Below are 72,089 nucleotides of genomic sequence, written 5' to 3' on the forward strand. Positions count from 1 at the left end.
AATTTGTTTCACTCAAGGACAATTAGTGGTGCCCCTATTTAACTTCAAGTGAGTTTTGTTTTATCCATTTGTAGTCATCTACAATTTGTGGAGTTGTGGATAAATGTTATGTTAAATGAAAAATTGTATTGATGCAACGTGTAACTAATTAGCAAATGCCCATTGGTATAATTCTAATTGAAAATTTAACTGCAATTTTTTTTTTTTGAGTAGATAAAAATATGTTACTTCATGTTATTACTTAAACATTTGTTCCACATTCTACATAACATTATTATATAGTAGCTTGCAACATTATTTGCGCACCGCGTGGGTCCTTCACTAGTTAATATCAATTGGAAATAACTATACAATACTTCTTTTTTATGTGTCCATGTTCAATCATACAAAAGAATGCGAGTTATTTTTATAAAGATAATTACAATATGTTGCTAACTCTGCAGTTCGAACCCTTTCTCCCTAGACCCCCAAGTAGGGCTGTCTAGCAACCCGAAAAACCCGACCCACCTGATTTGACTCGAATCTCCATGGGTGGATCTGATACCCATCCAGGCCGGGTGGCGGGTCTGCTACTTTGAAAAATTGAGTATTTGGTTCGAGTTCAGGCCTCAAGATTCCTGACCTGAAGGACCCGATTTGACCTAAATATTTATCAAAATGGAATAAAACCCATTCAGCTCCCTTTAGATCAGATCTATATTATTCAAGTCAACCATCTCAAATTATCGTTTCTCAGGCTTCACGGTACTTCTTCTTTAGTTCTTAGGCCTGATTTACCACCTTTGCAGTAGCAGCGTCTCTAGCTTACCTCCAATGCTGATTCGCCTTTGTTACTGCTCATTGTGGCGTAATGGGTTCTTACTTTTCTCTTTCTCATAGTTTGATTTTCATTTTCATCTCTCCTTCTTTCTTTGTTTCAGGCTTTCAATCTCATATGTAAAGTTGTGATTTACAACTATGTTTTATATTGGCTTTATTCCATGACAAAATGTGTTGTAATTACTTTAATTCATTTCCTTGTATTTTGTGAGATTTAATTGTATTGGGTTTAGTATCAAGTTAATGAAGACTCAAGCTTTATTGAAGATCAGTGGATCTCGCGGGTGTGTTGCTGGAAGCTAACCCGCGAAAGAGTCATGTGAGAAGCACATGACTGGAAACTAAAGAGTCGTGTCAAGCTGTTGTTTTCGCGAGTGTCTCGCAGGTAAGGCCTTCCCACGAGATAGTCGTGAAACATTCTGCTTAAAGGATTTTAATGAGTGACTTTCTTACCCTTCATCCATACTATATATACCCTCATTACCCACAAATTTTGTTGAGGCTATTCAGAGAGAAAAAACCCTAGAGAGGTTTTCTAAAACACACACACCCATCTTTTGAGAGAGAGCTACTCATCCTTAGTGAGAAATCATTGTAGTCTCTTCTCCATCCCTCTCCCATTATCATAGCTTGAGAGGAGATTTGTACCCAAACACAACCCACACCTATTCAGAGTGTAGAGAGTGTTTTGGAGTTGCTGGGAAGCATTAGAAGAAGCCAAGGATGGCAGATGCAACATGGAGCTTGTTGCGGGATCCGGAGGACTAAGACAAGACACAATTCCGAGAAGCCTTGTTGGAGTAGGAGCTTGGAGGGCTTAGGTACATCGGGTAGATTAGGCTTGGAGGGTCTCTTGCTAACCCATGTATCCCAATTGATTGTCTAGTGGATCGATTTTTGCTTGGAGGGCGACGGAGAGGTTTTTCGCCGAGTTCTTCGGTTTCCTCTTCAAAAATACGTCTTGGTGTTTTTTGTGTTTGCATCATTCTTCCATACTCTTTTATGTTCCATTATATTGCTGTGTTGTTTAGTTTATGGATTGGAGTAGCTTATTTGTTCATCAGCTTGTATTTACACTATTCCGCACTTAGTATTAAGTAAGTGTAAAATCTATCGAGCCGTAATTTTAATTGGGGGTCTAAATTGCTCTTGTATTTTCAACACATTTTTGAGCTTTCATTATAGATCTCTGGATTTGTTGTCTTGTTGGTGCTATTTGTTTTCAATTTTGTCGTTTTAGTCTCATGGGTCTTTGGATTGTGGATGTTTGCTGCTATATTTCTCTCTGTGCTTCTGTTTGTGTTCTTCACTTCTTTGGGTTTATGATTGTGACTCTATGCAGAGTTAGACTTTCAGTGTTTTTTATTTGATTTCTCTACGTTTTTCCTTCAAATTCAAAGTCACCCTACGACTTCAACCACCTAACCGATAACTCGAGCCATGGGGTTCGACCCGATTATTTGGTTGGAAATGGGTCCATTATTCTTACACCTGATTCAATTGGGTTGGGTATGGGTTAACCTGAAACCTAATCCGACCCAACCCTATGGACAGCCTTACCCCCAAGCACTTTGTGCACGGGAATGTGCCAATTCAATTATAAGGCCTATGACAAAAGCATGGAAGTTAGAATCATACAAAAGCATGTGAGTTGAATGTCATTTAGCATGATTAATTTGATAAGATATGGTTGGGACTTATAACTAATAGGACTATAGGAGTAACATCCATTGCACTATCTTAATTCTTAAGGAGAAATTTATTTAAAAAAATATCTTCTAAGGGAATAAAATCATTGTTGTGATGCTTCGAGTTGATTAGATTATTTCAGTGTGTGTTATGTAGATATATATACTAAGTCCCATATCAAGTATTTACTATTTCGAACTTGATTATATAAGTGATTGTAAGGAACTTTAATAACAACTCATTTTAGGGTATAATTGTCTGCCCGTGGCTAGAATTTAAATCCTGTTTAAGTTGGTTATGGCCTTAATTGACAAATTTTGAGTCGTGAGAATGTTTCTACATCATATTTGTATTTTCAAGTTTTTTTGTGCATTTGTGCCTATTTTTCTTTTAATTTTTTTTTTCTTTGTACATATTGTTTATTTTGGAAATCTTTCTAAAGCTATAATATATTTTTACTATCATTCATATATGAGAATATTATCTGGTGGCTCTTTCTTATAAATTAGTTAGTATTTGAGTTTTTGCTTTCACAACAATAACATAGATATGGCTAATCCTTCCTCATGCCATGACAAATTAATTACACCATGAGGCTTTAGACTTAACTAACAAATTTTGTTTTTTGAGGGGAACCTAACTAACAAAAAGAATATGATATATTACGTATATTTTGTGCACATGCACTTCTATTCACTGCTGGCTCCACGTTAGAGCTAGGGTAGTCACAGGATCACCCTGACTTGGAAAAAAAAAAATCATTATTATGTATAAAATTTAAAAATTTTATGATTTTTCTACCCTCAAAAAATGTGTGACCACCCTAAATTTTTTTAAGTTGAATATAATTAAACTTTGGACAAAGTTTAGCAACAAATTAACTTGGTTGTAGATTAAGGCTACAACTCCACTCGATATATATATATATATATATATATTTCTTTTTTTTTAAATTTTAATGGATACGAATTTTGACAAATTCACAATTAAATTACATTTTTTTCTTATATTATCTATGCTTGCAAAACTTCAAGAAGATCAAAGATCAATAGTGAAAGTTCAATATGGGTATGAAACACCCTTGAACGTTTAGACCCCAAATTATAAAAATATCAATTCAAGTTTTATATCAAACAATTAATGTGCGGAACATGATAATAAGCCAATAACAGAATTGATAGACAATCTAAGCCAAATATAAACACATCAGCAGCAGTAAATATAAGGCAAAGAGAAAGGGAAGAACGATGCAAACACATGGACAACACACGATGTGTTATTTAAGAGGAAACCGAAGTCCTCGGCGTAAAACCTCTCCGTCCCCCTCTAAACGGTGATAAAATCCACTAAAGAATGTAGTTGGGATACATGAATAGCAGAAAACCCTCTAAGCCTAATCTATCCAGGTACCTAAGTCCTCCAAGCTTCTTGCTACAACGAGGTTACGCCGAACCTATTTCTTCTTTAGCTTCCCGGATTCCGCTACTTGACCATAGTATCAACCAATGTATATTGGTTCCTTCCAAACTTTTTTCCTCAGCACCAAATAAACCTTCTCACAAACGTGGGTGTGGTAAGATAAAGATTTGGTAAAAGGTCTCTCAAGGGTATGACAATGGAGAGGAAGAAAGTAGAGGAATTTGTAGAGTTTCTTAGATGAAGATTGGGGATGAGGCAATCTTGTTTTTCTCTAGAGTTTTCTTTCACAAAATTCTCTCTAGAAGCTCTCCACATTTAGTGGGTATAAGGGTATATATATAGTGAGGTGATATGAGAGTACGAAGAGACAGATTTTTGCCAAACAGGGTAAATTGGCGGCTTGGTCTCGCGGCTTATCCAAGTCGCGTAATCAAGTCACGATGTAATGGCCTGGCTAGCCTGGGACTTTTGTCCTGTAGTGCGACAGCTGGCGCCACCCTTCATCTTCCCTGCGTGCATCTCACGTGCCTGAAGTCGGCGACTTACAGCCACGAGCCACCCACGAGTCCTAACCGCGAAGATTTGGTTCTTTGCACATACTTGAGCTTTTCTTCACAACTTCTCACACACTACTCTTGCAATAATCCCACCTAAATACAGCATTACTAAGTGCTTAAATTACAAGCAAATTGGCACGGAATAAAGCCAACAAGATGGTTGATAAATTTCAACCTTACAAATAGCTTATGCCATCAATCAAATGTTTAAATTTTGAGTTTTTGTAGTCTAAAATTATACGCAAAAAATAAGTTTATAGATCAAATAGTTAAAAACATCCGATTGACATGAAATTTAACATATGTTTTAAGAACATAAAGAACATACAATTCAATGGTTAGATTTTCAAAATATGTAGCCATGTTAATTTGTTTAGTGAAAGTTGTAGTCTTAAGTTACAACTAAGTTTATAATCAAAGTTTGTAAGGAAGAAGAGTGCAAACACAAGATAACACGCCGATGTATTATCAAAGAGGAAACTGAAGTACTCGGTGAAAAACCTCTCCGCCGCCCTCCAAGTGGTAAATCGATCCACTAGAGAATAAGTTGGAGTACACGAATAACAAAAGACCCTCCAAGCCTAGTCTACCCTATGTACTCGAGCCCTTTAAGCTCCTACTACCAACTGACTTCGCCAAGGCTTGTCTTCTCTAGCTTTTTGGATCACGCAATTCAGCCTAATTGCATCCACCAAACAAATGGCTTCTTCCAATACTTCCCAGCGGTACCAAAACCTCACTTTACACTCAGAATGGGTGTGGTAAGTGTTTGAGCTATCAACCTCTCAAGGATTTGGAAATGGAGAGGTTGGAGTTGAGGAAAACAATATGGATTGTGTAGAGAATTGTGGGTATGACAATCTCTAACTCTCAAAGGTTTTGTGGCTAGGGTTTTCCCTCTGGAAGCACTTCTCAACATATGTGGGTAATGATGGTATATATAGTGTGGGTGAGGATGTAGTGGAGTAGATATGACAAAATAGCAAAACAGAATATTTCGCAAGTATCTCACGGGAAGGCCTTACCCGCGAGACACTCGCAAAAACTAGCTGTCACCATCCTGCCATGACTTTTCGCATTCCGGTCATTTGCTGAGCATATGCTTCACTTCACGGGAAGGCAACTCACGAGCTACCTGCGAAAACATCTTTGGTTTTCGATTTTCCTTGAGGCTTCACGCTCTTTCTCACACACACAACCTTTACAAAGAAATCCTACATACAATACAGGGTATGTAAGATTGAACAAAATTACAATTAAATTTGGTACGAAATTAAAGCCAACACAAAATAGTTGTAAATCACAACTTTACATCTATTCTAAAACTGCTTTGCCTTTTCCTCTAAATTAAAACAATTGATATCTTATCTCATGTACCAATCTCAGACATATTAACCCAAAATTGGTTGAATATTCTATTTATATTGCATTTCACGCAAATACCAAAGGATAATCAAATTTGGTATCCACTACGATCGGGCATTATAGGGGTGTCTAATAGCTTTTCACATGTAATCAAGCCCCTTGAATATATGTTCAAGTTCATGACACAGTTCAAGTTTCCCTAAAACCGGTTTTGCTTACATAGCACAGCTTCCAAGAAGTTCAAGTTTCTCTTTTCTTTTGATTCTTTTAAGAGCTTGAAACTTAGAGCAATGAGGTCTAAGATGACCAAAGGCACCATAATGGTGATAGACAATGTGTTTCGGTCCACTAAGCTTTTTGGGGAAGGATTTAGCAACATGGTTTTGTTCTCTTTTCAACTTTGGACATTGAGGTCTTATATGGCCAATCACACCACAATGGTGGCAAGTTAGAACAAACTTAGATCCATCCAAAACCTTAGGTTGAGACCTAAATAGAGGCTTTGGCTTAAGAACCTTTCTCTCCACCTTTTGATTTCTTTTGTGTGGAGGAATGTACACCGACTTGTCCTTTGAGGTAGAACACACAATAGGCATAAAATCGGGTACCACAACATGATTGCAACAAATATTATCATCATTTTTAGCAATAGGTTCAACAATCAAACACTTGACATGCATTTTAAAAGATTCATTTTCACATTTTAGCTCATCAACTAGTTTGTTAGACAAAACAAGTTTAACATCCAAGTCCATATTCAAACATTCAAACTCCTTTAGTTTTTCAAGAAAATGTTCAACAAGTTTCTTATACTTTTCAACCAATTTATTGGATTAATTGAGCTTAACAATCAAATTATCATTTTCACAAATGAACATGCTAAAATTCTCATGAAACTTATTAGCAATTTTCTGCAAGAGTTTGACATTGGGAATATCAATAACACCCATAGATTCATGTAACATGTCATCACAATTATGAGGATTAACACTCATAGAGTCATTTAAAAAAAAAACATGGCATGTTACACTCAACAACATCCAAAACATCTATAAAAGCATACAAAATACTATCCATAGCAAAATACATAAGGGGTTAAGAATCACACTTAGGTAATGAAACCAAAACAAGTGTACCCGCTTTGATACCAATTGAAAACTCAAATTTGAGTGAAAATACAAGAGCTTGTTTAGACCTCCAATTAGAATATATGGCTAAATTGCTTTTACTCTTACTTAATCAAAGTGCGGAATAAGAGTAAATGTGCGCAATGAATCAACACTACTCTAGTGTATAAACATGAACAACAAACACTAAAAGTAAAGCACAAGAGTAAGGGAAGAGAGATGCAAACACAAGATAACACCAAGACGTGTTATAGAAGAGGAAATCGAAGAACTTGACGAAAAACTTCTCCGCGACCCTCCAAGTTGAAATCGATCCACTAGAGAATAAAGTTGGAGTACACGAATAACAAAAAACCCTCAAAGCCTAGTCTACCCAATGTACTTGATCCCTCCAAACTCCTACTACCAACAAACTTCTCGGAGTCATGTCTTCTTTAACATTCCGAACCTCGTAATACGCCCGATTGCATCCACTAAGCCTCACTGGCTTCTTTTGGCAAATCCCCAAAGCTTCTCAAACTCTAAAACACTATTTACACTCTGAATAGGTTTGAGTTGTGTTTGTGTACAATTCTCCTCTCAAGGTATGACAATGAGAGAGGGAAGAAGAAGAGGCTACAATGAATTCTCATTAAGGATGAGTAGCTTTCTCCCTAAAAGATGGGTGTGTTGTGTTGTAGAAAACCTATCTAGGATTTTTCTCTGAATAGCCTCTCATACTTTTGTGGGTAATGAGGGTATATATAGTATGGGTGAAGGGTAAGAAAGTCACACTTAAAAATCCTCTAGGCAGAGAGTTTCACAAGTATCTTTCGGGTTAGCCCTTCTCGCGAGGTACTTGCAAAACAGATAGCTTGGCACAACTCTTTAGCTTTCAGCATGTGCTTTTCATGTGGCTCTTTTGCGAGTAGGCTTCTCGTGAGAAACTCGCGAAATCCACTTGTTCATCCAATACATGCTCGATTCTTCACCAACTTAATACTAAACCCAATACAATAAAACTCACAAAATACAAGGAACAAAATTAAAGCAAATACAACACTTTTTGTTATGGAATAAAGCCAACATAAAACATAATTGTAAACCACAACTTTACAAGGTTATAGGAGCTAAACTTGGGAATAACCAAGTTTTAAATTCAGGTGACCAATCTGTGAGGGATTGCAACATCAGCTCCTTGTTTCTTTGGTTTAATTGGGCCAAACCCACATGAATGGGTTACATTGTGTTAGTGCTTCCCAAATTGATGATTCAACCAATTATATCTTCCCCCTTGGATCAATGGATTTACATGGAATCACAACTTATTTTATTAAAATAAAAAAATAGAAAATCATAATAAAAAAAAATGATTTTATTGTATAATTTAAAACTTGAATTTTACATCAAGTAGAAAATTACAAAGTCTTGGTCCTTGATACAATCCAAGAATTCATGGTCTTAGTCTTAATTGTCAATACCGTATTTTGTTTGGCCTTTGATTCATATGCAAAGATTTCAGTTTGAGCATTAAAAATTCCCAAAATTGTATTTCTCGTTTGGAAAATTAGGAATTGCATGAAATACATTAATATGTCTCGATCAAATGTTGGATGCACCAACTTGATGATTTAGAAGCCCAATATTCCATAATTAATACCCTTGTAGACCTAACTTTGACCAAACTAATATATAATCAATAGCCAAATGAACTAAAAAATTCATTCGACCACCAAATTCCACATCAATTTAACTAAATCCACCTTTTAAAATTATTTGACCAAGTTTATCCAACCTTTATCGAGATTTGACTAAATTTGACTATTCGATTGTTACATATTTGTGCTAATGTGGAAGGACATGAAATTTCCTTTTAAAATGACTGTGCATGAGCCCAAATTGGAGTTGAAATGGGCAAGATAATGCAAAAATAGTGAAAATATAACCAAAAGACTTGGCCATTTTTGATAGTGACATAAAACTTGATTATGGTTTAAGTAATATTAAATCATAATCAAACAACGTTGCATTGGAAAAAATGAGGTGTCATTGGAAAGTTCTAGTGATAAAATTTAATTTGACTTGCTTGGAGTCCAAAAGAATTCACAAAAAATAAAGAGAATTTACAAGAAATACCAAAATGGGATTTTTGGACAAAAACTTGTGTTTAGGATTCTTTCAAAGCCTATATACCTTGCCAAATTCAAAACCAAGTGCTACAAAGTAAGAATATTTTGAAAATTTAGCTCACAAGCTTTCCAACGATATCTTATTTGGCCCAAATCGATGTCCAGAAGGCCACAAAGCAAGTTCGTCAAAGTGGAAGAAATTGGACAAAACTTATTTTTACGAACTTGCGCTTACATCAATTTTAGGCTGGGTTAATGCGAGATTATAGTTTGGGCCCATAACTCTTTTCGGCCTGGTTCAAATTCAACGAGCAAATGAGCCCTTCTGCCAACTTTTTCAAAAAGCCCAAAATTCCCCTCATGACTTTCCTCAGTCACTACTTTTCCTTGTCTTCTTTCTTGTTCAAAAATTTTCACCTTTTTGTTGTTTAAAAGTATCTTATGGTTGGATATGAGATTTTGAGTTCAACTTTTGCCTACATTAAAAACTAATCGGTATTTTCGTTTGATGATAAAAAGTTATTATTAGGAACAGACGTCATAGGTTAAAACTTTTTAATTTTTTTTTTCTTCAAAACAAATGGAGCATAATATTATTTCTTTGTGAAAATTATAGTATATATAGCATTGCGTTTTCATCAAGATTCTGGCAAGCTGTACAATCCCATGTAATGCTTGAGGACTTGCACTAGTTTCCTAAATCTCGCAGACACACCATGTGTAAAGCAATTCAAATTCAATGTAACAAACTTCATTTTTTTATTTACAATTTTGTGTTGAAGTATTAAGTTGTGACTTGTGTATGAAATTTATTGCATTGTAGCACTATCGAAAGCAATTATGCCTCTTGTACCTTTCGGTTTTGCTTTTTGTGAATTTTGGACTCGTAGGATTATCACTAGTGAATCCGTCTTCTATAAATTCATGACTTGGGTTTTACTTTATAGGTTTTTGGTGTCAATAGGACCAACAAACTTTGAGGCCTAAGGTGATATATTTAAATGAAGCATTTTTGTTATTATCTAAATAATATTTAACTAGTTTTTAATATCAAAATTTTTTATAACAAAAATTCAGTCTTTTTGTCTTGTAATATGTTTTTTGTTTGCTTGAAGAAATGGTAAAACTATAACAAATTTTACTATAAAAAACTTACAAATGATTTAGCAATAAAGACAAGACTTGATGAAGTCCATTGGCAACTATAGCTTGGAGGGCTCAAGTACTTTGTAGGGCTCAAGTACTTTGTGTAGCTTAGCCTTGAAGGGTCTTTGTGTACTCATGTCCTTAAACTGATTTGCTAGTGGATTATTTCGAGTTGTCGAGCTGCGAAAGGGTTTTTCAATTGGGTTTTTCCTCTTCGATAACTTTTAATGGTTAATTTTATAAAAAAATATTATCTTCATTGGTTATTTGATCTAGAGGATTTATTTGACTATAGTAATATTCATGATGAGAGAAAAATTAGACTCGCTTTGTACAAACTTAGTGAGTAAACCTTACCTTGTGTTAGTGGGAAAAAATATAGTTTGATAGAATTTGATAAGGTAAAGACAAAATTCGTTCATGTCCAAGGGTGAAAAAGATGTTTGCTATCAAATTTTATCATTTGGGTTGTGATGAACTATTGTCATATACAAAGCAAGATTATTGGCCAAGAAGTTTATACTTGAATTATTTTGAAGAGCCATACATTTCACCATTAAGGGTGGAGTTGTATGTTGAAGAAAATAATTTTCTTAAAGATTATGTAGAAGTCAAAGAAGAAAAGTATAGAGATTTTTGTGGAAATTAATGAAGGCCTCATTATGGACGAAAATCCTAAAATCAAGATTGTTGATGCCATATTTTGTTTGGTCTTGGTTAGCATGTCAAAATGTCAGTTCTAGCCCTAAAAAGCGAAAATAATGCTTTTAAAACGTAAGAAAATAGGGAAATGTATGGAAAAAAAACTTTTTATTTCGATCAGGCCCTTGATCAATCAATCTAATGATTCAAGAGTTCAAAATCTCAAACTTGCCATTTTTGGCTATGTTTGACCAATGTTGCCTAACCTTAACTGAGACTAGTCAAAATATCGACTTTTTGATCAAATCATCTGATTGGAGTAAATTTTTATTCATCTTAAAGATTATCAAAATCCCTTTAAAATTACATTTTATGGGCCAAAATCAGAGCAAAATGGATAAAATATCAAGAAAAAAAATCATAATTAAATGTATTATTTTTCGAGTAAAGGGTTGTTTTTTGGACGTTTTCATGCAAACAACTGTACTAATCTACCCACAAATAGTATGATCTTCCTGAACTAGATTGAAGCTTGATGGGTTAGCTACCTTTCGTAAAAAGGCATGACTATATCTTCTCTAGATTGGGAGAAATGATTTTTTCAAGAATAGTGCTATTAAATTTATACACTGCTTCACATCTCTTCTAGATGCAATATCTCAACACAGTAACTTCGGATTGCATGAGGTTAGAGTATATGGAAACTATACATCCAGACCACTTCATGGAAACCAAGTTGGAAGAAATTAGAGCTTCCAAAAACCTCTGAACAACGGCCCAAAAACAGGGTTGGAAAGGAGGAAAAAGCCATAAATTGAAAAACATTAAAGTAAGTGGATAAGAGGATAATCAAACAATTGAAAGTGCTTTGCAAATATAAATTTGTATTGATTGAATAATGAGTACAATTCTCTGTTTTTGATCCCTTTTCAAAAGAATAATCCTTTGATTCTGTATTCTTTGTAATCTTGACTCAAACATGAAATCTTCTTCACTTTGATCAAAAGATGGATCGAACGATCTTCAAAACGAATCTTTGGCTCTGAGCTTGTAAGAGATTTGTTGTCCTTCAAGTTCTTTGAATGTGAAGGCTTTTGGGTTTAAGTTTTTCGGGGCTTTAGAGGCTTGATCTGTTGAACTTCAATGATTTAGGGTTTTTTGAAGTTTATGGAGGCTTTTGAGCTTAATTCCAATAGAGCTTTAAGTCTTGGAAGAAAGATTCAAATGAATTTCTTTGAATGTTCTTTGTGTGTTCTTGAGACAGAACTTCTCCAGAACTTTGACGCCTTGAAACAATTGTGTGGAATTAGAGGAGGCATGCCCTCTATTTATAGTGGTTTGAAAGGATGAATCCCACTTTAAATTGATCTCATTAAAGATAAGTAGTAGATTCTTATTGGCTCAAAGTTAAAGAGTCCCACTAGAACTTGTTACTTGCAGATAATTATCTCTATTTTTTTATATTTATTTTAATAGAGATGAAAATTAACTATTATCATTCCAATTTAATTAGGATATATATCTCTATTTAATTAGGCCAATTATAAAATGCCACATCAAAATTTAGTGATAAATTCTATATATGTATATATATGTCATTAAATTAAATAAATCAAGTGCTGAAATGTGTCATTTAGGATGATAATTATCTTAATTAAATAGAGATAGATATCCTAATTAAATTGGAATGATAATATTTAGTAATTATCTATATTAATATAAATAAAAAATAGAGATAATTATCTACAAGTAACAAGTTCTAGTGGGACTCTTCAACTTTAAGCCAATAAGAATCTACTACTTATCTTTATTGAGATTAATTTAAAGTGGGATTCATCATTTGAAATTGAAAGCTCAATTAACAAGTAATTATAAAGCACAAGGAGTAAGGGAAGAGAGATGTAAATACAGATAACATCACGATATGTTATTGAAAAGGAAAATCGAAGTACTCGGTGTAAAAATCTTACGCGGCCCTCCGAACCGAAATGATCCACTAGTGAATAAAGTTGGAGTACAAGGATATCAAAAAGACCCTTCAAGCCTAATCTACCCACTGTACTTGAATCCTCCAAGTTCTAACTCCCAATGGACTTCACTGAGTCATATATTCACTAATTATCTAGATCCTGCAATTAGCTCTAATTGCATCCACCAAAGAATGGCTTCATCCAATGCTTCCTAAAGGCACCAAAACAACTTACAACACTCAAATTGGGTGTGGTATGTATTTAGGCTAAGAACCTCTCAATGAGTATGGAATTTAGAGAGGCAAGAGTAGAGGAAAACTAAGAGAATTGTGTAGAGGATTGTGGGTGTTCAATGTCTAACTCTCAAAATGGGTTTCTTGGATTTTCGCTCTGATATTCTCCTTGCAATTTCATGGGTAATGTGGGCTTTTATAGTGTGGGTAAAAAAATGAGGAAAGCACACTAAAACAGATTGGTAGTGCATCTTGCAGGTCATCTCATAGGTTGGCCAAGTCGTGAGATGAGTCGCGAGATGACTTCTGGCTCTTGACTCTTCAGCTTCCAACATGTGCTTCTCATGTGACCTTTTGCAAGTTATCTACTCGCAAACCAGTCATGAGTTGCCCTATTCTTCACAGTTTTTCGCCAATTTCACACACTCAACTTTTACATTAAATCCTACAAACATATAGGGAAATGATTGAGGAAATACAATCAATTTTGACACGAAATTAATGCCAACAAAATATAATTGAAAATTACAACTTTACAGAAACCACTATAAATAGAGGGCATACCACCTCTCATTCCATACAATTTTTTCAAGACGTCAAAACTCTAGAGAAATTCTCCCTCAAGAACATGAAGAACATTCAAAGAAATTCTTTTGAATCTTTCTTCCAAGACTTGAAGTTCTATTGGATTTAAGCTCAAAAGCCTTCATAAACTTAAAAAATCCCTAAATCATTGAAGTGCAAATGATTAAGCCTACAAAACCTCGAAGAATTTCAACCCAAAATCCTTCAAATTCGAAGAGTCTCCGAAGAACATTCAAAGAACTTGAAGTATAACAAATTTCTAACAAGCTCAAACCTAGAGATTCGTTGTGAAGATCGTTTAATCCATCTTCCAACCAAAGTGAAAAAGGTTTCGTGTTCGAGTTAAGATTACAAAGAAGATAGAATTAGAGGATTATTCTTTTGTAAAAGAATAAAAAATAGAGAATTGTATTCACTATTCAATTAATTCAAATTATATTTGCAAAGAATTTTCAATTGTTTGATTTTCCAACTTGAGAAATTTTGTGTTTACAGGGTGATGTGGAGGGAGCACACCCCTGTAACCGCCTGGTGTGAGGGGGTGCAAAGGGGGATATGTCCCCTCCTCACCTCTATATATATAAATAAATACCCCCCTCATCTTGAAAAATCATGCACAAAAATTCCCAAAAATTCATTTCTCCCTCTTTTTCTTTAGGCTTTTCTTTAGACATATTTTCCCTCTCCTCCTTCTTAGAAAACCCCTAAACCAAAAACTCAAGCCTCTTTTCTTCCGATTTTTTCACCTTCAAAGACCCATAGGGGAGCTTCCAAAGCTATTTGTGAACGGTAGAATGGTGTAGTTCCTCCTCTAGCTACACCATCTTCCCTTTTTGTGTTGTAAATACTACTATTCATCTATGAACATCTCTCTTTTATTTTTTTATATATTATGTCTTTACATTTGTGCCATTATATTTATGTCTCTTTGAATGTTCAAATATGTGTGTAAAACACCTTGAAAGTTTAGACCCCAAAATTACAAATTACCAATTCAAGCTTATTATCAAACAATGTATGTGTGGAATATGAGAATAAGCTAAAATAGAATTGATAAAACAATCTAAACCAAATAAAACCATTACCACAGCAAAAATTAAATGGCAAAGATTAAGGGAAGAGAGATGCAAACAAAAAAACAACACAACGATGTGTTATCGAAGAGGAAATTGAAGTTCTCGACGTAAAACCTCTCCGCCGCTCTCCAAGCGGTCAATAATCCACTAGAAAATTAAGTTGGGATACGTGAATAGTAGAAGACCCTCCAAGCCTAACCTACCCAGTGTACCTAAGCCCTCCAAGCTTCTTGCTTCAATGAGGTTGCGTCGAACCTTTGTTTTCTCTAGCTTATTGGATTTTGCTATAGCCTATAGTATTAACCAATATCAATTGGTCTCTTCCTAACTGCTTTCTAAGTACCAAATAACATTCTCACAGATATAGGTATGGTGAAAAAAGGATTTGGCTAAATGTACCTCTCAAGAATGTAACGATGGAGAGGGTGAGAGTAGAGGAATTTGGAAAATCAAAGGATGAAGATTATGGATGAGTCAATCTTGTTTTTCTCTAGGGTTTTTCTCTCAAAATTCTCTCTAGAAGCTCTTAACATTTCATAGGTATAAGGGGTATTTATACTGGTGTGTGTTTGGAATGCGAAAAGTCAGTTTGTCCCAAACAGAATGGTCTGGTGACTTAGCATCGCGACTTGATTGAGTCGCAAGTCTAAGTCGCCAGTTAACAGCCTAGCCAGATTGGAAGTTTTGTCCTATAGTGCTCTAGCTAGCGTGACTCTTCAGCTCCCCTGCATGCTTCACACGTGTGCCTTTTTTGCCAACTTGCAAGTCGCAAGCCAGTCGCGAGATCCAGTTGTGAGGCCCTGCTAAATTGCACACTTTTGAGCTTTTCTTCACACTCTCTCACACACTACCCTTACTTGATTCCCACCTAAATACAGGGTTTCTAAATGCTGAATTACAAGTAAATTGGCACGAAATAAAGCCAACAAAATGGTTGATTAAATTCAACCTTAGACTCTTTATGTTTGTGCTCTTTTCTTTCCAAGCATTATATACTTGTTATACAACTTGCTTTTCTTTCTCACCCTTTTTCATTTGATGTCTTCTCCCTTTAAATCCCTTGGATTTAAAGGAAGAAAACAACTCAAACATTTTTGGTAAACCTTCATCTTCCTAACTAGATGGTATGTGAAAAAATATTCTTGTGCACGACTAATCTGAGTGGGAAAATGAAGATTTGACATAGGTGGGTTCTCCTTAAATGAATCTTAAACTTGTTTCCAAGCCTTAAATATGGGAATGCTTTCGAGAATTGGGATAGGTTCATGCGAAAGAGGGTTTCCTAAAACTCCCTTTTCCCTCCAAGAGAAGCCCCTTATTAGGTTCTCTTCCAACAAAGCTTAAACGTTAGTTTTAAAGTAAACTTTTTTTTTTCCAAAAGTAATGGGATTTCCACAAAAGAAAACACTCATCTTTTCAAAAGAAAATTAGAGGGTTCTTTTTATGCAAGTTGCTTTGAATCTTTTAAAATGACACAGTTTTGTTGAGGTTTGTGCTTGTCATTCACTTCCATTGAATCAATAGACTATTATCAAGCTTACGCGCTCCCCTCTTCTCCTAATCATCTTTGCTTTTGTTGTGTTGTGCATGAGAATGAAACTTGGAGAATAAAATGGACCTGAGTCCAAAAGGTGACATCTTTTTATCTTTTCTCTTTTTATTTTATTTTGTACACATTCACATGTTACATGCGTATTAAATATATATTCGCATGATAACTATGCATATTCTTTTCTTGTAATAGCTCTCTCACATGTTATGTATATCTTATTTACATGTTTTTTTGGTATATATTTCTTGCCATAAATATTAGAGAAATGCTATGCCCATAATATTTTCACAACAAATCCTAAGTGGTAGGTTATTATTGGTTGTTATTGTTGGGGTAAAAAAGTAATCTCAGTGATAGGTTCAAATTTGAACCAATAACAACTAACCACCTATGATTTGTTGTGAAAATATTATGAAAATGTTGTGGATGTATTAAATATATATTCACATGATAACTATACATATTCGTTTCTTGTAATATCTCTCTCACATGTTATGTATATATTATTTACATGTTTTGTTTGTATACATTTCTTGCCATAAATATTAGAGAAATGCTATGTCCATAATATTTTCACAACAAATCCTAAGTGGCAGGTTGTTACTGGTTGTTATTGTTAGGGCAAAAAAGTAATCTCAATGATAGGTTCAAATTTGAACCAATAACAACTAACTACCTATGATTTGTTATGAAAATGTTGTGAACGTAGCATTTTTCTAAACATTAACATGATACTTTATACATAAATAAATACTAATAGGATTTGTATATATATTTGTTTTGTACAAAACCCTTTTAAAAAATAAAAAGTATTTAGTTTGTTTTCCTAAAATCTGTACGTTGTGGTTAAATTAAAATAATGTACTATTCTTTGGATAGGTGGTGTGGGATACATAACACTCACACCTGTAACTAAACTCTAGAGTCTAAAAATCTTTGGTTCGAGATGTCAATTTACCTTAATTAATTAATAACCCTTGAATCGATTTTTTAGTTAATTAGGTAAAACAAATTCGATAAATAGGTGACCAATCAAACCTAATTCAAAGCTAGCGGTTGGTGGTGACTCATAAAAATAAAACCAAGAAAAGAGATTGACACACACCCACATCTCACCGTAGAAACACATGCATAAATAAAATATGTCACTAGAGTAGCCAATGTGTGAAACTTCGAGCAAAGGACATTTCAAGAGGAATGGAAAATTGCCGAGCGTCCACAAAGATTAATGTGGAGGAGATTAATGAATATCCTAGAATACATAGAGATCTTGAAGTCAAGATGGTAAAAACCATTGAGGAAGAAATTATAGAGGAAGTTGTCAACGATCTCAATGAAGTCAAGTTAGATATTTTCAAAGTTAAAGCTCCTATTCTTTTGGTGGGAGACATCGAACCAAAGTTTATTGATTTTGTTGGGGTTGAAAGATTTGATTCAATTATCAACTCTTATTTGATAAGTTTTGTCAATTGCATGAAGACTGTGGAAAAAGAATTTTAGGGTTTGTTTGGTACATGTGTTTAAATAACAGTTTTTAGTTTTTTTGAAAATATGTATAATGTTGTTTAAAAATTGAAAACATGTATTTAAAATAGTGTACCAAACAGGACCTTAATTTTCTCAATAGATGAGTTTAAAGTTTGGCAAGAAAACAAAGAAGATGAAGTGCTCAAAATATTTGCTTTTTTGGCATGAAAGATTTTAGGTCTCAACTATTAACTCAAGGACGAGTTTTTTTTAAGTGGATAGGTCTGATGTAGTACATGATCTACAAGTAGACTTTGTTATTAATTAGTTTTGGAATTTAATTTTCAAAAATTTAGGTTTAGAATATTTATTTCCTTGTTTTATTTTATGTGCATTTAATGGGGTTCTGAGGGACAAACAATGTGGTCATATTAAATTATGCTGACCCTTATCCAAAGTTTATAAAGATAATACATATCTCACACACCTGAATAATTAACATAAACATAGTAGTACATTGAGTTGACGTAACTACTATGGAATACACATTTGATTCGGTAATTTCTGTTGTACATAGTGTGTACGTACACACACATACTGCATTCAAACAATTGAAATCGTGATTTTCAAGTTACGATTTTAACTTGAAATCATAGAATATCGTTTGTTTGCACGCAGTATGCGTATATACACATACTGTGTACAATAATAAAAAAGAAAAAAAAGAGAAGAAGGTAGAAAATGATTTATACTCGCTTTTCAATCCATTTGACTCGAGAGAAAAAAACCAAAGAGAGTAAGATTTTCAGTTTGATAGACATTAAACAGGAAGGGAAATGTTATCTTTTACTCGTTTACTCCCACGCGTTAATTCTTCAGATGAATACCTGGTAGAGAAACAAAGGTGAGGAACTCCTCATCGCTTTCAAATTTAGCCATTTCTTCCTTCTTCAAGCTAACATATGCTTCTATTCCATCACCTGAAGGAGTATCTATGAAGAAAACCAAGTTTTTGAAAGTAAGGGCAGGTGAGCCAACCCAGATAGGCCTTCCCCAACCAAAATCAGTTTCATACAGAGGAAACCTGCACAAACTGGTGAAACTAAATGTAACCATCTCTCCTTTGGTGAATCTTGAAGCACGGTCTCTCATGAAACTCAAGTGTTGGCTTCCTTCTCCGAGTTTCTTCACGTAATCTTTGTCGATTTTACTTATTCCCTCTCGAACCTGGCGCACGATACCTTGCCCTTCGTCCCCATTTTTCAAAATCGGAATTGTTATGGCAATGGAAAAAAGATTTCCGAAAGATGATTGTGGTTGTGGTGGGTCGGTTCTTGGACGCAGATTCACTGCATGATTCACTGTGTATAGCTTCTCTGGTCCTGATTCATCCTTAGTTGCAGCAACAAAGCGTGTCCATATGAAGGTTGATAAGGCTTCAACGCGTGAAGGTTGTTTCTGATTCTCAAGGCCTTCATTGTCTGCATATTTTGCTCTAAGAGTTTCTATCATGGAAACATCAAACACATACCTCTTTGTTATTATATTCTCCTTTATGATGCCGAAACCAGAAGCATATCCGGATAAGTCCTTTGGTGGGAAGAGTGTAGCCGCTTCAAAATGCGGAGACTCAATGTTATCATCTCCAAATGTAGTAGCTGCCCAAATCTTGAGGAACACGAAGAATGATAACGCGTCTGCAATCTTATGCGACATGCAAGCTCCAATACCAATTGCACCGCACTCAAACACGTTGAGTTGGACTCCGAATGTTGTATCAGTGAGAGCATCGAGTTCAAAAGGGACTAACTTGTTGAGTTCACCAGGAATTGGATTGTTGATAACATCAGAGAGTTTGCACTTCACTTGTGTTTTCACGTAAGGAATCCCTTCATCGTTGCAATGTATGAAAGGGTTCTCTTTGAAGCGTCCAGCTAGTGGATAGTATTTGGTTAAGACCTCTGACAGAGAGTTCTTAAGGCGGTTGGATATGTCATCGATGTTGAATTCGATGTCAGAATGATCTGGTGCAAAGAAGAGGACCATAGGATTATAGACTGGAGGAGATAGTTGATCATTGAAGGAGAGTTTGTAATGGGTAAGGTGGTCAGGTGTTGGAGAAAAAGGCTTAATTATCTCTTTAGAGATTACTTCAATGCTCAATGTTGCCATAATGAAAACCAATTCAAACGACTAGGCTGCTTGTTCTAATTGTTTGATTGTGTGTATGTGTGCAATTTTCTGTTCAGTAACAGTGGACTTAAATAGAGCTTGCAGGCGGGGAAATGGGTCCAATGAAATGAAAACAAAAATGAAATTAAACAAAGCATTACCTCACACTTCCAGCTCATAGAGTATTAATTGAAGGTATCAATTTTTTTTTTTTTTTTGGGTGCCAAATTGCAAATTATTCATTTAATTAAAGTTTGGAAGTTTTTGAATTTTAAATTTTGAAGTTTCAAAATTTAGATTTTATTATCTAAAGTTTTATTTCATTGTATTAGCTGCCCCTCCATCTATATTTTTCCGGTAACTATTACATAAGTTTGACATGTGTGTTTATTATGCAATATCCTTTTAATTATATAATTATTTCAATATTTTTAAGCAACAAAAATGGTATGGTATTATCTTATTGGACAAACTAAATATGTGTGGCAAATTTATGTGACACTTAACATAAAATTTGAACATAAAAACTGTTGATGTAAACGGATTTGAACTTTAGGGTGTGAGATCTAAATTCTAAAACTTATATAAGACTGTAAAATCTAAACATCCCTAAAAATTTAGGGGTATTGTTTGCAATTTAGCAAATTTTTTTACATAGAATAATCATACGATTGACTCAGCAAGTTTATTGCAAGACTTTTCTTAATCATTTGCTAGCTGTTTCAATCATCTTTCTCGGTTGTTACTTTTTACTTGGAAATGGATCAAATTAAGAATTTTTTTTTTTTTTTTTTTGAGAATTTAATAAGACCATTGGTATGACTTTTAATGGCCCTCCTTAATACACGTACTAGATTACAGTATTTCAGATTGCATCTCATTCATTAGGGGTTGGGTGCATGTTTCACTCATCGATTTTTGTTGTAGCCCAGATCTTTGGTTTTAAGAAAACTGTCCTATTCCAACTGTCCTATAATTTAAACTTTACACTATAATAGACATAGAATAGAAGCAAGACATCGACCACAATGTATTATAATCTCAAGGTCAAGTTGAATATGTGTATATATATATATATATATAATGTCAAACGTGTGGATTATATCAATCATTTTTTTTTTTTTTTTTGAGGAGGGACTATATCAATCATTATAATTAATTAAATATAGATAAAATATAGTTAATCCAGTTCCTAGTTGTTAAAAACAATTGCATATGCATCAGGGGAGGTTTTATGTAGTGAAAGCCCGGTGTGAGACTAGGTTAATATAGCTCTTAAAATAAATTATTACAATAACTTAAAGGTTTTTTTTTTTTATTTTTTTGAGAAGAACAATAATTTAAAGTAAACAATGAATTTATTTTTTTGAGAAGAACAATAATTTAAAGTAAACAATGAATTTATTTTAATTTTTCGAAGCTTTGATAACAAAGTTTCACTTGTAAAAACTATAGTAATAATATCAATATACTTATAGTGTGTTATACCACGAAAGTAGGTATATTATAATGTTTAATACTTGCATTAATTCAACATTATACATATTTTCACACACTTTTTCACCCACACGTATTTTCAAAAAATACAAATAACGTTATTAAAACAACATTACCAAATGGGCCCTAATAATGTTTAATACTTTGAGTAATTTGAGTCACCTAAAGTAATGCTCAACTTTTATAATTAAATTCAATCAAAAAAAACTTTTATAATTAAAAAAATATAAGACCATGATTATGGTTAATGACTACAATAATTTAGAACAATCAATGAAACTTCTTTTAAAATTTTTTAGAAACATTTGGCAGCAGAATTTTAGGTACAATAATATTTTTAATTTTCTTAAAATTTTATCAATAGAATATCGTTTAAAGTAAAATTACGTTAACAATTTTAATATATGTATATTGTTTCACAAGGCCAAAAGATAATTAACAAAAAAGCATATAAAGAAAATATTTAATAATATAAATGAGATTTGTTATTAAAATAAATTATAAAAATAAAATAAAATAAAATAATTTACTTTATGTTACCTGATGAAACTATATGAAGTAAGATCGAGCTTTGTTGTTCAGATAATAGCTAGTTATATTGACATCCTTTATGCTGCCTGAATCCTGATGTTTATTGTTCAAACCACACTGTCTAGCTTCTATCTATAAAAATAAGAAGAAAGTAAGAATGAATTTTTGTTAAAAGAATCTATAATATATCATTAGAATCATTCAAAATAAACTAATCTCATCACACATGCTCTGCTCATGTGCGATGATGCTTTTTTTTTTTTTTTAATAATTATTTTGAGTTTAATGTAATTTTTCAATTTGAATTTATCTATTGTTAGTGAGATTACACATGAATGAGTTTTTAAGAAATTAAAATTTAGGATTTAAAAATAAGTAAATTGTTAGGTTTTAGTGTGTGCTAGTTTTTAGGAAAAAATGCATTAAAGGTGCGTGAGATATATTCAAATAAAGGGTGTGCTAATTTCTAGGAAAAAAAATTTATCTGGTAGTTTTTTTTTTTTTTTTGAATTTTGTTGAATTAAAATTTAATAATTTTTTTTAATTAAAAAAAAAAGGATTATCTAACTAGATTATGAGTATTTTTTTAATTTTTTGAAACTATAACTAATTTTCTAAATCCTCTTAATATATAAAGATAATAAAACATCTTTTAAAATTTTGTACCACTTTAGTAATTGAGTTTTAGTCCTAATGTATTTCATTATAATATTATTTTTATTCATTAATGAAAGTACCTTGTATGATGTGTAACACTTACATTTTTTTTTTGAAAGGGGGATATTCATTCATTTAAATGGATAATAAGTCATGATACAAAGCGTTCATGGCTGGTGGAGGAGAATCCTCCATCCAGTACAAATCCTCATCTAGTGTAACACTTACATTAAGTGTTTGTAAAAACTTCATTTTACTATAATTAAAACAAAAAAAAAAAAAATAATGGTAGTTGAATAAAGTAATTTAAAAATGCCAGTGAAACTTCTTTCAAAATATTAAAGAGATCTGGCAATAGAATTTTAACTAAAGCTGTATATTTAAACTTCTTTCAAAATTATAAAAAGATCTGACATACACCATACACGCATGTTTGTTTTTAACTGAAATTGCGGGTTGAAGTTACGACTTCAGTTATAAACAAGTGTGCTCATTGCTCAAACTTTAATAATAGAGTTTTACTTAAGATAAACTATGTTAATGTACTTCTAATACAACGCAGGAGAAAAACATATGTCGTATGACATGTAACATAGACTTTAAACACAAGGAGTAATTAAGCATGGCGTGTAATATCTGAAAAATGAATAGAAGTATTATGAAAATAATAGAGGACATTTACTTGGTACAATCATAGTTTGTAAGATATAATTTTAATTATATAAATATAATTTTTGCACTTTAATATCTAACTATATCCAATAGTCACTCTTAATAAAAATAAAATTTGGTCCTCTCAAAGAATTTTAAATTCTTGTTATATCTTTATTAAATGATAATGATCTATAATATCACATTTAGGATTAAATGATAATGATCTATAATATCTTATTTAAGATTAAAAAAAAAACATTTATAGATCATTCCAAAGAGAATTAAATGATAATGATCTATAATATCACATTTAGGATTCCTAATGATTAATAAAACAAAATTATTGGAAAGATTTTTTTTTGTTTGTTTGAGAATACTAAGTATTTTAACACATATAAAGGAGAAGAGAGAATGTTTTAAAGAAACTAACAATGCTGAATATCTAGAAGGGCCTAAACTATTGGAAAGATAGATGTTTCAATTCGTGGGAGTTGAGCTGTCTTCCTTGATACAAAAAACTGAGTGCGTGCTAGTTTCGTGAAAGCCATGTTCTAAACTGACGTTTGATCAGCCAACTACATATGATATGGGATCTTTTAAAACATCATTGACTCCTTAAAACAAACTTTAAAAAAAAAAAAAAAGAAGCTATTTCGCTCTCATTGATTATGTCTGCCATTATGTTCCAGGTGAAAAAAAAAATAAGATCATAATAAGATAACATAAAATAAAAAGCTTCCTCACACTTCCAGCTCATGCAATTTCCTTACCAGGTGATGGACCTAGCACGTAATAGGTACAAGTAAAAAAAATAAAATCATAATAAGATGTGATGAAATAAAGATTATATTGAGGATAGAATGGAGTTGGACTTTGTTTTTGTCTATACCATTTTCAGCATTGATTAACCCCTTGGAGTTTAATCCTTTATGGATTTATCAATGAGTATTATTATTAATTTATTTTATTTGTTTTATTTTTATTTTTATACAAGATGAAAATTCTACTCTAACTTAATTTAAGTGTATATGTATGTGAAACTCTCTCCTGAATACTTGAATCCTGACCCTTGCTTTCCACATTCCACAAGCATTTAATACTTGTTGAGTGATCATTGCGTCAAGAGTGCGTGGTGGTGTCAATGAGTATTATTGGACATATATATTAGTTAATATGGTGCTTGATCCAAGAAATAATGGTATTAATTGTTATTTGCTTTGATCCATTGCTGTTAATAAGATCGGTGAATTAGTTGAAAGGTATGGAAAGATAGGGATTCGAACCCTTGATAAACAAAAGCCTACGTAGCAGTTCCAATGCTATGCCTTCAACCACTCGGCCATCTTTCCTACATAATGATTATGGCCCAAAACCGAGTGAATAGTGAGTCATTTCATAGCATAATGAATAATGAAAAAGATTCAATTTTTATCTTGGTTTTGACTATGAGGAAGAGAGGTTCAATGAGTCTTACTTGTAACGTCCCGTCAATTTAAAAAAAAAAAAGAAAAAAAAAAGGAAAAGTCAAGATCAAATTTTTGGGTTCCCACGTTCCCCACCTAACCCCATGACCCATCACACAATTCACTCCATCTTATCTCTTCTTTGGTCGGCTCACTCTTCCCTTTTTTTTTTTTTTTTTTTTTTTTTTTTTGTGTTTTCTCTCATACGCTCCTATCTACTCTCATCCTCTCTACTGGCACTTCCACACCACCACCACCACCATTTCCACTATCATTTTCTGGCAAGATCACCGAAAAATTCTTGGGAACCCACAAACACCTTCACATCCTTTTTTGAGGTAAAAATTTCTAATCTTTTTGGTGGGTTTTATACTTTTGCTTGAGATTATTTTTATCTAAGTTTTAATAATGATACCCATGTGATTTATGAGCATTGGAAGTGATATTTATGTGTTTGTATGTATGGGTTTTGTATTGGTGGAATTATTTGATGAGTGGGTATGTGGTTTCTGCTTATGATGACTACTTAAGGTTTATTATGGTGGAAAATAGGGGTTTTGAGTTATAACATGTGATGGTTGGTAAATCTAATTTTTCCACTGCCATTGGGTTTATTTGGAGTTAGTTGAAGTTCTAAATTTCTTGTCATAGAGGATATTTTGATTTTGCTTTCATGGTTCTCTTATCGATGTAGTGTAAATTTTATGGAAACTAGTCATGATGTTGGAGATGATATTAAATGGGCTAACTTTATAAATTGGAGTGTTTGCCTTGTGAATTAATTTGTTGAGAAACTTTGGAAGTGGTATATATTATTATTGATGAGGTTAAATACTAGGCTTGCCTAATTAAGTGCTCTTTTGGCAATTCCTAAATTGTAACTAGATGCAATTTCAAGCTCTATGCTTATTGTGATAGGTTTACTTGATATTGTTTAGATTCTAGCTAATTTCCTTGGAGCTTGGGGAATTAGGATTTTACGGTTGCGAGGTAAGTAGCTTTTTAGTGGGATTTTTGAAAAATAACCATTTTGCATGAATGTTATTTTTGGGTTAGACATGCTTTTGGAAACTACCTATGGGAAATATATTTTTCCTAAAAACTATTGTGTCGTGACCTTAATATATATATATATGATTATATATGAAAATACATCATTTTGGTATTGCATTCGGGGAAATGCATGAATTGTTGATATGAAAAAATGAGCATCTTTTATTTAATCTTTGATAAGAAAATCATTGATTTTATGGTATATTGAAAAATTTAAAGATGCTTATCTTGTCTTGTATTATTTGGGAAATTGATAGAAAATCTCTTGACAAGAACGAAGTTGAAAATCTTACAAACTTTGTAGAAGTTAGATTATTTAAGGTTTTTCTGAAACTACCTGAATATGAACTATGTGTTTCAAAATAATGTAACCTGTGAGCTTATGTGGTTTTAACACCATGTCATGTGTGATTTCCCGATCATCACCCGATTTGGTTTCCCTAGTCTTTGTGACAACGAAATCAAATCTAGGTTAGTACCTTTTCACTTTGGATGACGTGTTCTTCCCTACTGCCCATGGGGGAAGAGGTTCCTTAGTTGTGTGTGGGTGAAGCTGCTGCCCATGGGGCCAAGAGACCACATACAAGAGAGGTCCTATTTGACGTGCTCTCTTTGCTGCCCATGGGGAGAGAGTAAAACCTTGAGGGTATGGGTGTGGCTGCTGTCCATGGGCTAAGAGTCTGCATACCAGAGAGGACAATATCATGCCAGTTGTGAATGGGTGGATCCCCTGATCGGTCTATGTGGTAGTGTGGTATATTTGAGATAAATTACCATATGTTAGATTTTATGGCTTTGGAATTATATTATTAGTGCTCACAGATTATAGTATATGGTTTCAAGCTATTTACTTTGAGAAACTTTGTGTTTCATTATTTAATCATTTTTGTCATATTATTATTATTGAAGATGAAACTTGCATTTCCCCACCCCTATTAATTATGCTACTTACTGGGCTTTGTCTCATTCCATTATTTATAAACTTTTCAGAGTAGGCAACAATCTTTTGAGATAGCTCTTTTTGGTGGCTAACAGTAATTAGACTAACTACTGATGGATGATGAACTTTTGTAATGGAGATATTAGATAATGTACATCTTAGAATAGGCTTGACTCATTCTTTTGTATGTTATAGTGGTTGTGACGTTATTCTCACTGATGGGACAAACTAATGATATGTAATTAATTATTCAGACCTCTATTCTTTTGTGGCCAAAGGTCCTTGTAATTATTGCTTAGAGATCTAACTTACTTTAGAGATCTAACTTACTTTGAGAATATATTCAATGGAATTATTATGATAATTCTTGATGTTGGTACTTGATATGATTTTTGTGGATTGGATTGTTAAAAACGAAAAATCTACAGGTACTTTGAGATGTCTTTCTCATGCTTTGGACCCTTAGGGGTTTGGGGTGTAACATTACCCATAAACATAAACATATATTAATATTCACCTAGCTTATGAACTGTTTTGTGGATTATGAGCTCCAAGTATTATCTAACGAGGTATATGGTCATAGGTGGGAGGCATGGGTGCAATTATCAATTGGTTGAAATTTTTTATTTTTGTATGATTTTAGATACAAGTGGTGATGCAAATATGTTTGGCCGACATTGTGATATATATTTTTATGATTTATATTTGCATCTATGTTTCCAAAACTAATGATGTAAGATTAGAGAAAGTTTTTGTGTTGTTTGAGCCATCAAAATTTCCATAGGAAGGTTCTCATAAAAAGAATGGTAGCAATATCAAATTAATCACAATAGCTCATAATGCAGAGGAGGGGATGTCATTAAACTCACTGTCTCAACTTTGGAGTAAAATTTTCCACTTATCATATACTAAATATGCTAATAAACATATAAATAACAATATTGTTTAAGGTTAACACTTTTCCATAGTAAATTTAATTTTTAACTTCCTTCTCATATGATTGATAAAAAATAAGGAGTAGGGTTGAGAAAAATTAATTTGGAGTCGAACATATGGTTTCAAATAAAAACAAATGTGGAATACATAAAGTTGAACATAGTAAATTGAGAAATTGAAAGAATTTGTTGAAATTGTTGAAAGCCCATCAAATGAATGATCCAAAGAGACTAGTAGGGGAGAGTGTACCTTATCCCATTACTTTCTCTCATAGTCAATTTAAAAAACACTCACAGTCTACAATATTTTCTCTTGTACATTTGAGCCAACCTTAACTGTTTACCTTATCCATTTCCTCGACAGGGAAATTTTTAAGAGATTTTTGTTAGATAGAAAATTATAGATGCTATTATTATTAAATAGTAGTAATGAACTAATGATTGTCAGACATTTACTATTTCACCATTATAATTAATTGTAATTTGTAACTAGATGTTTTTTTCTTTTTGAGGGGTGGTGTGATTTCACAATGAGAAATGCTATATTCACAACATTTTTATACTTTCACAACATATCCTAGGTGGCAGGTTGTTATTGGTAATTACTAGTGGATAAAAAATAATTTCAATCGTGAATTCAAATTAGAGTCAATAATAACTTATCACCTATGATTAGTTTGACTTGTTGTGAAAATGTTGTGGATGTAGTACTCCTGTTTTACAATTATAACTGATTTCTAACATTCCACAATTATTAGGGAAAGTAGGTGTGGAATTAATTGAATTTTGTTTTACAACACTAAAATACTGAAAAAATATAAATGATTAAAATGTTTTGATTGTGTCTATGTTTGAATGCAGTTAGGAACCTCCATCGTGAAAGAGAAGGAAGCGAGGCAATAAGAACATTAGCTTCCCCAAAAAAAAAAAAAAAAAAAGAAAAAAAAAAAAAAAGAAAAGAAAAAGAAAAGAAGAAAAGAAGAAGAGACTTCGAAGAAAAGAAGATGATAATGCATCAAGGAAAATTGTGGGTCTTATTCCTATGCCCTTACATAGGGGGATTGGTGGCAGTGCCAAGCTCAGTTGGAAAACCTGGTTGCTTTGAAAGATGTGGGGAATCTGGGGATGTTCTAGTGCCTTACCCATTCGGGATTTGTGACTTCCATTGCATAAAAAAAAACTCTTTCCTCCTGTTATGTAATCGTAGCACCAAGCATGAAACACTTCACAAAGGGAACCTTATTATGTATGATATTTCTGTGGCAAATAACACCATCACTATGGGGGAATTGCTCCTTCTTATGTGTGCTTCATTCAAACTGGGCGCATGGAGGGATTTAATAAGCAAATTTAAATTTCATTGAGCAATGGGCCTATAGCTTTCTCCACGGCAAATAAGTTAATGGTTTTAGGGTCATAACTCATAGGTGGAGGCGTGGGTGCAATTATCAATTGGGTGGCAATTTTTATTTTTGTATGATTTTAGGCACAATTGCTGATGCAAATATATTTGGCCGACGTTGAGCAATTTTTTATTTATGATTTATATTTGCATCCATGTTTCCAAAACTAATGATGTAAGATTAGAGAAAAATTTCTAGCTGTTTGAGCCATCAAAATATCCACAAGAAGGTCCTCATAAAGAGAATCATAGCAATATCAAATTAATCCCAATAGCTCATAATGCAGAGGAGGAGATGTCATTAAACTCACTCTCTCAATTTTGGAGTAAAATATTTCGCCTACCATGTACTAAATATGTTAATAAGCATATAAATAACAATATTTATTTAAGGTTAACACTATTTCCTTACCAAATTTAATTCTTAATTTCCTCCCCTCTCATATGATAGATAAAAAAAATTAAGAGTAGAGTAGAGAAAAATTAATTTGTAATCAAACATATGGTTTCAAAAAAAAAAAAATGTGAAATACATAAAGTTGAACATAATAAAATTAAAAATTGAAAGAATTCATTTAAACTGTTGAAAGCCCATCAAAAGAATGATCCAAAGCGACTAGTAGGGGAGAGTGCACCTTATCCCAATTACTTTCTCTCATAGTAAATCAAAAAAACACCCATATAGTCTACAATCTTTTCTCTAGTACGTTTGAGCTGACCTTAACTATTTACCTTATCCATTTCCACGAGAGGAAAATTGTTAATTTCTAGGACCACAAACTTGATCACTAAAGCCAAACAAGCATTGTCACGCAAAGGGAAAAATATTCTCAAATCTTCTATTTGCTTCATGATTGCTAAGAAAGTTACCGTCACAAGAAAATTTGCACTCCATTTTACCACAGTAGCTACTGTTCCACCTAATCCTCTATATTTATGATTATAAATATCCACATTTTTTAATTATGTAATCTTACTATGATGTTCTACAATATAGGCATGCAGTTTTTTATGAAATATTAAATTAATTCCCTTGCAGCTTCCTGGTACGCAGAGTGGATGTTTGGGTTTAGCATAATCCCATATGTAGCACAATTAATTTTAATAAAGTATTTCAAATAATCATCTTTTTTGCAACACATTAATGTAAGGAGCATTGTACTATCATTCTTTTCATTTAAAACTCTACCATAATGCATCTATACCAATATCTTTAAAGTTAAATAATTTTCCTTTCTTTCATGCAGTATGATTGGGTAGGAGCAGTATATCAAATTAATCATAGCAACTCATAATGCAAAGGAAGAGATGTCATTAAACCCGATCTTTCAAATTTGGAGTAAGATTTTTCACTTACTATATAAACATGTTAATAAAAATATAAATAACAATCTTTTTTTAAGGTAATCAATATTTTAATACCAAAATTTGATTCTTAAAATTTTTCCCTTTCTCATATGATAGACAAAAAATTATAAGGAGTAGAGTTTAGAAGAATTAATTTCAGATCAAACATATGTTTCAACATATTCCATGATTTTAGGCATAATCTCATGATTATAGATTACACATATTTCATGATTATAGATATAATCTTAATAGTGTTATTTTACATGTGCCAATATTTTCCAACAATTGACATGCATCAATGGCTTCAAAAATTGTTCATAACCGCAATGCTAGTAGGAGCCATATTTGGTGCTTTGTTGGATATTTAGTTGAATGATATACTTGTATGGAAAATGTCAATAATTTGTTCTAGTTTTGTTTTTCTATGTTGTGGGTGTCCTCACTATTGTCGTTGCTCAAGATCCTAGATATATTGTCATTGGATGAATTATACAAATTAGAATGGGCATTGAAATCTCAATAATGACTTCCACAATAAGTATTGCAAGGTTTTTCTTCACAATGATTGAGGTGTGTTAATTATAGTGTATTTAGTTTTGATTCCTATTGGGCAATTGATCTCCTACATTAAAACCATAACCTTAATATGTTAATATTCTTTTTAAAATTTAGTAATGGATGTTTATAGGGTTCGGCATAATCTCATCTATAGCTCAGTTCAATTTACCAAAGTATCTCAAATAATCTTATTTCTGGAAATACATGAACGTAGGGACAAATGTAACATCATTATTTTTATTTTAAAGTCTACCCTAATAAATATATATCAATTATTTTGAAATTAATGATTTTTTCTTTCTTTCAAGCAGTATGATTGGGGAGGTGGATGGGTTGCTATGAAAAAAAAAAAAAAAAAAAAAAAAAAAAAAAAACTATGATCATGTGTTTAGATTGAAATCAAGTAACAAAAGAAATTGAGAATAAGATATATGCTTGCATTTTAGATCTAAACTTACCTACATGATGCACAAGAAAGTTTAATATAAGATATATATAAAAAAAAAAAAAAAAAAAAAAAAAAAAAATCTTTCTCAAGAAGTTAAACGGTAAAGTAGGAAAATATATCCATTCCTATATAACATGTATTTAAAAAATTTTGTTCATCATCAAAATATGCTAAAACCCAACAAAATATATTTCTCCTTAATATGTAAAACACTGAAAATGTATCTAAAATATTTTTAAATCAATGAAAAGAAAGAAAAAAAAAAGATGAAACAAACATTTTTAGGACCTAAAACCCAACAAAACCACAATTCAATCCAAAAAGAGAGGGGAAAAAAGTCACATCAAAATCCAAATTTTCTCTTAATAATATTTATAATACATAATGTATTACAGAATTTTATAAATTCAAGAAAAAAACATTTGAAAGTAAAATCCAACAAAACAATGATTAAAAATAAAAACATATCAATTATAATTTTTGATAGATATATCAATTATTATTAATTGGTTGTTTTGTTGTAAGAAATTTAAATCATAGTTTACCTTCTTTTTCAGCACAAAGTTTGCCTTTTGTTTTGCTTTTTGTCATAATAATTTCAATTACCTTAAACACTGGGAATTGGAGTTCTCTCTAGGGTTAGGGTGGCGGCCCTCTCTAACCTTAGACGTGGGCACATATCGTAAGACCATGGGTGCCTCTTTCTCCTCTTCACGAAACTTCTGTCTTACTTCAGAGTTAGGTTTTGGTCCTTTCGTGAGGGGCTCGCCTCCTTCCTTACGTTTTGCCTTCTTTTCCGCAGACTCTTCTTGTGGTACATCATAGGTTGTGTCGTAGTCCAAGTAAAACTTGGCATTTACAAAGTGAGATTCTGCCGCTGTAAATGGTTGCAAATCTGCTGTCACCACCTTTACTTGCTTGCCATCACAATACTTGAAGCATTGATGCAATGTAGAAGGTACAACACCATTCCCATGAATCCATGGTCGTCCTAACAACAGGTTATAAGAGGTCTTCGAATTGATCACATGGAAGAGAGATCTTGCTTTCAACTCATCAGTAGTCACATCTAACCGAATCATGCCGATTGCCCTTTCTCCTTTTTGGTTAAAGCCCTGGATGACGAGTTGACTTTTGGATAACTCTTCCATGGATATGCCTAGGTGCCTCATTGTTCCTTTGGGCATTATGTTGACGGCAGACCCATCGTCTATGAGGATGTGGCTTACTTCCCCCCCTCCCTCCCTGTATAACCTGAGACAAAAAGTGGTCGATTGTGTGGTTTGAAGCCCAATAGGAGATCCTCATCAGCGAACGTCATCTTGTCGCGGTAGTGAATACATATAGCAACTATTTCTTCCGAGGCACGGGTTTCACTTTCCTTTTCCTTTGTTCCTCTGGTTTCTTCTAGGTTCACTTTTTGCTCCTTTTCGGTGAGGTCTTCTTGATCACTAGCATGATGGTAAGAGACCATGTAAGTGGTTGTCATTAGGCCCTCTATAAGAAAGCCTTTAGGGAAAAACTCATGCAGCGTGACTGACAGGGGGCCTTCATTCGAACGAGCTCCTTTTCTTTGTTTCTTCAGACCATTTGTTCCCTTCCCCTTGGGAGCAACTTTTGAATCGCTTGCTCGAAGTTACCTTTTCTTGTAAGGAACATGGTTTTTTGGGTTACGTTGTTTTCGATGTCTCTTGTAGGTCACAAAAGTCCAACCTTCTTCGTTACCTACCAATTCGCACTTCCGTTGGAGTTGGTGACTTTATAGAGATTGGGGATCCAACAACGAATGTAGCATGATTTGCCTCAGCAGTTTCATCTTGGTTGTTAGGTTCTAAAGATTTAGGAATTTATGTATTTAGAACTCTAATGTGTAATGTTGGCAAACCATGATCAAAATAGGTTGTTTAGTCTTGTTTAGGCTTGCTCAAAGTTGTGTCTTTTATGTAAAGTTGGAATTGAGCTGATGCAAAATTCACTATGCATTTCGGCCTGGCTCGATTAATCGAAGCTTAGGCTTGATCAATCGAAAATCGGGCAGAATTCGTTTTTACTGCATAATTCCAACTCAGCCCTAACTCTTAAAACGTTTAGGGTTTTATGTTTTTGCCCTAGGTATATAAGGCAAACCCTAGCCACGTTTTAGAGGTTGCTCATATTGCTGTTTATGTGAATCTCTTGTGAGATTTGTGAGGAGTTTTCCTTCACACAAGCTTAGGATTATCAAGGAGGAGATTTCTTCAAGAACTTGATGATCATTTAATTGTTGCACTAAGGAGCTTAAAGATACGTAAGCGGGGGTGCTTGTACTTGCTGGAGAATCTAAGAAAGAAGGAGTCTGTGGTCTTGGAGCATGTACGTGGTCGTATTAGTAAGTTTCTACTGGCAGGTAGCAATAGAATGTTAGTGGTCTAAATTCTATTGTAAAACTTCAATTCTTTCTATAGTGGATTCAAGTTTACATTGAGGATAGCTAGGTTAAATCCTCTCCAAGTTTTTTACCGGTTTGGTTTTCTTGGGTGATCATATCATTGTGTTATTTATTTTTTCGCTGCTATGCATGATATGATTTTATGATTGTGTTAACCTAGATTTGAAATTTGGACTATGTAATTACTTGGCTAATTTACTAGGTTAATCTAGTTGTGTTTTAAGGGGTCTAAAAACATACATAGGTCTAAGATAATTTTACCCTCCTTTGCAAGCCTTAAGATAAGGTCTTCAAAACAAAACATTTTTCCACAGGGTGACTTATAACTTGATGGTATACGCTGTATTTGGGGTCGTTGGTATACCCCATTTCCTCTGGTGATGTTGCGAAAGCTTGAAAAGAAACACACACGATGCTCTCTTTGATGGATAGAAACTAAACTGTTAGTTCTTGGGTAGTAAACCTCGAATCCACAAGGGGTTCCTTGAATCCACAAGGTGATAGGTTTGGAATCCACTAGAGAACACAATAGACACAAGTCTGAATTTTTATTGATAATAAACTATGAAAAACTTTCATAGAATTAGGGGCCTATTTAAGGGCTCCTTAAAACTTAACAGACAAAAAAATATAATCTAAAATAACTCTTAATTGATACCTAACCATAACAGGAACCAAATTTGACCTAAAATTGCATTAAATGCACATAAAAACAAGGAAATAAATCACCTAAACCTAAAATAACGTTTTTTTACATAAAAATACCAAAAATAATAAATTACAATAATTAAATAGTAAATTGTGTCCTACATCAGACCCCTCCACTTGAAACAAACTCGTCCTCGAGTTCTTCTTTGAAATCTGAAATCTTCCACTCCAAATAAACAAATACTTCGAATGCTTTAATAACTTGATTAGGCTCTGAAACTTGAATTCTTCATAAAATGTAGCATAAAATTTTTTCTCATCTACTTTTAATTTATTTGCAACATCAATCAAAAATGGGTTGATAATGAAATTAAATTTTCTACTCCAAGAAAATCAACATATTGTGTAGTCGTCTTCAATAAATCAACCGGAACCTGGGTGTTGTGGGTGATGGACTCATCCTCACCTTTGACCCCAAGTGGATCTTCCACAATATTCTCAATAATTACTATCTCTTGATTTCTGTGATCTTCCACAATCAACTCAATCTTCTTTTCAAGTTTCAATTCAACAACTTGTTGCAAGTCTTGACCTTTTTTAACCACTTCAAAAGTTTCTCCAGAAATAGGCTGCTCCTTCTCAACCCTCAAACTCTTTCCTTTACTTGATACATGGACTTGGTTGTGATAATTTTGGTTTTGACCTTTCATGTTGTGAACATATTGATTTTCATATGAATATACAGATTTATAATCAACACTTGTATAATCTAGTATATCATAATAGTCATTAGGAAACCATAAATGAATTAATACTCTTTTCATTCTTTGCCAAGAGCGAATTGGATGCTTACCTTGTTGCTTTCTATCAATTTGAATTTCTTCCCACCATTCTTCTGCTTCATTGTCTAATTTATTAGATGCAAGCCGAACTTTTTCTTCATCACAAATCTTCCAAAAATTAAAATACTCGTCTAAATCAAGAAGCCAGTCAATAAAATCCATCCTACACATATCTTCATCAAAGAATGAAATTTTCTTGTAGTTAGGAGTGCGTCTTTGAATATATTGAACATTGTTGTTGCAAGATGATTTCCTAGCAAGAAGAGTAGCAATCTTTTGCTAGATTTTGCCTATAATTTCCTGACTCTTTTCACAAAATTGGTGATTCTCATAACGAAAATTAAGGAACTCAGCCCTAGTGAGGACTGGGTTGTTGACGTCGTTACCGCCGTCATTGTCGTGGTGGTCACCGTCTCGTCGGTTAGCCATCAGACCAAGGTAAGTCAAGGCTTTGATACCAACTGATGTCGCGGAAGCCTGAAGAGAAGTACACACGATGCTCTCTTTGATGGATAGAAACTAAACTGTTAGTTCCTGGGTAGTAAACCTTGAATCCACGAGGGGTTTTTTGAATCCACAAGGTGATAGGTCTGGAGTTCACCAAAGAACACAATAGACATAAGTCTGAATTTTTATTGATAATAAACTATGAAAAACATTTACAGAATTAGGGGCCTATTTAAGGGCTCCTTAAAACTTAACAGATAAGAAAATATAATCTAAAATAACTCCTAATTGATACCTAACCATAATAGGAACTAAATTTGACTTAAAAAGCATTAAATGCACCTAAAAATAAGGAAATAAATCACCTAAACCTAAAATAACGTTTTTTTACATAAAAATACCAAAAATAATAAATTACAATAATTAAATAGTAAATTGTGTCCTACATCATCTGGACACTTGCATTCTGGAATCTTGATCACATTCTTCTCTAATAAGTCCTCGAGCATGCCTTGAACGTCGGTATCTGAAAATGGATACGTCTTTTCTTCCATCTCCTTCAAAGTCAATCGACCCTTCTCCCACTCTTGCATTGGACCGGCCCTTTTCTCCATTCTCTTATTCTCTTTACTGGAGATCTTCATCGACTCCACAACAATGGCCATAGATTCCTTAACCATGGATTTGGAAGACTTATCCCCCTTCCTCGTATCTTTCTTCTCTTAATGCTGCTGGTCAACAGGTAAGCCCTTTTCTCCATGGCTAGACAGACTAAGCTCCATGTCATGGGCTCAGGTAGCAGGCTCCTCAAAGGTGTGAGGTTTGATTCCTTGGAGGATGTAAAGCAACCCCCGGTGCATACCTTGGATGCATATCGCCACTCCTGAAGACTTAGAAAGGCGATCTTTGCATTCGAGACTCAATGAGCGCCAACGATTGATGTAGTCTACCACTAGTTCATCTTTCCATTGCTTCATGTTGGTTAATTCCAGCACGCTTACAGTACGTCGGGTACAGTAGAAACAGTTCAAGAATTCCCTTTCCATTTGCTCCCAGCTATTAATGGACTCGGGTTCAAGATCCGTGTACCAATCAAAAGCATTTCCTCGAAGAGTACGCACAAATTGCTTCTTGAGCAAGTCCCCATCCGTACCAGTGTTATTGCAAGTCTCAATGAAATGTGCAATATGTTGCTTAGGATTCCCTTTCCCATCGAACTGTTGAAACTTAGGAGTTTGGTAACCCGCAGGCATCTCTAAAATGTCAATCCTCTTAGTGTATGGTTTTGAATACATTAGAGAGTTTTGTGGTGCCCCACCATATTGAGCTCGAATGGTGTTCGTTATCATGTCCTGTAACTGTTGGACCGATAGTGATTAAATTGAGGTAGAGTTCCCTTGTGGACCACCAGCCTTCTTTGGAGAAGATGTGTAAGCATCTTGGGATGTATGCTGATGCGTGTGAGAATGGCCTTTACTAGACTTCCCTCGATTCTGAAACTCAAGCTTGTTCATAAGCTTGGCGATTTGAAGGTCCTTCTCCTCCATGGTTTTGGTAAGCTTAGCTATAGCATGTCCCATTTCAGCAATCTTTTCATCAATGGTGGCAGTCTCCGTCATCGTGGCTGCCATAGCTATTGTACAAGAAGAATTATTTGAGAAGATAGATGAAGTGACTTCTCGGGGGGATCCTTGGGAAGAACTTGCCTATAAAGGAGTACTCGACCTAGTATTTGATGCAGAATAGTGATATTCGCTTCCTATTGTTGAGTCCTCTAGAGCGAATGTTGAATCTTCCCCCCTAGAGGAAGTATGCTTGCTTGTCCTCAAAGTGTTCAAGGAGATGACAGTCTTTAGCTGGGTTGGGGCACTTATGAGTTTGGTCATATGAGCCTTTCCCCAACTTCTTATGATGTGAGGAGCCTTATTGCCTTGGCTTTGTTTCGAGTCATGGGACCTGTGGAAGTATTGCTGCTTGTTGACCCCCCAAAGCTTTTGGTAGCACTCATGGGAATCTGAGACTTCTTCGAGGCCATTGAACTTGGTGACTTGGAGACTTGAAGATTTTTAGGATGGAGAAAAATCTTTTCTCTACACTATTTAGCATGGAGGATTTAGCTAATAGTTGGAGAAAACTTTCTTTGTCGGAGAAAGAAGGTGATAAACTTGACTTGAAAAAGAAGAAGAAAGATTAGAGGTTCATCTTAGTAGCAAAGTTCTTCACTCGTTACTCACTGAATATCGAAGTAGTGGCAAAGACGTTTGGACCTTTATGGCGTACGAGGGATAATTTCGAAGTTAGTGACGCTAGAAATAATTGTCTTCTCTTCGTGTTTCAATCGGATGAGGATATTGAGAAATTACTGATGGGGGAACCGTGGTTGTTTGATAGACACATTGTAGTGTTCCAGTGCTATAAAACTTCATCTCCTATCAAAGAACTTAAGTTTGGCAGAGTTTGGTTTTGGATTCAGATTCATAATTTGCCTTATTCCCACTTATCAATGGAGGTTGCGCTTAGTTTAGGAGAGTCTTTTGGTCCGGTTACGGAGTCGAGGGACAAGACAGAATTGAGAGGAGGGAATTTCCTACGTGTAAGAGTGGCCATTGATATATCTGAACTGCTTTGCCGAGGAAGAAGAGTGGCGTTTGATGATGAGAATGAGGGTTGGGTGTCTTTTAAGTATGAGAGACTACCTAATATCTGTTATTGGTGTGGACACTTAACCCACGATGACAAGGACTGAACTTTCTGGCTTAGAAGTAAAGGTATGTTGTCAAGCAGTGAGTAGCAATTCAGGTCGTGGCTTAGAGTGAACTAGTTCAATCAGTCGAGGAAAATGGTGGTGCAAGTTCAGGATTATGACAAACAAAAGTTAAGACCGGTGAAGTCTAGGCCAATGAAGCTGAAACGATGACGGCTTCTGGTGAACAAGCGGGGAGAGTTGCTGATACAGTGAATACGGAAATTGCGGGTCATGCTCAATCACAAGCAGATTTTCAAGCGGCTTTTCAGGATATTGATGAGGCAATCCACGGAAATATTGTTTTTCAAACTTCAAGCAATAATGATACGGAGATTTTTTTGAACCAAGATAGGAAAGTAGTGGATTTAAAGGGTTCTGATATGCTGAAGGTAGCTTCGGGGTCTCAAAACTCGAATAGGGAGGAGCTTATCCTATCTAAGCAGATTGTAGTACATGTGGACTCAAATATTTTGTTCAACCCGGGTTGGATTAAAAAGCCCACAGTTAGGAAGTCCAAAAAAGTCTTGGTATTGGTGAGTAAAGATAAAGCCCAACAAAGCTCAAAAAGTCCAACTCGTGAAGTAGAGACTGCGGACACTCAGAGGAAAGGAACTTGGGTTAGAATTGGCAGACCACAAATTGGCTTTTCTGAGGAGCCTCTGGCAGGAAAAAAGGGACTAAAAAGAAGCATAAGTAATGCAGGGGTGGACATGGATTCAAGGGAGAAGGAGAAAAGAATTAAAATTGATGTGGAGTCTAAACAGTTGGGTTTACTTTTGGCATTGGAATTTAGATCGGCGGAGGTTGCTGAGCAACCCTGCCGGGCCCAATGAGTCTCTTAAGCTGGAACTGTGGGGCTTGGGAACCTCCGTTCAGTTAATGCCTTGAAAGAGGTGGTTAAAAGAGAAGATCCCAACATTATCTTCTTAATGGAGACAAAATCAAATGATGAGTGGATGGTTATGGTTAGTGATAAATGTGGATTTAAGCATGGTTTATTTGTTCTGAGTGATGGCTCTAGTGGTGGATTAGCAATGTTGTGGAGAGAAAATGTTGTACTGCATGTCCAAACGTTCTCTGAGTCTCATATTGATGCATGGGTGGATGGTGGATCTGGGGTTGGTTGGTGGCATCTAACTGGATTTTATGGGAATCCAGAAATTGCGAGACCGGAATCATGGGCAAAGCTAAAACATTTGCATACTACTTCTTCTCTACCATGGTTGGTTATTGGGGATTTTAATGAGATTATGGGGATGTCTGAGAAGGAAGGTGGTAGTAGTAGACTGAGGCAGCAGATGGAAAACTTTGTTGACATTGTTAATTGGTGTGGTCTTAGAGCATCCACAGCAGTGGAGCTAAAATGCTATAATGCTAAAATTTAGCTCCACAAACACAAAAAACCTTATGCAGCTGTGGAGGTAAAGTTAAAATTTATAGATGAATTGCTACAGTGCACATCTAAAAATAGATGTGCATTGTAGCTTGGAGCAAAAAAAAAAAAAAAAAAATTTTAATCCCAGCCGTGTATTAACTTCTCATTTTTTTTTATTTCATTTCACTCAGCCACTCTCTGCATAAACACTCAGCCATTCTTTTCCCAGTCTTTTTGTACAAACACTCAGCCCCTCTCTCTCTCGTTGTTGGCTTCTCTCCTTTCAAGCTCACTGTCGTCTCTCCTCTCATTTGCCGGCCGGTCCACCTCAAGCTCACTCTAGTACAACTTGCTTCCGTCCACCTCAAGCTTCCGTCCACCTCAAGCTTCAAGCTTCCGTCCACCTCACTCCGGTACAACTTGCTTCCTTTTTCTTTTCTTTTTTTTTTGTTTTCATTTTATCAAATCCGGTCTCATTCACTCTCATTCACTCACTCTATTTCACTGTCATCTCTCATCTCAAGCTCACTCTGTCAACGTCGCCAGCCCAACCATCATCAACGTCGCCGCCATCGTCAAGTTCAGACCCACGCCGCCGATCTGCCTCGATGCACTTCTCTTCCACCGATCCGTTTCAGGTCAGTCTCTGTCTTCTTCATGTGGATGCTTTGGGTTTTTTGATTTGGGTATAATCTTCCGCCGATCCGCCAATCCGCCAATCCACTTTGGGTTTTTGATTTGGTCCACTGGATGTCTCTGTTTTTTATTTTTGATATATGATTTTTTGTTGTTGTTTTGGATTATTGGCTTGGTGATTTTGGTACATTATTTTGGTAGATTGATGATGATTATGGTTTGGTAAGTGTGAGTGATGATGATGATGATTAATGTTTGTGATATGGATTTTGTGATATGATGATGATGATTAATGTTTGTGATATGGATTTGGTAAGATGGTGTGCTCTGATTTGGGTGGATTTTGTTGGATATGTCCTGTTGCACAAAACTAGAAACAGAGCACACATTTCTTATGGTCAATTTAATGAGAAATTGTTAGTTTGGTTTTGAGTTTTGATATAAATGTAAGTTTGGGAATTTTCTGTGTGCAGGGAAATTTTGAGTTTTGATATGCATAATCATGATCTATTGTTATAATTCTAAGTATTTTAAGTTTTGATATAAATGTAAGTTTGGGAATTTTCTGTGTGCAGGGGGGAGTTTACATTTTTTTTTCTAATTTTATGGGGTCACGTAGAGACACTGAGTTACGTACAGACCTACCATATTTTACGGGTATTATGAATGGGGATATAGAAATTGACTCGCAATTTTTGGAAACGGCTCAAAATACTCCTTTGTCAGTTTCGATTCTCCACCTCCACCTCAACCTCAAGTTGAAAATGCCTCTTCTGCAAAAGGAAAACGAGGCTCTAACTTTAGTGTAGAGGAAGATAAACTCCTAGTGGCAGCATGGCTCAATACTAGTATTGATGCCGTAAGTAGTAATGAACAAACATCAAATACATTTCGTAAAAAAGTTTGGGAGTATTTCCAGAAGTACAATACATCCGGTATTACACGTACTATTGTCTCCTTGCTAAGTCGTTGGGGAACGACTAGTGAAAGGGTAAATAAGTTTGCTGGGTGTATGGCTCAAGTTAATGCACTTCATCAAAGTGGTACAACCAAAGAAGATAAGGTATAAATTATATTGCAATAGTGTTAACATGTCCATTCACCAATAGTTTGAAGATATTAATTATGTTATATTTCTTTTAATTTTTTTAGATTAAAGATGCAAAGGCTTTGTTTATAGAGAAGCACGAGAAACCCTTTCTTCTTGACCATTGTTGGCTCATGTTAAAGGACCAACCAAAGTTTACCGATCCTAGCAATGCTAAATCAAGATCATCTGTGCCTCTAACTCCAGAGTCAATATCTATTGGCGAAGGGGATTGTGGGTCCGGACTTGGTGACTCTTCTAATTTTGAGAGACCTATTGGTAAGAAGGCGGAAAAGGCCATTCGAAAGAACAAAGCCACCAGAAAAGATGTAGGGGAATATTTGAACAAGAAATTGAAATTGATTGAGGATGTAACTCGATTGGAAGAGGAGAAAATGTTTATTGAGAAAGAAAAACTTGCGGTTGAGAAGGAAAAAAATGATGAAAAACTTAAGATTGAGAAGGAAAAAATCATGATTGAGAAGAAAAAATTTGAGATTACGGAAAGGTTAGAGGAGGAGAGAATCATGATGAAAGATACAAGTGGCATGACCGAAGCGCAAAAAGCTTTTTATGAACAACTCCAAGAGGAAATCATGGCAAAACAAAAAATCACGTAATTAATGGGTTTGATTGCATTTTGGATGTAATTTAGGCTTTAATGTATTTTGTAATGGCTTATGTAGGCCTTTATGTATTTTGGTAGTAATTTTATGTATTCAATAGTGGCTTATGTCACTTGACTTTAATCTTAAACTAGATGTATGTATTTGTGTTGTGACTTGAAGTGCAATTTAACAAAGACTTTGAAGTGCAATCTTTTTTTTCTTTTGTTAAGTTTCATTTGGTCTTGTGATAGGCATTGATATAATTATTTCTATTCATTGAACATTCTTAGTATCATAAGTTTGGTTTTGAGATGACAAGTTTGATTGCATTTTGGATGTAATTTAGGCTTTAATGTATTTTGTAATGGCTTATGTAGGCCTTTATGTATTTTGGTAGTAATTTTATGTATTCAATAGTGGCTTATGTCACTTGACTTTAATCTTAAACTAGATGTATGTATTTGTGTTGTGACTTGAAGTGCAATTTAACAAAGACTTTGAAGTGCAATCTTTTTTTTCTTTTGTTAAGTTTCATTTGGTCTTGTGATAGGCATTGATATAATTATTTCTATTCATTGAACATTCTTAGTATCATAAGTTTGGTTTTGAGATGACAGGTCTTAGAATAAATCTATGAACAATGAGCATTCATAGTATTTCTTATTTTACTTATCTTTTTAATGCTTGAGAGTAAGCACAAAATTGTGTTTAAGTTGTAACTTGTGCGTGAATTGGTTATATTCATTTTATTGTGGCTTATATCATTTAGCTTTAATCTTGCATTTATAGTAATGTGCGTGAATTGGTTATATTCATTTTGTTGTGGCTTATATCATTTAGCTTTAATCTTGCATTTATAGTAATAATTGCTTTCTAATTGTCTTGAAGGTTGCATCCATGGATAACTATTTGGTTCGCAAGTTTCTTTTTGATGACTCAGATGAAGATGAGATCATCGAAGAATTTGTTATGGAAACATCACAACCTAAACGTCGACGTTCTATCCAACGTAATCATTTGGCGGGTCGTGAGAGGCTTTTTCTGGATTATTTTGCTCCCACACCAGTAAATCCACCTGCTTTATTTCGTAGGAGGTTTCGGATGAAGCGTTCTCTTTTTCTTCGTATTCAATCTAAGGTAGAAGCTCATGACTCTTACTTTGTTCAAAAAAGAAATAGTGCCAACAAACTTGGTTTATCTTCATTACAAAAGATAACTGCTGCACTTAGAATGCTTGCATATGGAGTATCGGGTGATTTGATAGATGAATATGTGCGAATTGGAGAAACTACTACATTAGAAAGTTTGAAAAAATTTGTTACTGCGGTAATTGATGTTTTCTCTGAGGAATACTTGAGAAAGCCAAACAATGAAGACATTGCTAGACTGTTAGCTCATGGAGAACGCCGAGGTTTTCCAGGTATGTTAGGTTCAATTGATTGCATGCATTGGAAGTGGAAAAATTGTCCATCTGCATGGAAAGGTCAATATTGTGGTCATATTCATGAACCTACTATTATTTTGGAGGCAGTAGCATCATATGATCTTTGGATATGGCATGCATTTTTTGGGTTACCTGGGTCAAATAATGACATTAATGTGTTAGAGCGGTCTCATATATTTAATGAACTTGCTGAAAGACGTGCTCCTGCAGTACATTACTCAATCAATGGTCATGACTACACAATGGGATATTACCTTGCTGATGGCATATATCCAAAGTGGGCAACATTTGTTAAAACAATCCCAGCTCCACAAGGACATAAGTATAAATTATTTGCAGTAGCCCAAGAGGTGTGTAGGAAGGATGTTGAGCGTGCATTTGGAGTGCTTCAAGCACGTTTCGCAATTGTCCGTGGACCTGCACGATTTTTCCATCTTGAAACACTCCAAAAAATCATGAAAGCGTGTATAATTCTCCATAACATGATTATTGAAGATGAGCGGGATGATAATGAAGTGGTAGACTTGGATTATGAACAAATTGATGGAGTGGATAATCCTCCTCTGCAAGTGTTACGTGAACAAAGTGATGGATTTATGTCATACATTGAGAGGCATAGACGCATTAGAGACCGAGAAATTCATTTTCAACTCCAGTCGGACCTCATTGAACATTTATGGCAATTGCAAGGCGAGTCGTAGGAACTTTCTTTTTCGTATGTTGAGAAGCATGAGTCATAGGAATTTGTGCGAGTGTGTGAGTTTTATTGTAATTTGGTTTGAGTTATGTACGTGAGTAATGTATGGACTACACTGTTCTTGTTATAATATGTGTTTTATTTTATATGTTTTTTTATAAAGTTCTTGCATTTTATAGTTCACATTGTTCCAAGATTACTTCCAGACAATTGAGACGATAATAGGCTATCATGATGATTGAAAAGTTGTTTTAGTAAAAAAAAAAATGTATTAAGTATAATTTGGGGTTAAAAAAATTACTTGTTAACACTAGACAATTATTTGCTATCATGTGGCAGCGGCGGCAGTGGCGGTGGTGGAAGAGTCGATGGCGGCGGCGGGGCTGCAGCTGTAGCGGTGGCGGTGACGGTTACAGGTGGTTGTGATTGTTATTTATTGTAGTAGATATTTTATTTTATTGTAGTAGATATATTATTTTATTGTGATGTTTATATTATTTTATTGTGTTGAAAGCTAAAATAGATCCACTGCTACAGCATGTGTGTAGGTATAATAGATAAAGTAACTTTTGGTGGAGCTAAAAAGCTAAATTTTTAGCTCCACTGCTGTGGATGCTCTTAGGGACATTGGTTTTGTTGGCCCAAAATTTACATGGTTGTATGAACGGAGTGATGGTCTTCAAATCAGAGAAAGACTAGATAAAGCCCTTGCAACTACTAATTGGGTGAATCTATTTCCTATGGCATGTTTGCATCAGCTAACTTCCTTAGCATCCAATCACTCTCCTCTATCTTTGCGGTTTGTGAGGAAAAAAAATGTAAGGAGACCAAAGAAGTTGTTTAGATTTGAGTCAATGTGGCTCAAGGATTCGCAATGTGAGAAGGTGGTCATGGATGCTTGTACTGAAGGATTGTTTGCTCTAACAAATTTCCTGTTGATTTCTTGATTGAATGCTTGCAAGTCTCGCCTGGAAGTTTGGAACAAGGCAAAATTCGGTCATGTAGGGAGAAAGATTGCTGAATTACAGAAACATTTGGAGTGGCTTGAAATGCAACTGAGCTCTCCAAGCATTATTCAGGACATGCGGAATATAAGAGTGGAACTAAACTGTTGGCATGAGAAAGAAGATGCAATGTTGCACCAACGGTTTAGAATTAATTGGTATCAACATGGTGACAAGACCATGGGTTTTTTCCAGGCCAAAGCATCATCAAGACAGAAGAAAAATTAGATGGAGTGGCTAATGGATGAACATGGCGTGTGGCAGGAAGATGAAGAGGTGATGGGTGAAATGGTTGTGGAGTATTATAGAGAGCTCTTCACCACTAGAAACCCGACAGACTTTGTTGAGATACTTGAAGCAGTGCAACCAAGGGTCACTACTAGTATGAACCAGAAGCGCACAATGGATTTTACAGCAGATGAAGTTAGATTGGCTTTGAAGCAGATGTACCCTCTTAAGGCACTAGTACTAGACAGTATAACTCCTTTATTTTTTCAGCATTTTTGGCCACACATATGGGAGGTAGTCACTAAAAATATCCTTGATTTTTTAAATTTTGGTTTAGTTCCACCTAATTTTAATGAGACTCACATAATCCTTATTCCAAAAATAAAGGAACCACAGAAGGTGACAGATTATAGGCCTATTAGCTTGTGCAATGTGGTATTCAAAATTGCTTCAAAAGCAATTGCAAATAGATTGAAGAAATTTCTCCCAGCTATTATAAGTGATGCCCAAAATGCTTTGTGCATGGAAGGTTAATTGCTGATAATGTGTTGGTGGCTTTTGAAGCCAATGCACCATATTAATCAGAAGAAAGGGGGAAAGATGGGCACCATGGCTTTGAAATTAGACATGAGCAAGACCTATGATAAAGTGGAGTGGGTGTGGTTGGAGGAAATAATGTGCAAATTGGGCTTTAATGAGAAATGGAGGAAGCTTATTATGCAGTGTGTTACATCGGTTACATATTCAGTAAGGATAAATGGGAAGCCTAAAGGGCATATCATCCCAACTAGGGGTATACGACAGGGTGATCCTTTATCACCATATCTTTTTCTTTTATGTGCTGAAGGACTTTCTTCTTTGATAAAGAAGGCTGTAGATGATGGTATCATGGAAGGTTTAGTAGTTTGTCGTGGGGGCCCTAGACTTTCTCATTTATTTTTTGCTGATGATAGTCTCATTTTTTTGCAAGGCATCAATTGAAGAGTGTAATTCCCTATAGAGAATTCTCACAATATATGAAGAAGCTTCAGGGCAGCAGTTGAATCAAGCAAAAACCTCGCTATTTTTTTAGTAGCAATACACATGATGGCATTCAACAGGAGATAAAATGCAGGCTTGGGGCACAAGTGATTAAACAACCTGAGAAGTATTTGGGCCTTCCTTCATTGGTAGGCAGAAACAAGAGGAATTACTTTAATGCCATTAAGTAAAAGCTTAGTAAAAAATTAGCAGGTTGGAAAGAGAAATTGCTCTCTAAGGCAGGTAAAGAGGTGCTCATAAAGGCAGTAGCTTAAGCCATGATTGGTTCAAAATACTAGAGTCTCTTTGTGATGACATGACTAGCATGATTCAGAATTTTTGGTGGGGCCAGAAAAGGGATGAAAGGAGAATGGCATGGCTTAGTTGGGAAAAATTGTGTGCGCCTAAGGAAGAGGGTGGTATGGGTTTTCGTCAATTGAAGGAGTTCAATCTAGCTTTACTTGCTAAACAGGGTTGGCGACTTCAAACACAACATGAGTCATTGGTATATCAGGTATACAAGGCGAAATATTTCCCAAACACTGACTTCATTCATGCATCCCTTGGTAAAAATCCATCATACACCTGGAGAAGTTTAATGGCTGCATAACACATGGTACAAAAGGGTATTTGGTGGGCAGTGGGTAATGGTGAATCTATTTGGGTGTGGGGGGATAAATGGCTCCCATCTCCCTCCACTTTCAGAGTTAGCTCTCCAAGACTCTTTCTTCATGATGAGACTCGGGTTAGTGAGCTTATTTCACAAGATTCGGCAACCTGGAAAACACCGATAATTGATGCCATTTTTTGCCTCATGAAGTAGATTTGATTAAAAGCATTCCTCTGAGTTTACATTTGCCTAATGACAAGCTAGTGTGGGCTTGTACTTCTAATGGTTTATTTAGTGTCCGTAGTGCATATAAGTTGGCAGTGGAGGTGTCTCGGCCAAGCTATACAGGAACCAGCTCGGATTCTAGCAGGAACTGTAGGTTTTAGAAGCTTCGTTGGAGCTTACAGGTACCTCACAAAGTACGCCATTTTGCATGGAGAGCCAGTCATGGTATTCTGCCTACAAAGGAAAATCTATTGCGGAGAGGTTTGCAGGTGGATGCTGCTTGTGATGAATGTGGAGAGGACGTTGAATCTTCGGGTCACTTGTTTTGGTCATGTCAGCGTGCAAGAGATGTATGGCAATGCACAAAGCTCAAGTTCAACTTTGATCGGACCCAGGTAAACTCTTTTGTTGATCTGCTATGGCTTCTATTAATGTCAGATTCTTATGATGAAAGGGATGCGGAGATAGTGGTAACTCTAGCATGGGCCATATGGTTCAATCGAAACGAGGTTCGGCATGGCAGAAATAGAAAGAATGCTCTGGCATTGGTTCACTGGTCTCGGCAGTACCTATAGGAGTATCAAGAAGCAACTTGGGTGAACGATACACCAATGGTACCGCAAGTGGTTAGGTGGTCTCCTCCAGCAAGGCCGAGATATAAAATCAACTAGGGGAGTGTTGTTATCATGTGGGTCCATGGGTAGGGTTGAATTTTCCCATGTAAAAAGGCAAGGCAATAGACTTGCTCACTTGTTAGCAAAACATGCATTAGGTATTGAGGATTATGTGACTTGGATAGAAGAGAACCCTTACTTCCTAGAGCAAGCTCTTCTTCATGATGTAGCTTCTTTTTGAGATCTATTAATAAAAGTCTCAGTCTTTCCATCAAAAAAAGAAAAAAGAAAAAAGAAAATTGTTGATCATTACTCATTATATATATATATATATATATGGACTCAATTTTATGTGGTCAGAGTTTTTACCATTTTAATTGGAAGTGGTCAATGTTTATATACATTTTGTCCATTCCATAATGGTCTAATCGGAATTATTATATGAAAAGCTAATTTGTTAATTAAAGTACTTAATTTCAGGTTAATTTGTGCAGAAAAGAGAGAAAAGAAAACGGCTTTTCAGAAAGCCAAGTAGTCATGTGCGAAGACCATTTCTACCACTCACTAGTACCACAATTTGATAGCTTCAATGTGTCAAGATACAAGTCTAAGTGCAAGCTCTTCACTGGTTTAGTTCCAGCAATGTTGCAGATATAGCAAATCACAGGAAGTTTTGTTTCGACTACTGTATATAGGTAGTTTAGCTTTAATCAACTAGGTTTGACACTCGTATTTTTTAATTGGTTACTCAGGGTTAGTTAGTATTTTTGTTATAGTCCCTGCTATTGTATATAAGAGCAGAATGTGTATTAGTCCAGTAGCTAATGAGAAAATCCATCTCTTTTCTCGTATCCAAACTCCATTGTTGATATCCTCTGCTTTATGTCATTCCAATTTTATCACAAAGTTCCTTGCGTTTGGCATATTCTTTGATTAATCTGTCACTGCTAAACTTGTATGAACCCACTGTATTCAAGATTGAAATTCTTTTCCATATCTAAGCCAACGTTGGTCATAGATATTAGGCACAAATTAAGATAAAACAAAATTAGAATGATCAACTATTGCATCCATTTTATGACTATGGACATGCATGTAGTATTGCTTTATGTTTTCCATGGTAAATATTAATATCCATTACTTTGGCATTAAAAATAATTCTTTCAATTGAAGCATCTAACTTGATGTGGTCTCATTCTTAGGAAATTTTGCAACCTAATTCAAATCATGCTAACTAAATAGAATGATTTTGTATAGTCCAACACAAATTAAATCATATCTATTACCTAAGTTAGCTTAAACTTATCTCATTCTCAAAAGAAAAAAAAAGCTTATCTCTAATTCTAATTAGTTTAATTTGGCTATGATATGTTGCACTTCAAATCCTTGATACTATTTAAATATACAAAAATGTGATAGAAATAACATAAGAAATCTAATTGATAAATAAAATAGGAAAGTAACTAGGCCTTTCTGTTGTACTTAAAAAAAAAAAGGGTCTTTTACTATAAATTCCACCATAATAATAATTCTTAAATAATATGTTTTCAAATATTTTCCATAATTTTTTTTTTCCTTTTCTCCCCTAGAGCGGGTATTATTTTCCTCTTAAATTATTCTTAGGAGGTATATAGTTTTTATTTTTTAATTGAAAAGGCTTTTTTTTGGGGTGGGGGGGGAATTCAAATTTGCTATATATATATATATATATCTCTCATCAATTATATATGTAACTTATCAGTTATAGATACATTTTTCAATTACCAAAACATAGGACAAAATTGGGAAATGCCCAATTTGGGTAAAAATAGTAGCATAATGCCCTTTTCTCCAAACTATATAGGGAAATGCCCCTCTTTTGTAACTCGATTTTCTCAAAATCGAGTTATTAAAAAAAAAATTCTGGAGCCCTATAGCGGCGTTTTTAAGGACCTATAGTGACATTTTCAGGATTTATAGTGACGTTTTGTAACTCGATTTCCATAAAATCGAGTTATAGGCAATTTTTTAAATTTTTTTTTACCTATAACTCGATTTCTTATAAATCGAGTTAAAAAACGCCACTATAGGTCCTAAAAACGTCACTATAGGCTCCTAAAAAAACGCTGCTATAGGGCCTAACTCGATTTTGAGAAAATCGAGTTACAAAAGAGGGGCATTTCCCTATATAGTTTGGGGAAAAGGGCATTATGCTGCTATTTTTACCCAAACGGGGCATTTCCCAAATTTGTCCCCAAAACATACAAGGTCTCTTCCTCTTCCTGAACATTTCCCCTCTCTCGACACTTATATATCATATATACCTTTTTCCCTTCCCCTACATATTTTTCATATTTATATATGTTCTTTTTTTATCTCTTAAAACCAATAAGCTTAGTATTTGTGATGGAAATTTTTTAATTACCACTGCATGTTTGTTTTTGATATCTACTATCAAAGGTACCTCTCTCTCTCTCTCTTTCACATTTAGATTTCTCTATAATTTTGATCTTCTATTTGTTTTAATGTTTTGTAATAATCTTTCTACAAGTTCTAGAAGTTCTTGAATTGATTAGAATGGAGAAAACCAATATATGAAGATTGATAAATATTGTCAAGATAATACCAACAGTCTTTGGTGTTTGTAAAGTTTCAATAACATTGCTCATAGAACCAAAACTATTAAACATGGAATTACTACCATAATTTTTTTTTCTATAGGAAAATAAATGATATATGACTATTCGGTTGTCTATTTTTCTTTTGGGTGATGATGCTGGTATTATTAATCAAATTCTCTAAAATTATTTCACTTTTTGATCACTAAAATTTTGTTTACTTTTACATAGGTCACACTTTTTAGCAAGTGTTCCTGAAATATATATATATATATATATACATACTTCTATACATAAAAAGTGTTAATGAGTAAAGCAGTAATGCATTTGGTTTATTCAAGTGGCATTGTTCCGTTGCCTTTTTTGTTTGTTTGTTAATATCGCCTATTGAACTCTATTAAAACAACAAAACTGTCATAATATTTTCACAATTGTTAGAGTCCTTATACGTCAAAATAAAAAAATAATACTGGGACTAACTACAACTAAAAATAAAGGTATTGTAGAAAAAGAAGTACTCCATTTACTATATTTTTCACAACATTTTTATAACAAATCATAGTGGTAAAGTGTTATTAGTTTCAATTATAAAAAGTGGAAAAGTGTAAATGAGCAAAGCAACTGTGCATTTGGTTTGTTCAAGTGGCACTATTTTGCTAGTCCTTTCTATTTTTTTTTTTTTTTTTGGGGTTAATATTGCCTGTTGAACTCTATTAAAAGAACAAATTGTCACAATTGTTAGAGGTGTTAAGTCCTTATAGGTCAAAATAAAATAATAAAATTATCATATTGGGACCAACCACAACTAAAAATAAAGGTATTGTGGAAAAAGAAGTGCTACATCTACAATATTTTTCACAACATTTTCATAGCAAATTATATGTAGTGAATTGTTATTGGTTATAATTTAAACTTCTATATATAAAAAGGGTCAAAGCTCAAAGCTACAGTAGTTTGGTTTATTCAATCCAAAATGTTTCACTGGCTTTTTTTTTCTTTGGAAATTTCGCCTATTGAACACACTTTTTATTTATTTATTTTTATTTGCACATGATCTGTTACCCTAAAAGAATAAAATATTATCACAACAAATTGCCACAATAATTTCAAAATTGTTGAGGTATTAATTCTTTATAGGCTAAAAAAAGAATCATATCGGAACCAATTGCAACCCAAAATAAAGGTTAAAAAAAAATGTGATATCCACAACATTTTTAACAATACTTTTATAACAAATCATAGGTGGTAAAATGTTATTAGTTCTAATTTAAACTTACCAATTAAAATACGTTTTTTCCTACTAATAACAACCCGTAACAACCTATTACTTTATAATTTATTGTGAAAATGCTATGAATATAGCTTTTCTTTTGTGAAAACTAGTTTTTTTGGGGGGGGGGGGGGAGATATCGCCTATTGAACACACTTTTGCCACAATTTTGTCACAATTGTTGAGGTGTTAATTCTTTATAGGCTTAAAAAAAAATATCATACTAGAACCAATCACAAATAAAAATAAAGGTATTGTGAAAAAAAAAATAGTGACCTTCATAATATTTTTCACAACACTTTTATAACTAATCATTGGTGGTAAATTGTTATTGATTCTAAATCAAACTTACCAATGAAATTACTTTTTTGCCTATCAACAACAACTTGTAACAACCTATTACTTTATGATTTATTATGAAAATATTAAGACATTTTGTTGTCATTATAATATTTTTACAACTACTAAAGTGACAATTTTTTACAAGTCAAAATAAAATATAATAAAATTATAAAGGTATTACAAACATGTTGTACCATTATGTTGTGTTTCTACAATTTTTTTTTTTTTGGTTTAGTTAATTTTGTTGAGCCAAAATTTACTATTTCATATATAGTTTTTTGAGTTGAATTTTTATATTTTTTTTATTGTATTTTATCTTTATGCACCATTTTAAGTAAAAACACATAGTTTTACACACACACACACACACACACACAAATTTAGGATAAAAAAACTTTTCATCATTTATATTTGAGGTAGTTCACAATTCCTTCTTAAATATTAAAATCAAGCAATTTTGCCCTTAATTTTTGGAAAAGAGCAAATATGTCATATTGTTATTCTCTCAGTTAAATCCTAATCAAAGCTTATGATTATTAAAATACTACATTGTGTAATGTCTAAAATACTCTCACTAAATTTTAACATTCCAAAAATTTCTTTACGTATTTTGAGTTTTTAATGGTAGTAATGCTTAGAAAGTTGGAATGGTGATATAAGGTGTTTTATTTATTACCTAAAGTATATTGATTTTTCTAGGTTTAAATCTTTGAAACTTACAATTCATCTAATGGGAAATTCGATAATACCTCTTTTCTTGCCTGGAATGGGTGTTCATTAAAAAATAAGTAAGCTAAATATTGCACCTAGACTGATGTAGAATGATAAAGAAGAAAGTAAGAGTGAAAAAATTTTCATTGTGTATGGTTGAAGGTATTTGATGAAAAACTTCAATTGTAGCATATGACATCATTCATTACAAAAATTTATTTATTGTGATAATATCTTAGCAAAACTTAGTTGCTTATTGTTGGAAGATGATGATATTCATTTTCATTCTTAGAAGTTTTTAGTGAGTGAATATTGCATTTAGCAAATAAGTTCTAAGAAACTATTATAGTAAAATGGATATTTATATGTTAAATAGCTACCATAATTTTGTGTTTGATTAACTATTAAAATTAATATACGAATAAGATTAACTTTGTATGACATATATTTTTTATGTATATAATTTCGTACTTCTTCAAATAGAAATTTTTATTTTAATTTTCTCACTCAAGAGGTAGCCCTACTTCTACCTCTACTAACTATATAAAAAGTGTGGATGCCTTCTCTACAGTACTTTTGGTTTAGTCAAGTTTTGTCTTTATTGTGAGCCAAAACGGTGCATTTTTATTCGTGAGCAAACGCAAAAGCAAAAGCAAAACAAAACTTGAAGAGAGAGTGGTGGGAGGAGGAGAGGGAGCACAATACCTACCCTGTGTTTTTCAGACCAAGAGAGAGAAACGGGTGATAAAGAAAGATCTTCTTCCACTGCTATAAATTGCTCAGGTTTCTCTCTAAGGTTAGTTGCCGCCCTTCAAACTCTTTGATTTTTATTTTTAATACATCTTGTTTCTAATCTTTGTTTCTTTGTAAGTCATATCAAATATGAGATTTCAGCCTAAATTTTTTAGAAAGTTTTTGGATTTTGATTTGATTTGGTGCTGTTTAGGTACTAAGTAAATCGGGGAAAACTCGCCTATATGATTAAAGAAAAAAAAAATCGTGTTAGCTTTGACTTTGCATCAAACTCTCTTGGTATTTAATAAGGTAGCCAAAAACGTAGTTTCAAATAAATGATTCAGTTAATATGAGACTTTTTCTCTCTCTTTTTGGTTTCTCAGTTTTAGACCCTTTCTTTCTCAACTTCTTTTCAATTTTCTGTCTTTTCAATCTCTGAATATCTAGCTTCATATTTACTGGATACAGTTGTCTTTGATACCCAATAATGATCAGCTTGGTATCATGATGTAAGATTCTGAACTAATTGGATAAAAAAAAAAAAAAAAATCCTTCTCACCTCATTGTTGATTTGATGTAGCTTTATCAATTGTTTCGTTTGATACCTTTTGCTTTGCTTGGCTTTGCTTTTACAGTGTATAAATTAGTGGATTTTGAAAAACAATATCTAAATGAAATTTCAAATATTTAAAACTTCAGCATTTAGATTTTTGACTTAAGAATTCGTGCCCAACCTCACATCATATCTAAATCAAAGAGCTAGCCCACATGAATTACTTCGGCAGAGTTGTGGAGTGTTAGGACATATATGATTCAATGTTAGGAATATATGTCAATATTTTATGTAATTAGCTAATCTTTCGACAAAACGCACTTGTAATTGGGTAGATCGAGAATGTGTTTAATACTTCAAGGAACAAGGTTTCAAGTTCAAGTGTTAAAGCCATACAAGTCTGTCCAAGAATCAAGTAATGAAATGTTGTATTTTAAAGCTCGACACTCGACAGCTAGCATCTATCGAGATTTAAAAGCTGCTGAAGCCCATGGCTCGACAGCTAGCTCGATAGATGGCTATTTATAGAGGTTTATGAAACTCAGTTTTTCAGAGCTGTTTTGCATCCAATCTATGAGTATGTGTTTAGGCTTTTTTCTCACAACCATAAACATATATAAGGATTATTTTAAGGGTTGTAAAAGGTTGCACAGTTGCACAAGTATAGAGCAAAGTCTTGTTTATGCAAATTGTGATTGGAGATAGAATTTGCCCTAATTTATCTTTCACTTAAAGAAGTTGTTGTGTTTGTACACCGTAGGGTTTTGTGACCAAGGAGCTTCTTAATTTTTATCATTTGGATGAACTGAAGAACTTTGCAGCCAACATCCTTCTCAAGTTGATGATTAAGTCACATACTGGGATTTGCGCATCTATTGCTTAGTCATGTACTAGGAGCCGTGCATTGAAAAGGAGAGATTGTCACTATAGAACAAGTCTAATTGGGTATTGGAGTAAGGGTTCAACTGTAGGTTGGTATAAGGTACTAGGATTCCTTTATTTGTAACCGCTTGTTTTGATAATAGTATATTCTCGGGAGTGGTGACCTTAAAATCACTCGGTATGGTTTTTGTTGTGTAGGTTTTCCCTATTCGTAAACAATTCATCATGTCAATTTATTTTCCGCTGCATACTTTAGTTAATTGGTGATTTTTTTTGTACTACCAAGCGCTTTGCATGTTAATTTGATTAATTAATAAACTTGGCTAATTAATCAATTAATATATCACAAGGGGTCAATATGAACGGTTTTAGACCCCTTAAAACAACCAGATTGGTTAACCTAGATTAATTAACCAAGTTGTTACTTAGTCAAATTATGCAATTCTAGGTTAAAGCAATCAAATAATCATATCAAGATATAAAGCAGCGGAAAATAAATGAACACAAGATATGATGACCCAGGAAACCACACGGTAAAAACCTGGGGAGGATTTGACCTAGCTATCCTCAAGGTAAACCTGAATCCACTATGCGAAAGAATCGAAGTTCATACAGAAGGACTACAAGCTCCCTGCTTGACTTCCTAATGCTACCCACCAGTAGAACTTACTGACACGACCACGTGCAAGCTCCGAATCCACGGATTCCTTCTTTCTTGAATTCTTCAATCAGCTACAAGCACCCCCAATTGATATTCTTTAAGCTTCAATGGTAGCAACCAAGTTGATCATCAAGATGTAGATAAGATCTCCAACTTGAAAACCCTAAGCTTTGTGTAAAGGAAAGCTCCTCAAAGATCTCACAAGAGACTTACACAAAACAGCAATGTATGAGCAACAATACAATTGGAGCAACCCTAAAAAACGTGGCTAGGGTTTAGTTTATATACCTAGGGTAAAAACATAAAACCCTAAACGTTTAATGAAGTAGGGCTGAGTTGGAAATTCTGCAGAAAAATCAACCAGTGCGATTTTCGATCGATCGAGTCTATTCTTCGATCGATCGAGCTAGGTTGAAAGTCCCAAGTACTTTTGCAGCCACTCGATTCCAACTTTACAATAATAAATCAACTTTGAGCAAGCCTAAACAAGACTAAATACATTGTTTTGATCATGGTTTGCCAACATTACAAATTAGAGTTCTAAATACATAAAATTCTAAGACCTTAGAACCTAACAAACTCCCCCTTTGGCAATCCGTGACAAAACCCTAATTAAAAGCTCAAAGTTTTACAAGTAAAAAGCCCTTTACAAAGAAATGCTCATAAATTTCAAATTCAGCCTAACTACTATCCATCGGTTGCAAGTGTAGACAGCAGCTTAGTTGAATCAACCTGTATATTCCTGAAATATTCAACAAACGCATAAACGCATGTGTGACAGAAAAGAGTAAAACAACAGGTATAACATTCTTGTAAGATTCACACAACACAAAATAAAGACATATATAAATGATCAACTCATAAATATAAATCAATAAGCAGTGAATCACAAATCAACAAGAATCAATAAAAAAACATGTATATCAATCAATGTTACTCCCCCTAACATAAATATCTCCAAAAAATGGTATACAAAGTGAAGCACCTAGATACAATCTAAAAACTCCACAAGCTCCTCTCAACAAGTAACAAAAATCTCCCTCTAACAAAAAAAATCTCCTACAAGTCAAAACTCCACTCCCCCTTTTTGTGACGGAATGCCAAAGAGCAATCATGAGTCGCTATCAAAAGGAGGTGGTGAGGGTGAATGCAGACGCACTAAATCGGCTTGGAGAGCACGAGTCTCATCTAGTAAGTCCACCAAAATCTGTCCATGAGCCGCCTGAACGGTCACGACAATCTCCAGAGTACGACAAACATCAAAGTTGGTCGAAGGAGGTGGAGGAACATCAGCAGCAGCAGCATCATCACTAATTGGATCAGGAACATCCTCACCAGCAGTACCTGTAGAAGAAGAAGGAGGAGGTGCGCTACTAGACGGCTTGGACCTAGGGTGTTTAGAACCAGCTTGAAGATGAGCGGTCCTCTGTCTAAGAAAAGACGCACCTATGGGAGCTATCACATGAATGGGCTCAGAGGAAGGGAAGTCACTAAGGTCAAGATGGAGCAAAATCCTATGAATGAAAATAGGATGAACAAGGGCATGAGAAGAAGATGAACTCCTATAAACATCGTTCAAAGAATGAAGAAAGAGATGGGAAAAACTAATAGGAGCATCAGTAACCAGAGCGTACAAAAATACACACCTCTCAAGAGGAATGGTGTGAACATAAGAAATGGGCCAGATGGAATGACAGGCTATCCTAAAGAACAGATAGTGCAACCCGGAGAGCTCAGCAGAAGTGATCCTAGGATCAGAACCCCACTGGACAGAAGTCCCAGTGATGTAAGATAAAACATCACTCAACTCGGGAGACTTGTCATAAGGATAGACAGGATCCCTAACCAACGGTACCCCTAGAGCAGCAGCCACTACCTGAGGAGTAATGGTGTACCCAACACCTCGTATCCAACTCTTTACCAAAGTGTTGGAATCATAGATGTGGATAGAGATGTTCGAATAGAACTCTCTAATCAAGGCAGACGGTGGAGGAGGATCAGAATGTCTAACAAGGGTAACAGCCCCGACGCTCAAAGTTCCCTAATGGCCGGATCAAGCTCATCTAACACAACAGAAGCTCAGCCCAAATCTTCCTCTTAAGGTTAAGCTTCTCAAAAAGATCTTGGTTTTTCTCACTCGGAAACCTCTCACGGTCAAAGGAGGAGGGGATGGAGAGGATGAGAGAAGGACCTAGGGCTCTAGTTTTCCTAGGCATGATGCTAAGGAAAGAACAGAGACACAAAAGAGAAAACCAAAAGAACAAAGAAAAAAAACCAAAGGCAGACTGCAAGTTAGCACAAAAAAAAAAATAGAATTAAAATCTATATGATGCATGAGCAGATACAATGCCATGATGCATGCACTAATGCAGTGAACAACTAAGTTCAATTGAGATTAAATTGACAAAATTGGCTTGAGCAAGGAATTTTCTTAACAAAAACCCCAAAATTTAACACAAATTGAAAATTTTTTAAACCAAATGATGAATTGAACATCACAAACACAACACATAGATTATAATGCTTAATTTCATCAATCAACAAGCCAATTGCATCAAATTCTACTCAATTTAACAAAATCCCCAAATCGGATCAATTAGGAAACCCTAGATTTTCAATTTCACATCAAACTCAAAATTGATCAAATTGAACTATTTAAATCATGTCTATAACATGTCCCCACAAAAACCCAATGATCAATTGCATCAATTATGGCTTGAATCAAAAGAAAAAACCAAAAAAGCAAAGTGCGAAAATCGCCCCTTAAAAGCATGAATGTATGCATGAAATGATGAAAAATAAATCAAAAGGAAGGGCAAAAGGGTCTTACCGGCTTGAGGAGAGAGAGATTGTGCAAAGACTTCGGAGAAAACGACAAAAAATCACAATACAAGCTTGCCAACGCGGAGAGAGGAAAAAGGTTTGAAAAGTTTTGAAATAGGATCTTTGAAAAAGTCAGAAAAGTGCCTTTTAAAAACTTTTTCACGATATTCGATCGATCGAAAATTGCATTCGATCGATCTAATGTGACAGTCGTTTTAGAACAAAATAAGGCACTTTTTCGATCGATCGAAAAATGGGTTGGATCGATCGAAATGGTCAGAAGCTCACTAAATTTTAAAAAATCCAGTTTTGAAAGACATAAAAAAAAAAAAAAAAAAAAAAAAAAAAAAAAAAAAAAAAAAAAAAAAAAAAAAAAAAAAAAAAAAAAGAGAGAAAGAAAAAGAAAAAGAAAGAGGAGACATACATAATCAATCAATAAATCATTGGTGTCTTACACATCTTTCATGTATTTCAGAAGGGTTACATGGTTGAGTAAAGGTTGTCTTGATTCAAGTTGGTTTTTATTGTTATGAGTTGGGCTTGGCTTAAATTTTCTGCATTTGATTCATATACCTCATATTTCAAAGAGAGCAGTTTGCCTTTACTTATCCATAAGATTATACTACCACTGAGCTTAAAGTCCTACTTGATCCTAAAGGTGCATGGATGGTATGTGTTTGGGATAAAAACTAGGGATGAGAATAGTATTAACTTCATGTTTCCAGGAATTCAACATCCTTTCAAAGAGATTTTTTTCCGTTGTTTTAGCGGCTATTTTTGTATACACATGTGATATTCTTAAAACTTCTTCTTTCCTTTTTGTTCACATGTGATTTGAAGAGAGAAACCATTACTTCTATGTATGTTCTTTCATAGCGTTGATGACTTAAGAGAGGTTTTGGAGTAGAGGCTCTAATCTAGATTATTCTTGGTCTATGCATGTTTGGAAAAGCCGATTTGATTGGATGGGCTATGCACACACACATTCCAAAAGTGAAGCTAGTGAAAGCTCTTTAATATGATAAATAGTATCCTAACTAAAAAATTGAAAGTTCATTTATATGATATAATGATAAAGCAAACTAATATTTGCTGCAGGAATTTTTAGGAAACCTTTGACTTTTGTGGGTAGAGTCACTACAAACCCTCACGAGAGAAAACTCATCCACTAGGGAAACCTAGGGGTTCAAAGACTTGCTGCACATGGGAAATGCAGTCATGTAGCCTACGAAAGTGGCTTGTATTTTAGTTTTAATTTTTCACTTTTAGTAAACATGGGTGCTTTATGGATTGCTAGGGACTAGCAAGATTTAACTTGGGGGGTGTGATAACGCCTTAAAATGTATACTTGTTATATATTTATGTGGGCATTTTCTCCTTATTACTATGCTTAATTTGTATAATTAAGCCATGGTTTGCATTAGTCCCTATTATTTATATTTACATAATTTCTTGAATAAGATGCTATTCATTATGTGTAATTTTCTACTTTCAGGAAATTATGTGAGAAAGATGAGTTTACAAGAATTTGTGAAAGAATGGAGGCCAAACTAGAATTAAAGTGGAGCTAAAGGACCATGTTTAAATGTCTAAAGAGGTGCAGCTGGAGTGCTTGGATTGTCTACCATGATTGAAAGTTTCAAATAAGGAAAGAAATCAAGGAGGCAGAATCTGAAAAGGAAAAATCTGATTTGAGCACTGATTAGTATTTTGGGTGTATCTCTCTCCTTAAACGTCCAATTGATACAAGGCTAGATGGATTGGAACCGTAACTTAAATATATACAACTTTCTAGTTTTGAGTATTTCGAAATTCTCAATTTTTGAAGGCCGAAATTAACTCACAAATTACTTCTGTAAACCTAGACGGAAACTAAAATAGTAAAAGTTTTATTTTCTTGGGACACTTAGACATTAGGGTTTTAAGGGGAGGCTGGGAGAACGAATTTTGGGCAGAGAAATCCTTGTATTTTCCTTTCTCTAATGGCAGCCTAAACTCTTTGCTAGGGCTAGGGGTTATGTTTCTTCTATACTGTATGAATATTCAATGTGATTCTTTCTAGGATTTTATCAACAACATATTTGATTGTTCAATTAGATTTCTTTTGATGTATTAGTTCTTCCATGCTTTCAATAAGTTCAATCATGTTTTTCTTATTGTTTAGATGAATTTCTAATAGTTTCAAATAGAAATCAGGTTTTAAAGTGAATAGGTTTTTCTGAAAACTTTTCTAATCACATTATTAATCGAGGTTATAATGCGTTCTTGAATTATCTCAGTTCAACCGAATCATAAGTTTTTAATTGTATAAAAACAATCAATTATGAAATATATATTTTCTTAGATCACAAAGAATCTCATATCGATATAGGGAAACACCCCGATGGCCTGGTATTTACATTATTGATTTTAATAAGTTTTTATTATTATTCTTGTTAACAATCACCAAGCAAAAGTACTTTTCTTCTTCATCCAAATTGTTATTTAATTATATTGTCTTTGAATTTACCCTGCTCCTTGTGGTTCGACCTTGATACTCCAAAAATTATATTGCTATGATCTCCTGCACTTGGGAGTGAGCAAGCAATTGCCACTTGAGTACTTGTCCCATTAGACATCTCCTCTGGCCCCTTTGTGAGTTGTGGTGACTAAAGAAACACTATTCAGGGGTGGTCTCTACTGCTCGACTCAAGAGAGAGAGCCAGGTGAGGTACCTTAGAGTCAAGTTCCTTAGTAAAAGACTTAGATTTTTAATCCTACCCATGTCCGTTATTTTACTTTTCTTTGATAACGGACCTCAATTATCTAATTGTGTTTGATTTCCTAGTTATTTTTGTAGATAGGAGGCAAGTTGCTCCTCGGCTCAGTCTTAATAGCGTTGCGGCCCTCAACTACTTGCTCTGGTCAGAAATCTTTGTGAGTGAGGACCGAAAGTTGCGGGCTATCCATCTGATCCTAGATTTTGACCCAATTTCGAAGACCTTCCAAGAGGTCGGTCACGCCATTCGAGCTGGTGATCCTCGGATAAATCGCATTGATGTGTCAAAACCGGATTTCTTGGCCCCATACAACCATCCCCTTGTCATATTACCAACTCATCAAGTCCCTCCTCCGCTCGTAATACCATTACAACAAGTCCCTCTCGAAGCAGTAGCTGCATTGGAAGAGGGAGTTGCCTCCTCGTGGTTGTCATTGGACAAGGAGATAGGCCAGTTTCGCTTTGAAGGGGAAGAAGGAATATCAAAGAGACCTGTGGAGCTCTCAGATTCCGGAATTGAGTCTAACAAGCTTTCCTCTGCTCACCCCCCAAAGTTAGTCGTTACTCAGATTGACTCGAGCTCCGACGAAGAAGAAAGGATGGAGCAACAGAAGAAGAGATCCAGCTTGAGGGGTCTGATGGCAAACAGGAACAAGGGGGTAACCCCAACAAAAACTTCCAAGGCCCAGGTTCTTGCCAATCTTCCTCTTCCTCCTCATCCTCCTCCTGCCAACCTCGGACTGCGCGTTGATCCTAATCCAAAGAAGAAGAGACCATTACAAGAGCTGGAAGAGGGGGAGGTGGCCCCTTAAAGGGGTACCAAACAGCAAAAAACCAAAAACCTTAAAGATAAGAGGTCTAAATCTATAGATAGCAAGGATGATGCTGAGGTGCGCCGACAGCAATGCACATGGGCTCCCGTGATAGAGATGGACGGGGCACCTAGTCCCTACGACTCTACCATAAGGGAATCAGTCAGAGGCCATGCCACCCATTTAGCTCAAGCCTTGGAACAACCTCTCCTCCTCCCTAGGGACATAGAGGCCCTCAGGTGGACAAGGCAGCCTGATCTATTCATGTCTCTAAAGAGAGACCTTGTTGCGGTAAGTAAGCTTCTAGTAATACTTTAATTTATTTATATATATTTCTTTCATATATATTACATTTCTTCTTCTCCCCCCTTTTTTTGTGTAACCACTTTGCTACTTTTATGTAGGTCACTCTGCAGGTCTATATGGCCGAAGAGTGGGTTTGAAGTGCCCATCACAAACTTGAGGCTGAGTCTCACTCTCGGCGTGAGGTCGAGAAAGCACTCGGGGCCAAAATGGAGGAGAGGACACGGTTGGTTGAGAAGCTAAAGGAGTCAGAGCACGAGCGGTCGAGCACTCTGGCAGGGCTGAAAACTGCTGAGGCTCAGGCCGAGGATCAGCAAAAATTGATGTATACAACAGAGATTAACTTGGCCACCCAGAAACAGTTGGTCCTGGAACTCAGGGCCGAGCTGCAGAAGGTCAAGGATGCAGCAAAAGAGGTAGCTTGGGTGGCCAAGAAAGCTACTGAAGCTGCAGTGATCACGTCCTACGAGTGCAGGATGGAGAAGATGAAGAAAAGGCTGGCCAAGGAGGAGGCCGAAGTGTGCAGGGACTACTACACTATGTCCTGGATAGAGGCGCTCAATAGTGCGGGGGTCCCTGCTGACTCCAAGCTGAGGAAGGCTGAGAATGTATTCTTCCCTGACCACATTCGAGAAGTTCCAGCTGACCTCCCTCCCCCTACCGTTCTGTCCCTCCCTCCTCTTAAACCGGCCTCTAACATCCAAGAGCTTGCCGTGAATACCAAAGTCCAACTAGAAGTAGTTGGTAAGGGTAAGGAGGTCCTCACCTCAACCAAGGATACTCCCTCTGAGGATACCCTTTCCATCAAGGATATGGTGTCTTAAGCCAAGGCAACCGAGTCAAAGACTGACATTAGGGACACAAAACTTAAGGCTACTGACCCCAAGAAAGGCTCTCTTCCCACGTAGAAGTAGTTGTAGGATCTTCCTACCCCTTTTTTTGTTGTGGCTTCTGCCACCGTATGTAATGATAATACTTTTGATTAATGAATGGAATTCTCTTTCAATTTCTTGTGTCTTCACTTTTCAAATAAATTTGTCTTGTGACTATTTTAGCTTTAACAAACACTAACAGCAATTTACACTTGGATAAATAATTAAAGAATTTACACTTGGACAAATAATTCAAGCATTTTGACTTGCCCAAAGTTACCAATTTGAGGACTTGGCTATGACTTTGGATCTACTTTAACACTTAGTGGGAAACAAATAGACATCATGGACTATTTAAACACTTAGGAAAGATGCCAAAACGTGTTAATTCCTCATAGCATTTGGTTTGAGGACTGCAAGCATGACTATGGTTTAATTTAAACACTTAGAAAAGATGTCAAAATGTGTTAATTCCCCATAGCATCTGGTCCGAGGACTGCATGCATGACTATGATTTAATTTAAACACTTGTAAAAGTTGTCAAAACATGTTAATTCCCCATAGCATCTAGTCTGAGGACTGCAAACATGACTATGGTTTATTTTAAACACTTGTAAAAGTTGTCATAACGTGTTAATTCCTCATAGCATCTGGTCCGAGGACTACAGGCATGACTATGGTTTAACTCAAACACTTGTAAAAGTTGTCATAATGTTAACCTCCCCATAACACCTGGTCCATAGACCTCAGGCATGATTGAGTTTTAGTTTAAACACTTATAAACGTTATCATTGTGTGTTAACCTCCCCACATCATTTGGTCCGAGGACTTTAAACATGATTGAGTTTCAGTTTAAACACTTATAAATGTTATCATTGTGTGTTAACCGCCGCACATCATTTGGTCCAAGGACTTTAGGCATGATTGAGTTTCAGTTTAAACACTTATAAAGATTGAATAATGAAAAAAATAACGCCTTAGGTAAATGAACATATTGACAGAAGAGACTTTACTTTAATAATATTACATTTTCAGGTTGTTTACATTCCACGGGCGTAGTATTACACGCTCATCTAAATCTTCCAGAAAATATGCTCCTATTCCAGCCACTAAGGTGATGCGATATGGTCCTTCCCAATTGGGTCTCAGCTTTCTCCACACTGGGTTCTTTGCAGTACCCAGAACCTTCCTCAGCACGAGAACTAGCAAAAGTAATTGATTAGCCACGTCTTCAAGGGTAACGGTGAGTTCGCCACAGGAAAAGAAGAATGTGTTGGTGGTGGCACACCACCGGCGAACCAAATGGTGAAGGTTGTAGAGGTCTCAAAAATTGGATAGGCTTCGGGATAGGACGACGGCCTTCAGAACACCGGCCCGCTGAAGCAAACCCATGAAACCCGTATCGGATAACTCGCTATCGACCCTCTCCTTCCAACCCAGGGCGGTACCCGACCTAAATTCGAAATGGATAGGCACAGGGAGTGAAATTCCTTAGCGAATGACTAGATCGAAGATGGAGGAAGACATCACGGCCCAAGAAACATTGGGGTTTCGCCGGCAAAGAGTGAGCCACACACGGCCCGGCGGCAGCGGCATGTAGTCACCGAGAATCTCGAGGAAGTGAGGACAGACATCATACCACGGATCGATTAGAGGGGCGCACTCATTGTCTGGGTCACGCTGTGCCTCTTCCTCATTGGAGTGGTCCGATTCAGAGTACATGGCCTCCTCGCATATATCTTTTCTGGCAGGAGGATTAGAAATGGTCTCTTTCCCTTTATAGCGGGAAGAGCCTTGGCTTTTCACCGGTGCCATACCGTGAGGGCTTGATCGGAGTAAAATGGGTATGGGTGTTCAAAAAGAAGAAAACGGTGGAGGAAGGGAAACGGATAGAATATTTTGGAAAAGAAGGAGTTTATGTCTGGATTGCAAAGGGACTCTCTTCTTAAATACCTGGGTCATTAATGCCGGCATGAAAGGAGGCGACGAGTTAGCCATCAATAAGGGAATGAAGTTAATGAAACGGCGGTTATGTCTTAAAATAACTGTCATTTTAGGAAATTCAAAGAGTAACTACTGTTCACTGTAGGAAAAGAAATATATATATATATATATATGAGAAGGGGTCCATAGTTAAAAAAAGCCCGCAAAGGAAAAGAAAGAAGAGAAATGGAAAGGACAGGAAGGTCTTTTATTCATATATAGACCGTAAGAACGCTCTATATGTTCAGGGGGCTAAATGTTAAGGGTCATTTTTTGTGAAACCCGAATAGAAGGAAGGAAGCCCAACCCAGCAACACGAGCAGCAAAAGAAATGGCAAGTATAGAAAAAAAACCATTAAGCCCAAGCGGTAGGAATAATGGATCACAGGCTCATAATGTAAATAAATGGGCCTTGAGGAAGCAAACAGGCTCAAAAGAGCCCGGAAAAAGAGAAATAACAAATAGCAAACCCATGGGTAGTGTATGATGTAGAAAAGTAAAAATGGGTCGTGGCAGGCCCAAAGCAATGCAAGCAAAGAGAGTAAGGGATTGATGGCAACCCCACAAACCCTAAAGATGAGTATAAAGTAATTAGGCCGGGGAAGCCCAATGAAGTTAGTAAAAGCCCATAGGAACACAAAGTTAGGAAAAGGGCCGAGGAAGCCCAAGGCAAGCAAATGGGCTGAGGATGCCTAAGGGAAAACAAAAGGGACACAGGAGCCCATAAGTAAGAAACCCATGACCATGCAAAGCCGCTGGGAAAAGAGTAAACGGCAGGTCTGAAGAGGCCCAGCAAGATCAAGTCATTACAGCAGAAATAACAAAGTAGTATGGTAGGACATGATGGCAATCAAGGAATAGGCTAAAAGAAATATAAAGCCCACTATCAAGTAAAGCTCGGCCCCTAAGGGGAACAGGGAAATCGTAAAGTAGCCCACATAAAAGGTCGAAGAAGGACGGCAGATTGTGCAAGCAAGCCTCTAAACCATGACAAACGCATAAGCAGCAGGCAGATTTTGGACATACATGAAAGGGAAACACGCGCAAGGCCTAGGCACCACCAGCCTGTACCCAGCCAATATGGGACGTGGTGGGGTCATGGGTCAGAGGTAAGGGGGTATAGTTTGGTGGTGGGGAGAAGGGAAAAGACCTATTCTGCGGCTCCTACCTAAGCTCTTTTGGGGGGTACATCTTGCTGGGATGACAGGCCACCCAAAAGAAGCAAGGTTGAGGGGGCGTTAGGTGTATGCCATGAGGGATAAAGAGAGAGAGAGCACCCACACCGTGGCAGGAAAGGGTGCCATGGCATACTAATAAATAAAACAGCCTTCCTTTATTTGGAAGTGGAGAATGGCACACAGACGAACCAGTGGTGGTCGGCAAGTACACCCAGACCAGACAAAGGTGGTTAAGGGGCAAAATGGTAAAATCTGGTCACAGCAGGCACTATAAGAAGGCCCTTGCCATGCCTAGAAAAGGGGATCAAAAAACAGAGGAAGATCACAAAATAAAAAAATAAAATAAAATAAAAAGAAAGTAAAAACAATGGAAAGAAAAAGATAAGAGAGTTAATACGGTGGGCATGCACCAGTAGGTTGATTTCCATCTCTTCTTCTCAAAATCCTACTTTCTTCCAAAAAAATAAAAAGGATTCCTTTAGGCACTAACCATTCAGGTCCGGTTCCCTCAAAGCCATTAATCCCCACGGCAGGATCTTTCTTGGGAGATTAGCTGCATTGAGAGGAAGCGTTCTTCCTCTTTGGTTTCTTGCTTCTGCAGACCAAACTTGACTTTATTCATATTTATTCTTGATTAGCTCATATTATTACTTACTCCTTTATCTTCTTTGTAAAAGTCCTTGTTATCATTGTGATTATGTTTCATAAATAGGGATTATTTGGTCATTTTCTATTAAAAAGTCAGGAGATTTTGTTTTATTGTTATTATTATATCTGTCTGCCATAACTCATCTGAAACAGCTCTGCTTGCCATAAGTACACTCTTTGCAGACGACGCATAGTTTGTGCACAAGTTGACCCGAATTGAGTTGCAATTGGACCGGTCTCAACTCTCTTACTCAAAATACTCTAGCCCACTACCAACAGGAGGCAGCCCAGCCCAACGCACAACACAAAAAAGGCCCCTACACTAGTGTGCGAATACTAAATCTATAATACAAAAAAAAAAAAAAAAAAAAAAAAAAAAAAAAAAAAAAAAAAAAAAAGTGCAATGCTAAAATATACTTCAAACTGGAACATTATAGACACACTATATTTTCATAGACATGTATCTACTAAAATTAAAAACAATTTCATGTTTTCCCTTATGTTTCCCCTTCTTCATTCATTTTATTGCCTTCTTAAGTTCTCGAAGACCCTTCCAACTTTCTTATGGCCAAGTTGTGCCCTATAACGAACCCAATTATGAACCCACATCCATATCCCATTATTATGACTACCCAATCAAATTTACTTGGAAAACTTGAAACTTCATCTTGTTTGGAATTTGGTGGCGGCTGTGTCAACATCTCAAAAGTTTTGCATTTCTTGTTTAGAGGGCAACCACAAAACTCTGAATTTCCCAAATATGAATTATTTAGAAACGTAGAGAATTGTTTGCCCTTGTGGAATAGGTCCCATGAGATGGTTATTTGAGACATTAAAGAATTCAAGGAATGTGAGTTGCAATAATTGATGAGGAATTTTTCCTATGAGCTTGTTTTGAGAAAGGTCAAGGACGGTGGGATATGACTGATAAGAATGTTGTTGGATAAGTTGGGCAAATGCAACCCCTTCAAATTTCCAATGACTTATGAAATTTCTCCTTCAAATTTATTGCTTGAGAGATCAATGGCTATAAGATGATTTTGGATCTTTTTGTATGGTGTCTCAATGCCTTTTTTTGTTATATATAGGGAGTAAACAAAAGATTATTCCCGTGAGAAATGTTTTGATGTTATCGTAGGGAGTGTAACTGTGGATGCCCAATTTTCCACCCTGTGTTTCGAGAGGTGTCGTTGCACATTGGGTCCTTGACGATGTGATTCATGTGTGATTGTGTATTCAAAGTGAGGTGTGTGTGTGTGATGCCCTTTCTCTAATTTTTATTTTAGGAGTCACCACCAACCATTGTTTTTGTATTTGGTGTGATTGGTCACCTAGATGTCTAATTTATTTTAGGTTACCTAATTAACTAAACCAAATTTTAAAGGTCCATTAATAAGGTAAACCAAAAGTCTTTGAATCAAAGATTTGAGACTCGAAAGTTTGGTTATTTGTGGAGAATGTGCTAGGCACCCCACAACGCATATTCAAAGGATAGTACCTCATTTTAATTTATTCCCAATGTTAACTTTTTATAAAGAAATGGAACACTTGGCATTTTGGTTATTTGAAAAGGTTTTAGCAAACAATATACATACATATGTACATGTGAGTAAATATTTATGTAATAACTATCTTGTGAATAATAACTACATCAAAATATACAACCAAACATGTAAAGTATATACATAGGTAGCATGTGGCAAAAGCATATAAACATATTATACAATAACATGTAAATATCTATTATATAAACTAGCCTCATCACACGTGCTCCACACGTGTGATGAGGCTCTTTTTTTTAGCACGTGTGATGAGGCTCTTTTTTTTTTTTTTTTTGAGTTTAATATAATTTTTCAATTTGAATTTATCTATTATTAGTGAGGTTACACAAGAAATGGTTTTTATAAAACTAAAATTTATGATTTGAAATAGAGTAAACTATTGGGTTTAGTGTGTGCTAGTTTTTAGGAAAAAAAAAATGTATCAAACATACATGAGATATGTTTAGATAGAAAGTGTTCTAATTTTTAGGGGAAAAAAAAGTTTCTCTGGTATTTTTTTTTTAATTTTGTTGAATTACAATTTTAACCCTATTTTTATTTTTTAAGAATAAGGATTATCTAATTAGATTAGGGGTATTTTTGACATTTTTTAAAGTTATAACTAACTTTCTGAATCCTCTTAATATATAGAGATAACTAGTGTGTGAATACTAAATCTACACAAAAATAAACACACAAAGAAGGAGAAGGTTGGAAGAATAGCACCTTGTTGTCATCCCCCACTTTCTCATTTTTTGTTCATGCAAAAAATATGACAAAAGAAGCTTGTTAGTGCCAAATATGTTAGAGACAAATGTGAGCTTATTAGGTTTGAAAACAGAATTTTTGACTTTGAAAAACCGTTTTTAGAAAACAGTTTTTTTAATAGAAAAAACCGGTTTTGAAAGCAAATTTTTTTACTTGGAAAACAGTTTTTTTTTTTTTTAAACAGTTTTGAAAAACAGATTTTTATGCATAAAACAGTATTTTTTTTTTTCTTTTCCAAAAAGCAGTTTGAAAAAAAAAAGGTTTTTATCTTGTACAGAAAACAGTTTTTACTTAATACAGAAAACAGTTTTTATCTTGTACATAACCTTGTTTTAAAAAACTAGACTGGACCGGCCGGTCCGACTAGTTCAATTGAGAATTGGGAGCCAGTCTGGACTGGTCCGGTTTTTAAAACAAGGTTTTGTACAAGATAAAAACAGTTTTCAACCAGGAATCAGAAGCCAGTCCGGTCTGGTAAAACCCTTAAAACCGGTCAACAACCGGGTTGAACTGGGAATTTTGAAAAAAAAGGCTTGGCTCTCGGTTCAGTTTTTAAAACCATCGTACAAAAAACTATTTTTATTATTTTCCAGGAAAACAAATTTGAAAAACAGATTTTTTTTATTTAAAAAAACAGTTTTTATAATTAAAAAAAAAAAAAGATTTGAAAACAGATTTCTTTTATGAGGAACAGCTTAAAAATAAAAAATATTTTATGCTTGTCTTTTTATTGTTGTTGGTGTAATTGGTAGTCAAGTTTGAGTGAGAGTTGAAAAAGTGGACTAATAAAGAGGTTCCTCAATCCTCATATTGCCTTTTAGTATTGTACAGAAAAAGAGAGAGATACACGGGAAAGGGCTGATGGATTGCTTGGAAAAAAAGGAAGAAGGAAAGAAACTTACTACAGACTTACAAAGAATGAAATAGCTTTATCTTTCATTTTGTTTGCTTCTATATATTTTAGATAAGTGCTTTTTAATTCTTTTACAGAAAAAGGGAAAGAGGAATGTTACTTTGGTTTGAGTTTGGAAGAGGGGTGGGATTGGTCTAAAATTTCACAATGTTTATACCCTAGTTTTTTTTATTTGTTTTATGTTATGTTTTTTACTTAAAAAGAATTTAACAAAAAATGAAGACGTGAGTCACGGAAATCTAACGGAATTATATAAATACAAGTGAACAAAGTGTAAATTTTTACGCCGTAGATAAGAAATTTAAAATCATGTGAAATCACCCAAGGAGTGGTGTCACGAAGGAAATCTATAATCAGATTTGCACTTATGTCGTAATAAGACTAGTCAAATTATAATTGAGTTTCTTGTAGTGATTTTATAACCTAGTTTGGCCTAGTAAAAGCTCAATGTAAAACTCAGTATATCTCGCATTACACACACTTATCTAATTCAATTAATACAATTCAGCTATCACAAATGGCGTGAGGCAGCATTCCCTTGGGCTCAATCCTTTTTTCTTTTTCCTTTTTCTTTTTTTCTTTTTTTTTTTTTCTTTTTTTTTTTTTTTTGTGTGTGACTTTTAGTTGTAAGCCATGCATGGCCAAAAGAAGAAGTAAAGACCACGATGAGATCTGGTGCAAATTTTGTAATAATAATAGCAAGGACTAAGGACAAAAGAGAGCATGCATTAGAAAAAATATTAAAACATAATTATAATAAAACATGCAGTATACACAAGCATGTTTGATCTTTCATTTGATTGTGTGACTTTAATGGAATTATAAAATAAAAGTGAGAATTGTGTAAATGTTATCATGTTCATGTATATGAAAAGCCGCCGGAAACGGATCAAATATAATATCTGTTGCATTATAATCAAAGTTGTTGCAATGAAAGTAGGAATTTTGGAAAGCATGGATTAGAAAAATAATTGTAACAAATTAAAAGATGCGGAATATATACAAGGGCATGCATTTTTGATCTTTCATTGGATAGTATGAGTTAATGGAATTGATAAATAAAAGTGAGATTTGATGTTGAAGAACCAGCTATCGGTCCACTGATAAAAACAAACAAAGAAAATAATGTATAATAATAAGGTTTTCTTTTGCAACCATCAAAATCTTTCAAGTGGGTCCTGAAAGAAATAATGAAGACATCTTCTAGACGCGCAATATCTGTCCAAGAATTCAAGAAAGCAAGAATACCCTGACTTGGCTGGCGCCTTTAGTGGACTAGCTAGTTAGACTATGTTAAACATAAAGCTAATTAAGTGGCACTTTAACCATGTAATGTGTCACAAGTTAGGTAGACTAAGCTTATTTTTTAAAGACTTATTTTACTATTTAGTTTATTTCTTTTACTATTTATAAATTTCTCTGCATTTTTTGATACTATTAATAAGTCTCTTTGTACTATTTCAACTAACTTTTACTTTTATATGCAGTACTTTCAGTAAAAAGTATTTAATTTCAACAAAATAAGTAAATCCCAAACAAAGCCTAAAACTGCTTGCTTCATAGTACTTAAAATTAGTTTTTCTTTTTTAAATTTAAATAAATAAAATATTTTAACTTGTTGACAGCTTTGCGACGTGTATATGTGTTTTGATTACTAATAATCAG

General features: G+C 34.8%; 1 protein-coding gene and 1 long non-coding RNA gene across 2 annotated transcripts; one reads left to right on the forward strand and one right to left on the reverse strand.

Annotated features, from left to right (window-relative positions):
- Nucleotides 1–18,195: 18,195 nt before the first annotated feature.
- Nucleotides 18,196–19,985, reverse strand: LOC112020154 (stemmadenine O-acetyltransferase). Its single transcript, XM_024052710.2, has one exon. The coding sequence runs from the start codon at nucleotides 19,925–19,927 to the stop codon at nucleotides 18,623–18,625; it is 1,305 nt and encodes a 434-aa protein (XP_023908478.1). The 5' UTR covers nucleotides 19,928–19,985; the 3' UTR covers nucleotides 18,196–18,622.
- Nucleotides 19,986–24,897: 4,912 nt separating this feature from the next.
- Nucleotides 24,898–29,190, forward strand: LOC136069262 (uncharacterized). Its single transcript, XR_010630492.1, has 2 exons — nucleotides 24,898–25,719; nucleotides 26,773–29,190. It is a non-coding gene; the product is annotated as an uncharacterized LOC136069262 (long non-coding RNA).
- Nucleotides 29,191–72,089: the final 42,899 nt, after the last annotated feature.

This window comes from Quercus suber, unplaced genomic scaffold, assembly GCF_002906115.3.
Source record: "Quercus suber isolate HL8 unplaced genomic scaffold, Cork oak 2.0 scaffold_159, whole genome shotgun sequence".
NCBI lineage: Eukaryota > Viridiplantae > Streptophyta > Magnoliopsida > Fagales > Fagaceae > Quercus > Quercus suber.

Excerpts from the sequence above, each read along its gene's own strand:
- LOC112020154 (XM_024052710.2), bottom strand. The coding sequence starts at position 19,927 with ATGGCAACATTGAGCATTGAAGTAATCTCTAAAGAGATAATTAAGCCT.